The sequence below is a fragment of the Eublepharis macularius genome, chromosome 7 (genome assembly GCF_028583425.1).
Source record: "Eublepharis macularius isolate TG4126 chromosome 7, MPM_Emac_v1.0, whole genome shotgun sequence".
NCBI lineage: Eukaryota > Metazoa > Chordata > Lepidosauria > Squamata > Eublepharidae > Eublepharis > Eublepharis macularius.
Window position 1 is genome coordinate 80,616,938 of NC_072796.1, and position 72,089 is coordinate 80,689,026.

General features: G+C 40.0%; 1 protein-coding gene across 1 annotated transcript; it reads left to right on the forward strand.

Annotated features, from left to right (window-relative positions):
* The first annotated feature begins 2,009 nt into the window (after positions 1-2,009).
* Positions 2,010-60,063, forward strand: LOC129333340 (desmoglein-1-like). The gene is made up of 16 exons (XM_054984920.1): positions 2,010-2,241; positions 17,294-17,329; positions 18,389-18,517; positions 22,672-22,827; positions 23,022-23,169; positions 26,265-26,428; positions 27,640-27,774; positions 28,832-29,017; positions 36,373-36,644; positions 43,615-43,757; positions 45,185-45,406; positions 45,976-46,629; positions 49,150-49,301; positions 52,530-52,593; positions 53,427-53,650; positions 56,028-60,063. The coding sequence occupies exons 1-16, from the start codon at positions 2,194-2,196 to the stop codon at positions 57,015-57,017; spliced, it is 3,723 nt and encodes a 1,240-aa protein (XP_054840895.1). The 5' UTR covers positions 2,010-2,193; the 3' UTR covers positions 57,018-60,063.
* Positions 60,064-72,089: the final 12,026 nt, after the last annotated feature.

The following is a 72,089-nucleotide window of genomic DNA, read 5'->3' on the forward strand; positions in this document are numbered from 1 at the left end:
TTAGCTTCCAAGAGCTGACAAGATTGGGCTGGCCTGAGCCATCAAGGTCAGGGCTTGTTGTGTTTGGAGCTAGTTTATTATGTGTTTATTTCAAATATTTATATCATATCACACTTTTCTACCATTAAAGCTGTTGAGTATTTAGGTGAGTTAGACTGGAGTCACTACAGTTATCAGTTATCAGTCTTCAGGTTTCAGCCTTGTTCATTCTCTCCAGAAGCTAAAACAGTGAATTGGAATTGGATGCAGAAATTACACAAAATTTTGCAAAAAAATACACCCCATCTTCTCATAGCGATGTTTGAAAAAGTCTGCATTCAAACTCTGAGATCTTTTAATGACTCTCTCCCATGCAAATAAGAATGAAAGTGAACCTGTTAATACAGATGAAGGCATCAAGATGGAGATCCTCCATGGGGCAGATAGAGTGACAAGATACAGGCGTGAACAATTATGTGCCAGATAAGCAATGTCCACCACACTTGCTTCTAAAAAGAAGATACTCAACTGACAATTCTGATTCACAGCCACCTGGGCCACAGTTTGCTTCTGCTCAAAATAAACGGTACAGATACCATGTACTTTTTAGCAGTTCATTTTGACAACACAAATGGAGTGGGGGGGAGTATTCAAGGAGCTGCCCTTAACACATGCCAAAAACTTCCAGTGGTTTTGTTCTCTCCTTGTTTCAATTTGAAAATCCTAGTTGCTGACATGGTTTCTGCCCTCTCATGACAAAACTGGTCATATTTTTTTCCTGAACATAATAATGAAATTTAATATAATTCTTACCGTAAAAACTGACACTGTCTTTTGTGACAATGATATATAAATATCCAAAAAATGACAGAAATGAAAAAAAACAAATTTGAACATCACTACCAAAATGTGCAAAAGGAAAGTCTCACAATTTTAACACATAAAAAATCAGATCTTCCAAGAGCATGCAAAATTACTGATACAGTCCTGACACGGAAATGGGACAGGACATCAGTCCTCTTTATTGCTCATTTCACTGAGACTCATGAAGCCCAGTAAAATAAATACAAATCAGTATAAACCAGCCTCTACACTTAAGAAGAGGATCACTAGAATAAAGGTACATCCTAAGAAGGCTACAAAGAAGGAATGAGGAATTCATTGAGTCTTCCTTCACTTTTAAACAGTGAAGTTCTAACTGAGTTACACCCTTTTAAGCCCAATGAAGTCAGAAGGGTTAGAAGAGTGTAACTCTTTTTAGGATTCCTGTGACAGCCATCCACAGCCTGGCCTAATGTGATTTTCATAATGTGCCTCCATTAGTGCACAATGAGTCATCTGTTAGAACGAAAACTTGTTTTGTTGCTCCCTGTTCAACTTGCCAAGGATAACTTTTTTGCTAGTTACATCTGTTTGTTTTTTACTTGAGCTGAATATACATTTCAGAGGAATTTTACAAACGTACCGTTCAAATAATATATTAAATTACTGTTTATTTTATTCAATAAATAGGGATGGTGTGGGCCTTTTGTAAGGAACATTTGCCTTGCAAAATCAACTCCAGTCCAATTTACCGTAAGTAAGTGGTGAAGCTTCTCCAATTAGCCAGGAGAATTCCATTCATATCAGGAGAGGGTCAGATTCATGCATTCATTGATGTGTGTTTAGTAGCTCCTCAGCTACTAAAATTAATGGGCAATTGCTGTGTATCTGCAGCAGAAAGCACAGTTTTTTTCAATGACATTCTCTTTACATTATGATTGTATTTCATATTAAAACAGAAAATAAGGAGAAGACTGCCAATTGTATTGTGAATCATGATATCAAATTACAATGTTAATTTTCTGTACAATGTATAATTCTGACTTCATTTGGTAGTTTCCCCGTAAATTCTTTCTCTAACTTGCTCTCTTTGGTGCCCAACAAAGTGTTTCATTGCAATAACTATCAAGGTGTGTCTGAAGCTTTTCCCTTGGAGCAATAATGATGTTGTCAAGTATTTCAAGTGAGACCTGCCCAGAAGTTTGGGTGGAGAAGCACACTCTGTTATACAGCATCTTCAGTGCTCCCTACTGAGGAAGTCAGAGGTATCTCTAAAGCTTGACTTAAAGAACATCTACGGAGTGTCTTTTGACAGGCACTGCCCATAAGGGGGGGAAGGGTACCACCGGAGTGTTATTGCCCCTTTCTTGGACTTAAGAGGTATCAGATGCAATGGACTGGTTTCCTTGTAGGACTGGTGCTGTGCTGTTCATTTTAATGGTAAGATGGATTTTAAAGTAATGTTTTCAAATCATGTAATTCCTTTTGAACTAAGAACATGGCAGCTCTGTTTGATACTCTCTTCTGTTTAAACTGATACTGGTGACTCAGGCAGTTTGTAAACTGGACATTGGCAATTCTTTAAAATTGTACATTGGAACTGAATTTTCTCTCAAGTGAACATTGGTGGAGGGAAGGACTCAAAAATACTACTTTTAATGTAGTCACATTGATTTCTTGAGATTTTGTTTGACGTTTACAAATCGCTGATATTATATCTCAAACTGTTTTACTGGTTTGCCTTGAAGTGGAAAAACTGGATTAAATCTTGCGACCTTGCTTCAGACAGATTTTCAGAACCATTATAGAATAGCAGGTGCATTGCATACAGATTGCACAGGTTGCTATTTATTTTATGCCACCGTAACTGGGGCCTGTTGCAGTTAAGCAAAGAGTAGATCATTGCTGAATTTATCGAATATTGGAGCTGAACTTCTCCATTCTAAATAGTACTGAGAACGGATAGTGTATATTGACTTCTACAAGTATGTATACACAAAAGTAGTCAGTGAGTGTACACCTCTCATTGGCAGGTTGTAATCTTTATCTTATATAAGCAGGGAAATTGTGTCTATGAAGTACGAAATGGCAGTTATGGAATGTGTATTCATGATGCTGAGATCAAATGCTGAGAGATTATAGAGAATTTATAGACCTCTGATCTTGCATCATGGCCCATTTCCACATTTCATTTCATTTTCAATTGTTTATATGGGTTTCTTTAGAACTCAGAATTATTACAAGCTCTTAACATAAAACGCTTTAAAACTGATTATTTTATATGACTTCTTCAGCCTTCATCTAATTGTGAGTGCATTTTGCTTTGAAGTCTTGGCCAGTAGCAATATCTTCAATATGATGCTTCAGAGGGAAAGCCCACAACTCATTGCTCAAAGAAATCAAGCAAAGCAAGCATTCAGCTAAGTAGAACTAATATTTAGAAGCAGCTGCTGAATAAATAATTAAGAACTTGTCAAAAAGAAAAGCCATGAACCAGATGAGTACCTGTATGTTTGGTATGACATACAGATCACATGGAATATTGCTTGCTGTTAAAAAGAACACAAGGCCATTTATGCAACATTATTATGAACTCTATTCACAAGACGTATTTGGGAGAAGAGAATGCCTGGAGAAAGGAGTGGAGTTGCACTTTCCCACAGACCTCAGCTAAAGATATAGTGTATACATGTAAGGACTCTGCCCTTATCAGGTGTCTTCTCATGCAGAGAGCACTTACACATGTACAGTTTGTATGCGTGAAGGCTCTATTCACATTTTTGGCTGAATGCATATAGGGCCTCCAAGAGCAAAAGACCAAAGGTGCAAAATTTCTATGGCATGAGTCACACACAATGCTTTGGGGACAGTAGCATGATATCTTTTTTTTTTACAAAGTATCTTCTTGTGCCCTTTTGAATGTGAAGGAGTGGCTTAGAGGAAATCTTAATCTGGGGTAGATGCAGAGGAGTTAGCCGTGTTAGTCTGTGGTAGCAAAATCAAAAAGAGTCCAGTAGCACCTTTAAGACTAACCAATTTTATTGTAGCATAAGCTTTCGAGACTCTCGAAAGCTTATGCTAGTGACTCTCAAGAGCCTTGAAAGCATGAAAGTTAGCAGAGAAGACATAGAGCAGAATTCCAATTGTCCCCACTCCCACTCCATGCACACACATGCATGCATTCATCCAGTATGTGAAACATACTATTTGCACTACTGAAAACTTCAGAATGCATGTCTTCTTAACGTTATGGAATATTCTGTAACAAATTGAAACATGCAAGAATGTGTTAATTTATCATGGTCTATATTTGAACAACTGGTAATCTGGCCAACATAACACAGCCAGGCAAATTATTGGAAGGAAGGAAGGAAGGAAGGAAGGAAGGAAGGAAGGAAGGAAGGAAGGAAGGAAGGAACGAACGAACGAACGAACGAACGAACGAACGAACGAACGAACGAACGAACGAACGAACGAACGAACGAAGGAACTATCTCAATGGACGCTTATTCAGAACAAGCTGCTTTATTTGAAGCTCTCTGTTCATAAGGGAGGCAGTACATATTTCCCCACATAGCCTGATTGTTCAACACCTGCCTGATCCAAAAATACTGATTGCAAGAAACTGAATTACATGCTTGGGCTGTGCTTGTGATTCGTGTACAGGCTTGCTTTATGAAAGCAATTTGTTTTATCCAGCATGACTTCTCTTTTACCACCTGCCTTATTAAAATGCCAACTTTGCAGAAACTTGTGTTTGTATATCCACTGCAGTGCAATACTATGCAGAGTTACTCCAGAATAAGCCAATTAACTTATTGACTTCAGAATAAGCAGTTAACTTGAATAACTGCATCAGATAGTGTGTGTGTGCAATCTCATAGAAACACAGAGCTGGAAGGTACCCCAAGTGTCATCTAGTCCAGACCCCTGCACAACACAGGACATTCACAGCTATCCCTCACCTCCCTCAGAGATCCCTATGCCCAGAAGGCAAAAAACTTTCAGGCCAATCTGGCCTGGAGGAAAATTGCTTCCTGACCCCAAAGTAGTGATCCCCATTACCCTGGGCATATAAGAGCCATGAGAGCCAAGCACCAGCTCATCCCTTCATGCGCTCCCTCTCTTGATCTGTGTACATTCATATTAAGTCAGAGAATCATCATAGCTGTCAGATGACCATCTTCTTAAATACCTCCAAGGAAGGAGAGCCCACAACTTTCCAAGGAAGCCTGTTCTGCTGAGGAACTGCTCTAACTGTCAGGAAGGTCTTCCTAATGTTTAGCCAAAACTCTTTTGCTTTAATTGTAACTCATTGTTTCTGGTCCAAACTGCTGGCACTACAGAAAACAACTCTGCTCCATTCTTTATGTGATAGCCCCTCAAAAACTTGAAGAGGGCTATCATATCACCTCTCAGTCCAGGCTAAACATTCCAAGATCCTTCAACCTTTCCTCATAAGACTTGGTCTCCAGACCTTTCACCATCTTAGTTGCCCTCCTTTGGACACATTCCATCTTGTCATCACCCTCCTTCACTTTTTCTTCTGTTTATTAAGATATAATGCTAATTCCATCCTATTCCATCCTGGCTCCCAGTGGAGTTCTGGATCCGGTTCAAGGTGTTAAACCTTGGTGTTTAAAGCCCTTCATGGACTGGGACCTGCATACTTGTGGGACCGCCTCTTCCATTACATCCCCTGCAGGGTGCTGCGTTCTGCAGACAAGCAACTCCTGGTGGTCCATGGCCCGAAGGACATCCATCTGGCCTCAACCAGGGCCATGGCTTTTTCTGCCCTGGCCCCGGCCTGGTGGAACGCTCTCCCGCTGGAGATCTGGGCCCTGTGGGACCTGTTACAGTTTTGCAGGGCCTGTAAAACGGAGATGTTCCGCCAGGCCTTCAGCTGAGTGCCAGTGGGTGTCCTCCTTCTTCCATCTAAGACTACCATTTCTTCTGGGGCTGCCCTCGGCCACCTGCTATGCCCGTATACAGACTCCAAATATTTATTTAAATAGCCTGCTCCTGGACTATTTTAATGATTTTTAAAAAATTATTATTGATTTTATGTTTTTGTGATTTTGATGTATTTTTAATTTTGTTAGCCTCCCTGAGCCCATCTGTGGGGAGGGCGGGGTATAAATTGAATAAAATAAATAATAAAATAAATAAACAAACAAACAAACTCCAAGGAGCCAAATATTGTATTATTTTTTATATTGTTTAAATCATTCTAAACCATGGTACAGATGAAATGATCCAAAGTCAAGATTTAAATCTTTAAAATAAATAAATAAACCATCCTTTCCAGGATGATGCATTTCACAAAATATTGTGATCACCTGGAACCTTTGAAATCTAGCAGAATTTTTTTTTTTCAGTCTGGATTGCCACATGCATCTATTGACCAGGTAAGTTTAAAAGGCTGGTCAAAATTACAAGCCCCAAATGGCTCACCACTGTAATCCTTTCCAATGTGAACTTTGGCTCATCAAACAACAATTTGTGCTCATGAACAGACAGCCAATTTGCCACATTAATGAGTAATCAGGTAAAATGACCACAGAGACTTAAGGGCATCGCAGTTCATGGTAGCTAAGTTTGCTAGCCTCTAGGTGGGGTCTGGAGATCTCCCAGAATTACAACCAATCTCCAGACAACAGAGAGCAGTTCACCTGTAGAAAGGGACTGCTTTGAAGGGTTCACTATGGCATTATACCTCACTGAAGTTCCTATCCTCCCCAAACCCCAAAATTCCAAGGCTCTGCCCCAAGATCTCCATTAATTTCCTAACTGAAAGTTTGGAACCCTAACTGTAGCCCAAGAAATCTAGGACATATATTTGACTTAGTATTATAAGAATGTCTTAGACTTCCAAAGCTGAATATATTGGTAGTTTGAAGGGAAACTGCAGGTTTCAACATAATTAGAAACTAGTCTTGCCTAATTTAAAGCACAGCTCTGATTGAGTAGTTTTAAACAAAACTACTGACAGAAAGGGTTACATCAGTGCTTAGTTCTCATGGCCCCTTCTTACATACCCAGGGTAATGCCGATTGCCACTTTGAGTTCATGAAGCAATTTTCTGCAGGCCAGTTTGGCTAGGGATCCTAACAGTGTTTTGCCATCTTCTGCCTTCTGGGCATGCATCAGGGGTCACTGGGAATGTGTGTGTGTGGGGGGGGGGGTAGTTGTGAATTTCCTACATTGTGCAGGGGGTTGAACTAGATGACCCTGGAGATCCCTTCCAACCTTATGATTCTATGATCTATTAATTCTGAAAATTGTTGCTGACCTTATTTTTCAGCATGCAGTGTTTGCCCTATATTTGGCTCATAAATCACAATATGCTATGTAAATAAAGTAACATAATTAATCTGACAATGAATGAAGTTCCCAGTTCACTTACTAGAACTGTCTTTAGGAATAGATGAGTTTCTTCAGAATACCCAATATTCCAGTGTAGGGGCCTCAAAGCAGTTCTGCTTATGTATAACTAGATGTGCACAATTCTTGATTGTGGAGAAGGATAAACATCCCTAAACACATCAAAAGATGCAGCTAGCTAGTTGAGTGGGACTCCAATAAGCATCATGGTTCAAAAGGAAGATGCATATCTGGATATCCAGATATCCTATCACATACATATGTAGAAGCCTACTTCCACATGTGCACCACCTGTATCAGAGTGAGCATATGTAAGAATCAAGTTCAGTCAGCAACATCATAAAATTCAAAAAATTTAATGTATTTTGTGTAACTGTGGAGCAAAGCCTTTTAAGTTATGGAAAACCTTTTAAAAAGAACAAAATATTTCTTATCAAAAATCACTTGAGCACATGTATCTAGATAGAGGCCAAATCATAAGCACACTTAGGGCCAAGCTACACATGACGAATGACACTTGAACGGCAAGTGGATTGAGTGGAGGGCAAGTGAACAGGGAAAAATACACTTGCTGTTCAAGTGTCATTCGTCATGTGTAGCTTGGCCCATAGAGGCAAACCTGTCCCTTTGAATTGTGGTTTTATTTCAGTGGGAATCCTAACCCAATAATAGTATTTAGGCTTGGAGACGCCATCTACCAGGATTTTGACATTGGGAGTTACAGAACTCTGTAAGTAAATTAAATAAAAAGAAAGATCTAATCTTGCTCAGTGGGAGTTTTGGCGCAGGGATGAAATACAAAGCTCAAAGTGCTGACACAACTACATGCTAAAATGGTTCATGGATGACTAATAATATAATGTGCTTGAATACTCAGCCCTGTTCACAACAGTACTAGGGCTTTACTTCAAAGAGAGCAGACTCAACACCCAAAACGAACAGCTCTGGGAAAGAGAATAAATCAGAAATTAAGGGCATGTTCAGTCAGTTGGATGCAAGTAGGTGGAGCAGGGAGTTTTCCATAATAGTACATAATGTCTGGCACTCTGATAATGGTTTAATTAATTCATGTTTGTAAAATAGCTTTGAAGTAAAAATTGCAAAGCAGTGATACTAGAGCAAGGGACTAAGGTAGTTCTCAGCTAGCACTGTTCAAATGCAGAATAACTGCTCAGAAGTTGGGTTCAAACATGCATAATATTCACTCCTTGGGTAAATTAGACTAACATTAATATTATTGAAACAAATATCGCATGGATTCTTGGCCCATTGATCTCATTCTGTCAGTATAATTTTTGTGGCTTCCCGTTAATTCATGTGGTCATCATAAGTCAGAAGTGACTTGATGGCACACGTCACACATACAACCTTCTTCCTGTAGAATTCTATCCTAGCACCCCAGTCTCAAGTTCTACATACATCTTCATGTGTTCATGGAAGTTCTGGATTTACAATAGATCCAGTCACTTTAGTAGTGGGTGGTGAATAACTCAGACAAAGGAATGTTTATGTTGCTAGGCTTTCATTCCTTCATGTAAAGGAATGAGAAATCCCACAAAATACAATGTGTATATTAAAGCTGTGAAGTGCATTAGTGATCACTGGTCTGCAGTGCGTCTACCTTTCTCAAAGCCCCCCCCCCCCAAAATATCCCCATCCTTTTATAAACTTATTGCACTCTTGTTGACAACGGCATGTCAAGTCTATTAAAATGAAGTATCAAAATTAATGCTGCAAAGTATTTATTTCCTGGACATAACACACAGATTATTCAAATTATTAAGGCACAACAGTACATCTCATTCCCAATCTCTCTGGACTTTTCTATTCATTCACCCCATTCTCATGGAAATAGGGATGTAAAATTGCTGGAAATTTTGGAGTCTTTGGAGGGAAGGTTTTTTCCCCGTGTTTTCAGCAAAAATGGAATTTGAATATAAAATTGTACTATTTCATATTTCATTCCATATTTATGAAATTTAAAAGGATAAATACTTTTATTTTCTGTATGAAAATCTGTATATATATCCAATCTGTCAGAAACAGTTGCAAACTACTGTACCATATGCTAACATGCAACATGTATCTTTAATTTTTGACATCTGAAAGGTAGGAAAAAATAAAAGGTGACAGTAGAAAACAAATTCTGTTAAGTGTATTTGACAAAGACTCTCTCAAAGAGTTATAGTAGGTAGGACTGCTGCCATGTTTGGATATTAACTTAAACTTTATATCACTAACAATGCAATTCTAATAAGAGTTACTCCAGTCCAAGCCCCTTGTTTTCAATTGGCTTAGACAGGAGTAACTCTGCTTAGAATTGCACTATAAAACCTCCAAATTCTTTAATAATATATTATCATTAAACATACTATATCATATTGTTGCCAGCATTATTTACAATTAAATAAAAAGTTATTCTTTAAAATGTTATATATGTCTATGTTTTTTTCCCCAGTGCTCCCCAAAATTTCACAGTTTTTACATTGGACAAACAGAAACTCCTCAGACTTTTTCATGCTATACGTTTGTAATAAGTGAAATTCTTGTAAGATAAGGGTTTTGTCACTCCAAAACAGAATATTTCATAGGAGGTTTTCTTTAGTATTCCTCAAAATTTCCCCATTTTCTATTGAAAAAATTGAGAAACTCCTCACACTTTTTCATACAGTGCACTTTCAGTCTGAAAAATATGGTTTTGAAACATGTTACTCATTCTAAAAGAGAAGACCTTTCACATGAGTTTTGTTTCAGTCTTCCTCCAAATTTTCCAATTATTCCATTGGAAAAATAGGAGGAACTCTCTGAAAAAAATGAAAGAGGGAGGACTTTTTTTCTCTGATCTCTAGTTTCTTTCCAGACTTTACATCTCTATATGGAAGGGTGGCAAAATTGGGTGACCACCTAATTAAAGCCACCTCATCAAGGAAAGCAATCATAGTGAAGAAGACACCAGGTTTTTCTTCAGTAAATCCCCATAAGGAAATCCATTAATAAATAACAGATAGTCTGAGACTGCAGATATGTATGGACATACATTTGCCCATTTTGCATCTAATTCCACTGCCTGTCCATGTGACTTCCCTCAGCCTGTGGCGGCTGCAGGAGAAATGACTTCCACTTAGGTGTTTCCCTCCACCACACTCTAATTTCAACCTGATTAGCTTTTGGCACATCACTGCAAACACAGCCTTTGAAGACTGGGTACAGCATTAGAGCATCAGAACATTAAGGATTAGTATGGCCAAGAACAAAATAAGCAAGTATTGCATTACTTGAGTTTAAAGAGGCGATTAGTCTAGTCCAGTGGATAGGCAGCTGAACTTGTTCCTGGGAGACTTAGGTTAAAATCTTACTGCTGCAAGATTAACTGCATCCCCCTTATGCAAGTCACTGACTTCCACCCTCATTTCCCTACCTAAAATGTAACAGTGGAGTATATCACAATGTTGCTTTGATAGCTAAACCAATAAAAGTTGTAATCCATTTTGCAAATAGAAAGAGCTGAATAAGTTAGAACCATCCACTGAGTTTGGGCCAAAGTAAGAGAAAAGCACACCTTAAGCCTTTCTCATGGGATGGCATGACAAAGCCCAACGCTGACTTTAAATATGCCCATGCTTGCTGTATGCACTCCACACCCATCTTTATAGACAGAGTAGCTTTCCCTGTGTTATTTTGTTTCTAATAAAATGTGCCTGTATTCAAACTTCAGACATCTTCAGAGACACTCAACGTTAAAACTGTCACATACACAAATTCAATTTAATGCTTTAACAGAGTGATGACCAGGGCTTTTTTTCAGGGGGAACGCAGGGGAACGGAGTTCCGGCACCTCTTGAAAATACTCAGCAATAATGCTTGAAAATAATATGATTTCAAAGAATCCCATGTGTTTTTTCCTCATTTTCCTCTTGAGAGTTCTGCCACCTCTATTCCCAGAAAAAAAACCCTGGTGATGACTATCATAAATTTCCACTTTTACTACCCTTTGAGAACATCTTTCTGATTGTGTAGGCCTACTTTCAGATATTTTACACCCTTCCTTGACCCACAGCTCGGTACCTGGATGTAGTTGTTCCTATTGTGCATAATGACTCCAGCATTCCAATCCACAAGAAATAAATGTTATTAAGGCCTATTAATTTCAGCAGGGTTTAAATTAGTTTGTGGGTCAATTTGCTTATATAAAGCATCTCAGATTATACAGGTTCCCTCAGTGGAAATAAAAGTTGTGGCATGGATACTGTTATTGAGAGCCTATGCAAATGTTCAGAAAAAACGATGCCTCCAACCTCAAGATTGTTGTTTTAATGACTGGTTTTGTAACTAAAATAATAAATTATCAAAAGCCACCCTAAGCAGGACTCTGGAGAGGTAGCATAAACATCTCTTAAATAAACAAATCAGATTGAGATATTGATGCCATACTAGGACTTACTCCCCTCCTAAGACCATAGTACTTCAGACTGCAGGTACAGGGGCATCTATACTTAAAATGAGGTGGAAAGTTCTGTCAAGTTGCAGTGATCCCATAGGGTTTTCAAGGCAAGAGACAAACACAGGTGGGTTGTCATTACTACCCACATCAAAAATCCCTGATCCCAGAAATCTGGTGCTTCAATCAGTAGAGTTCTGCAGACTTCTATAATGCTTCTTATTGAACAATTCAAACAGCTTGAATGCTAGGACCATTTCTCAGTAACTTTATTCAAAAATTTAAACTTTATTCAGAAACTTTGTTCAACAGAGGCTTCACTAGTAAGTACCAATTCCAATTTGGTGCTCATGAGGTATACAAATGTTAGATATGACCAACCAGAAGGTTTCCACAGGCAGAAGGGATTTGTCCCACTGCAAGAGAAGTCTCCCCTCCCTCTGTCGTCCAAAATGCCCCACAAAATGCATGACAGAGGAGTCAGCATAAGGGCAAGTCAGTCATGGGAGAAGGAATTAGCAAAAATTGCTCCCATTTCACACATAGAAATTCTTCAGCAGATCCAAGTAGGGTGGCCAACCTTCAGCTGGAGCCTGGAGATCTCCTGGAATTATAATGACTCTTCAGACTACAAGCTCAGTTCCCCTGAAGAAAATGGCTTCTTTGGAGGGTGGACTCTATGGCATTATACTACCACGCTGAGGCCCCTTCCCTCCCCAAACCCCGCCCTCCCCAGGATCCACCCCCAAATATTCAGGAATTCCAACATGGATTTGGTAACACTAGATCAAAGCCATTATGTTGAAATTAGCTATCCATATCAGATTTCTGTGGATAGACTACTAGCTCAATTGATTTATATCTGATAAAATCACATAACTAACAAAATTCCTCCATAACTTTTTTTTCTTTTCCATGTTTTTAATATGTTAGATTTTATGTTGCTTTGGGGTTGTTCTTACGATTTACCAGTGCTGCTATTTGACAATTTTCAATTATTAATTGACTTCTTAATGCTTTATGTTATGTTAAATTTGATGTAAATCACTTAAAGTAGTGTTCTGAAGAGGTGCTAAGAAATAACCAAAATAAATAATAGAGATATAAATATTTCAAATATATTGTCTCATGAAATCAATTAATCATGTCTTCTCAAGTGTGCTGACATCCCATAGATTCATTCACCCATTCCTTTTGTATCTCTCCTTCCTTCATAGAACTCAATATCACAAGTATGGGGCCTACATTATTTTGGAAGAGGTTCTAAGTTAAATTCAGCTAAACTGTGTTTGCAAATAAACCATGAAGGAAAGGACTTACAGCATGATCCTTAACATAGAAGGAAAACATAAGAGGAACAGTTGTTTCTGAAAGTTCACTATCCCAAGTGAAAATTGAGTATGTTCCTGTTTGGGAGTGAGGCTGCAGAATGCAAGTTCCAAGCTTTTACAAAAGTGGCAAAATAGATAGCTATATTTTACTCTCCGCACTCGGCGGCGCAGAAAGCAATCTAAACTCCCCTCTGTCGGAAGATCATGGGGCGGGGCCACAAGCCATGTCACCATTTTCAAGAGGTTCCAGAACTCCATTCCACTGTGTTCCCGCTGAAAAAAAGCCCTGGCTGGGACATTCAAGGATTTTGTACGATATCCAAGCCTATCATAGAGGGTGAGAGGGCACCTGACTTCCTAACTCTCTAGCTTCACAAGGCAGCTGTAAAAGTGTTTTATTTAGGACAGTTTTTAATGTATTGTATTTGTCAAAACACTTATGTTAGTCTTTTGCCTTGAAAACCCAGTAGAGGTCACCATAAGTTAGCTATGACTTGATAGCAGATTCCACCACCATGTTTTTAATTTTTGTTTTCCAATATAATTTATGTTGTTTATATTTTACATTATAAGCTGCCTTGAGTACCTTTGCAGGAAAGGTTGTTAATAAATGTTTTTATTAATTAAACCTTGAATTGAACTTGGTAACTGATGGGTAGCCAATGGAGTGACTGCAAAATAGGAGTTATATGCCTGCTCTGCTTTGCTCCTAATAATAACTGCATAGCATATGAACATATACATGGGGGTACAAAGTGCTTTTGTACCTTTCAACACTGTGTTACCTGCATATTTTCTTTAATATTTGAAAGGTATTTATGTGCTCAGAATTACCATAAAATATCTCCCCTCATCAGAGCCTTAACTGTATGAAGTTCCCAAGTGCGTTACTGCATGTTTTCTGTAGGTTAACAAACAACTTTTACAGAAAAGAGTACTGGAGTGGAAATATGGGGACACCTTGTCTGTTACTAGAACATGTCAAGTGACTCATAAAACATCTTGGGGGTAGGGGGAGAGAAGAAAGGAAGACCTGACAGGGGAAGATTTGCAGGCAGGAGGACTGGGTGCTCTGCTCTTCTTGTCCTTTCTAGTCTTCCCTTACAAATCCCCCCAAAGGTGATTCCTCCTCTCCCTCTTCAGCTTCTGGTTTTAGGATGAGGGAAAATCAGCTTAAATTGCTTGTGAATGTGCATTTGTAGGGAAGAATCAGTGGGTAGGGAAAGGAAAGCACCATTCTCCCTCCCACCTGCTATGTCCTGCTAGTCCTGCTGTTCCTGCTATTCTTGCATTAGTGTTGCAAGAAAAGGAGATGGAAGCAAATATTACCTATAGCCAGAGTAAATTGTCAGGATGTCATCCTGACGTCAAGATGTCGCCTGTCATACTCTGCAAGGTCCTGTGTACTGCTTGTGCTCTGCAAAGTCATGTGTAGTGTTTGTACTCTGCTGATAAGGAATGAAGCTGTTCTCTGACTAGAATGCAAAGGAGGGGGCTAGTTCTGTTGTTATGTGTTCTCTCCTTAGCCTTGGAAGCAGTGCTTGGATGGATGCTCAGGACCTTGAAACATCTGACACACCATCTCTGCTTTTGCCTGCTCAGATTCTTTCTCTTGAACTTAGCTAACGGTTGCTCGAAGGGGGGGGGGCTCTGGGAATGAGGCTGTGCTTAGAATTCTATATATGTTATGTGCTTGTAGAGAAACGGCATTCCTGGCAAAGATGCAGTAGGAGTATGATTCTAGTAGCTTATCAATAAAGTTCTTTAACTCATGCAGTTCCTGGACACATGCAGTGAAGTCTTTTGAGAGTTACTTGGCAGATCCTCACGGATTGCCAAGAATCTCTTATCCTTATCCACATTCATTGTGCCATAATATGCATTTTTCTATTGGAAATAACTCCTTTTGTTGCACATATAGAATCATAGTATCATAGAATCATAGGGTTGGAAGTGCCCTCTAGGGTCATCTAGTCCAACCCCCAGAAAGATCCTTCCCTGTGTTGGTTGAACACATAAACACATAAAGCTGCTTTATACTGAATTAGACCCCTGGTCCATCAAGGTCAGTATTGCCTTCTCAGACTGGCAGCAGGTCTCTGGGGTCTCAGGTAGAGGTCTTTAATATCACCTACTGCAAGATTCTTTAACTGAAGATACTGGGGATTGAACTGGAGACCTTCTGCATACAAAACAGATGCTCTGCCAACTGAGCCACTCATCATAACTGTGTGTTACTATATTATGAAATTTATTGTTTTGAACTATGGATTGAGTTATATATTGTAATCTTTAGTTCTATTTGATTCTTATTTCAGACAGAGGATCTAATAGTACACTACCAACCTTCCATTAATTACAGAATGTTTGGGCAAAATATTTAAATGCATAATAATATTAAGGGTCATCATTTAAAAAAAAATGTAAATCTATTTGCCAACAAGTTTTGTTCATACAAACAGAAATCAGGCTTAAAATGCAAAAAGAAAAAGAAAAAGTTTCTATAAGCACACACTGGCATGGTATGTCTGAGGCTGCTCCCAAACCATTTTGGGACAGTCTTGTCTATCAAGTAAAGATGAGCAGTCATAAAGTGGAGCACTTAAAGCTTTGCTGTATGTATGGTCCTTTATTTATTTATTTAAATCATTTTTATACCTCGTTTACACCCAAACAGTCCCCTACACAGTGAACATTAAAACATTAAGTCATTAAAACATTTACAGCATTTAAAATAATATACAAAATAATTTTTAAAAAATTAACATACAAACACACAAAATCAAAAACAGGGAGGAGGACCAATAACAATTACAGGGCAAAAAATTGTATTAAAAAAATGGGAGGGAAAGTCTGTATGTACATGTGTTCACTGTAACTTGCAAATTGACTGATGGATAGGTAGAGGTTTTTTAAAATTTACTCAACTAATATACTGAGTACAAAAAAGTCACATTTATAATTAAATTATTTAAGCCCTGTTAATAAAAGTTGTATGAAATTATATTTTTAAGTCAGAGGGCAGTGACACAAAGGAGGAAAGTAGGCTGAGAAGGAAAAGATACTGCAGTTGGTGAGGTTTACATGACAGCCGTTTGAGGCAGGCTACTATACATCTTCTCTATTTTTTTAAATCTGTCTCAGGGTCCTCAACCTGGTCAGTCTTTTGAGCATTTTAGAATTTTAAGAAAAGACACGGGTCATCATCACAAAATGGCTGCTGAGGGGATGCCAATCAGAAACTGAATGCCGTGAATGCTATGAAGTTTGTAGGAAATAATACTGGGAGGTTTCACAAAACCAAATCAAGCATTCTCCTACTGTAGGGTTACCAAATCTGAGTTGGGAAATTTCTGGAGATTTAGGAGTAGAGCCTGCGGTGAGGGGAGAGGCCTCAGCAGGGTATAATGCCATAGAATCCACTCTCTTCAGCAGCCTTTTTCTTCAGGGGAACTGATCTCTGGAGATCTACTAATCTGAAGATCAGTAGTAGTTCCAGGAGATCTCCAAGCCCCACCTGGAGGTTGTTGTCTTCTCCTACAGTAAAGGAAGCACCTCATGCTCCAAAGAACTGCAAGAAAGCCAGGCCTGTTCTTTGTTTGGGGGAAGAGATACTGTTTGGTTTCTGTTTCTAAGGAAAGAAGATGGTTTATTTTGTGCATGGCCTGCAGAGAGATCGTAAGAGAACGCTTGTGTAAATGGCTGCACTGATCGCATATTGTTGTGAACTCCTTGCCCAGGGTGATTTCAGCTCAATGCAAGTAGGGAATAAGTAGAAACTCCTAGTTTTGTTTTATTCCATTCAAGACCATTTGGATTTTGTTCGCAAGACTCAAAAGAAAGCACATCAGTAAGTGCGGTCACTGATCTATATGAAGACATTCAGGCTATGAATGATGTAAATAGGGTTGCCGGGCTGCATCTGGCAAACCCCAGGATCTATCAGGGGTGGACACTGGAACTCCTGTATGCCAATGAGCTGATGTCATGTCTAGTAAAAACTGAAAGTAACATCATCAGACATTCCAGGAGTCACAAAATTCTATGATAAAACCACAGAGTTTGTGTAAACCCTAGAGCATCCATGATATCACTTCCAGTTTTTACCAGAAGTGACATCAGGATGTCTCAATTTCTCTTCCCATTTCTTCCTGCTGGCACTTGAAAATGAAGGGGTTGCTATAGTGGCAACCCAAAATGTAAATGAAATTTATTTCTACAGTGCTTGTCAGGTGGACTTGGGATGAGGTTGTTTTGTTTTGCATATTAGGCATTGTATCAGTGAAAATTTACCCCAAAGTGCATTGTATTTATTCTGTTCTTCTTTTTCTACTCCTAGGTGTTCCTGGAGTTGACTGTTGGCTTTCATGTTGAGGTAATTTTATCACTGAAATGTAATTAACAGTGCTATTTTTTGGTGTATCCTATAAATCTTTCATGTTATAAATGAATTGAAAACTTGACAATATAGATTTGGGTACTTATTTTCAGCTAATGTGTAAAATTTAATCCTCTTCATCTCTGCACTCCTTCTTACTCACAGTCTCTCTACATGGGTCATCTGACACATGGAGAACACATGTTGGAAGATGCAATGTTAGCCAAGAAGAATAGTTTAAAAAGACAGAGCCAGCAGCAGGGCAAAGGCTTTGCTATACACTGGAGCTGTGTAAAGGGGCTGTGAAATGCCAGAAGGGAAACTTCAGCCCATTATAACCTCTCCAGGTCCAAGCCCAGCTCTGGAAGGCAGCTCCAGCCCATTTCCATTCCTCACTGCCATCTGGATGGGATCCAACACAGTTTTAGACTGGAGAGGTGAAGTTGACAGAGCCTTCCGGCGGCAAAGATGAAATTAACAAACCCTCTGAGAAGCAATCTCCACTGGCTCTGGCTTTTTAAACTATGCTTCCTGGCTAACATTGCATCTCCCTCCACTTAACGAACATGCACTGAAGCGTGTTCAGTGCATGTTCACAGTTTACAGCCTTTCTTGCATATGGGCCTGATCTGCCTCCTTCAAATCACTGTTGTGGAGACCTCTACCTCTGCAATGGCACCTTTTCTCTCTATTTTTAAAGCATAAGAATTCCACCACCACTATCTATGGCTGCTTGTTTCCATAGTCTTCTGCTTCCTTGTTGGTGGAGGGAAGTACTATCAGGTCATTGCTGACTTACAACGACTCTACCATATAAATCACTGTTCCACAGTCTTGCTGCTGGACTATCTCTCATCTTTTACAAAGGAAAACTAACACTCCATTTCCTTTGCAGCAGTAGCCATAGTTTACTTTACAGCATTCCTTGACTACCTTTTCCCTCACAGAAGTTAATTTGTCTACATCAAGCATAAAAGTTATATGATTTCAGCTAATAACTTGGATGGAACTTTTATTCAGAACAGTTAGAGAACTCTGTCATGTTTTTTGCTTCAGGTGAAAGAATGGGATGAAAATGGTGTGGAGAGGTGGAAAACATTTCGGAGACAAAAACGTGAATGGGTTAAATTTGCTGCTGCCATTAGGGAAGGTGAAGATAATTCAAGGAGAAATCCAATTGCCAAGGTAAGTGCCAAGGAGCAAATATTGTTCAACAATTAGAAACTACTAAACAAATGAGGGCTCCTCCTAGAACTGTAAGGGTTGGCATTTTGTTTTGTTTAAAATTCTGTTACATATACATTTAAATCAAACAGTAGCACAGTGGTTAAGTTGTTTGGCTGCAAATCAGCACTCTACTGGTTCAGATCCCACTACTGCTATGAGCTCAGTAGGTGGCCTTGGGTAAGCCCCTCCTCTCAGACCCAGTTCCCCAGCTGTATTGTGGGGATACTGATAACACTAACTTCTTCACCGTTCTGGGTGGGGCACTAACCTGTCTAGAAGAGTGGTGTATAGCTACAGTTGTTGCTGTTGTTGTTGTTGTTATAAACAAGAGCTCTGTTTGTGACAAGCCTAAGAACTGGAATCTGCTTTCTCTGCTAGTGCTGAGTTCTGGGGGAAAAATAAGGTGGCAATAAAGAAAAGTATCATTAAACATGTGCAGAGGGCCTTTCCTTCAGTTCTAAGCAACCATAGTCTATCCCCACCTACTCATAATCAAGGAGCAAGGTTTACATGGCAAACACTGTCACTCCCTGTCATGTTTGAACCTCAGTCAGAGAACCTCTCTTTTGAGAAATGATGCCATACTGCATCTTTTTTTAAAAAAGAAAAATTTATTAGATTAGATTATAATATCATTCAGCACATTCATTACCCCCTTGTAAGTCTATTTCTAACCCCCTCCCTTTCCTCCCCCCTTTTTAGTTGACTTCCAACAGTTTTCCAACCCTTAGTCTATTTTATTACTTAATTACTTAATATCTCATATACCCTATTAAACACACACAATACTCTTTTCTCTAAGCTTATTAAATCTCTACTAAAAATATCTCTATATCTCTATGGTACAAGTTTCCCTTTAAATACCTCTGATAAACCATATATTCTACCTAAGATAATGCTAGCATAATCATATATATTAGCAATCAAAATATTAAAAATATAACATTACATCCATTTTACTTTATCTAAACTCTTTACTTTCCACAATCCTCCTAATTCTAATATTAAATTAAACTCTAATATTCTATTACACACCCATCTTTTACTTTTTCTTGTTCTGAGCTTATTTTAAGTCTATAAGGTAACTGTTATACTCAAATATCCATTATATACTCTTTACTTAAACTATATATTGTACATAATATCTAGCTAGCTTAATCTTATATATTTTATATATCCATAGTAAAACATCTATTATTTAATACTCTATAATTTTTAATTTTATCATAACCCCAATGGTAGCTCAGATTTCTATAATTATATTCCCCCTTTCCCGGTAAAGTCACTTCTCTCTTCTTCTTCTATTACGTTTCAGTAATTCTTGAACTGCCACAGTTCCCCTTTCACGTCCCATTTTTTTTCTAGATATTGTTTCAATTTCTCCCAATCTGCGTTAAATTGTCCTGGATCAAGATCTTTAAGTTTTCTTGTCATTTTGTCCATCTCATCCATGTACAGCAATTTATAGATTCAATCTTCTGTAGTTGGTATTTCTTGTACTTTCCATTTCTGCGCATATAAAAGTCTTGCTGCTGTAATCATGTAAAATAACAATGTTCTATACTGCATTGGAACATCCTCCATTCCCAAGTTCAGTAGCAGCAATTCTGTGTTCTTATTTATTTGGGTTTGCAAAACCTCATTAATTACTTCAATTATATCTCCCCAGTATTGCTTCGCTACCTCACAAGTCCACCACATATGGTATAATGATCCTTCATGTTTTTTACATTTCCAGCATTTATTCGACATATTAATATTTCCTAATGCAATTTTCTTTGGTGTAAAGTACCAACGATAAATCATTTTGTAGACATTCTCTTTAATACTTGTACATGTCATCTTCAACGAGTTTTCCACAGGTATTCCCACGCCTCCATTGTTATTTCTTTATGAAAATTTATGGCCCACTTCACCATCTGGACTTTTACTGCCATACTGCATCTTCTTGTCGTTTCAGTTTTTGAAAGACAGGAGTATATTATAGCAGTTGAGGGGTTCGGCTAGCCTTCCAGTGTTTTAAAGAAATGTGGGCATCTTGCTTTCTAAGTATTCTGCTTTGGTGCTTTGGCATATTATCCATATGGGTGATACCACTGCAAGCTACATTACCATTGCCTAAGTGATATCCTGACACCATGAAATGGGCCAATACATAGCTGTACCATAGGAGAATGGCCATGTTGCCATTTCCCTGTTTTTCAAAAAAAAAAAAAAAAAGTACAAATAGGTGGTCTAGCACAGTAAAAAAACAATACAGCCCCAAATGCTAGGGGGAAAAGTTTTTTTTTTTTTAATAAAAAATTAATTTTCATCCAGCCTATTCAGTGAGCACACACAGTCACTGATGAAATAACAGTGTTACCATTTTAATTTCAAAGCCAGAAAATCATAATTCATGTTAAAGGCATCTGAAAGTTACATAGAAGAAAAGGTTCAACTTTCTGAGTCTCCAGCTCACTCTACTCTTGTGAGCAGATCATTTATGTGCAAAAGTAATTGCAATAGTGGCTACACTGGCTTTTAGTAACTACTTAGTATGTTTGGGAGGCTCTGGTCTGAAGATATTTGATTCCATTCCTAATAAGGGTAGCACCAGTCTAAACATGTCAGGCATTTCCCAGAAGCCCTAGTTGACAACAGCTATATAGAGCAGGACAGGGAAGTATGCAGAGACCAGCATGTCATAGTGAAAATGTACAGACTCAGCCTACTCAGCTGCTGGTTAAATTCCCACACAGGGAGAGCCCTGAGACACTGTAGAGACAGTGCGAAATCCAGCTGAACTTTTGCTCCATCAAATTGAGTCACATGGGATAGGACACTGATACTGATTGGCTGCTGCAGATGGCCACGCACCATCTCCCTCCTGCACTCAGGGGCACAAGCACCACAACTGCCACCCATCCACCCCAACAATCTTTACCCTAAATCCATCCCTGCTTGGCCCACTTTGCATAAACTGCATGGCTTATCAGATGCCAGCAGTGATGCAGAGGAGCATACAGCCTAGAGCACTTCCTGTTCCTCCTTGCAAGAACAAACCTGTGCCACTTTGGATCACCTCCTTAGCCCCATCATGGTGTGAACTGCTTGTTGAAGACAGCTGGGGTAAAAAATGAGGAGGGAGGGCTAAGCCTAATCTGTAAAACCTCAATCAAGGAGAGGCATGGCTCTAGAACAATCCACACATTTATTGAACAGCATCATAAAAACTGGTACCAAATCAGGTGGATGGGATGTTCCTCCATTCTATTAATGCCCCATGTGGCTTTGGAAGTCATGCTGACAGACCACTGAGTCATAGGTAGAACTATCTCAATCACTGCATGCCCACAAATGGTACAACTGTGCTAGATGAACAACTGTCTGAGCAGCTTCTGAGGTTCCAGGAGCTGGCATGATACAAGAAAGTTGGCAACATCACAGCAGAGCAATGAGATGTACACTTACTACTGCATGCAGATGTTGGTTGTGTTGCTGGCTCAGCAGGTGCTTAGTGCTTGCAGTAGAACTTCATCTGCACTGTCTTCCAGAACTGGTCTGTGGTGCTCTGATACCGAAGAAACACTGCATCATGTTCTCAAGCCCTGCTCACTCTGTGTCCACTTGCAAAGGCGAATCAAGAGGCAACTAGAGACAGGTCTTTTTCAGTGGTGGCACCTCTTTTTTTGCAATGCCTTCACCCACCTGGCATCCACCTTTTAAGTCTTTTAAGTACAAAACTCAAACATTTCTTATTACACAGGGTTTTAACTGGTTTTGACGTTTTAAATTGTTTTTATGGTTTGTTTATAGCCTGGATATCATTTTAGGTTGTTTGGGTTGTTTTATGTTGTTTTAATGGTTTGCTTTTTTAACATTAATAATTTATGTTGTTGTTTTTATTATTTTATTGTATTTTTACTTGTAAGCTTTCTCTAGCATCTCTCTGGAGAGGCAACATATATATTTTCTAAATGAATAAATTCACAGATGATGTCTTTCCTATGACATTCAACACACATATACTGTTTAAGTCAGTTGTCAGAAAGCACCAGAGAACCATTTAAAGTTGACTATACCATTTGAACTGGCAAAGAGAAACCGATTTTTTTCCTCTGTTGTTATAGATACGATCAGATTGTGAAGAAAAACAGTCAATTATCTATAAAATCTCAGGGAAGGGAATTGATAGTCATCCATATGGTGTATTTATCATCAATCAGAAGACTGGTGAAATTAATATAACAAAAGTAGTAGATCGAGAACAGACTCCATTTTTTACTGTAAGTATTTTAAGTATTAAAGTAAAATAGTAAGTATTTAAGTATTAACTGTTATGTATTTGCAAATTATATTTTACTTTATCTTTGTTTATTGTTGTTGTTTGGTTTGGTTTTGCTTTACTAATGACGGAACTATTTTCAATATCTGGAATGGTCATTGTGAATTAGCTTCTTGTTTTAAACTCTTAATCCAGATAGACTGTTATGCTATAAATGCGGCCACACAGCAGTCAGTGGAAACTCCACTTCAACTTCGAGTTCGGGTTCTGGATATAAATGACAATCCACCAATATTTTTACAAACCATCTTTGCTGGGTCAATTGCTGAAAGCAGCATGGAAAGTAAGTACACTATAAATGTAATATAGCTATGTATACCCATGAGTGAAAACATGTTTATTTTATTTATTTATTTAAAGTCCACCTTTCTCACGGAGACTTAAGGCAGTTTACATAGTCAATGTGACCAACAGCAATGCATTTAACTGGTGAGAGTCAGTTTGGTGTAGTGGTTAAAAGAGGCAGAATTCTAATCTGGAGAACCAGATATGATTCCCCACTTCTCCACTTGAAGCCATCTGGGTTACCTTGAGTCAGTCAAAGCTCTCTTAGAGCTCTCACAGCACCATCCATCACACAGGATGATTGTTGTGAGAATAATAATGACACACTTTGTAAACTGCTGTGTGGCATTAAGTTGTCCTCTCTTCAGAGCAAGAAGACAATAGCCCTTTCTGCACTTGGATCTACAAGAGCATTTCCACAGATTGAAGGAATTCCGTCAGTGGAGTACAATTTTCCTGCCTCCCTTCTCCCATTGCAGCACCAAATGCTTCTGGACACACTGGTCTTGGGAAACAAGGAGCCCACAGGAGGAGCATTTCAGGATGCATTTGAGGCTGCAGCAGGAGTGGGATGGTGAGAAGATCACACTTCACAGATGGAAATCCTTCCACATGTGAAAATGCTCCAATGAATCCGGCCCCACTGTTGCCCAGTAGCATGATGCCCACAAACATGGAAGTTCTTTGTAGCCACCATCGCTAATACCCACTAGAGATGGGCACTAATCGAATTATGACCCAAAACACTGCACGAACCAGGCCAGTTTGTGGTTCGTGAATCAGTGGTTTGTGGAAGCGCATTTTCACGAACTTCCACGAACTGGTCTACTGGTTCATTTGGGTCATAAAGGGGCAGTTTAAATGGTCATTTCCCCAGGGTCCCTTTAAACTATCAGCTGGCAGGTGGCAGAGGGGATCCCCCCTCACCACCTGCCAGCTGATAGTTTAAAAGGGCCTGCCACTTGCAAGCCGCAGGGCCCTTTAAACTGCCCAAACCCCAGCCCCCACCTCCCCAGCCCCAGCCCCACACTTACCTTGTCCTGCAGGCTGGCAGCATCCTCCCCCTCCTCCCACAAAGGGCGGGAAGGCCATTTTTGGCCTCTTCCGCTGCTGCATGGGCCCGCAGGACAGCATCCTCCCCCTCCTCCTGCAAGGGGCGGGAAGGCCGTTTTTGTCCTCTTCCACCACTGTGTGGGCTCAGAGGGTGGCAGAGGAGGCCAAAAACGGCCTTCCCACCCCTCAAATGGCCACCGCTGCTGCCTTTTGAGGTGCAGGGAGGCCTTCAGCCTCCTCCACTGCCCTGTGGGCCCAGACGGCGGTGGAAGAGGACAAAAATGGCCTTCCCGCCTGCGGGCCTGCGCAGCAGCAGAGAAGGCCAAAAAGGGAGGAGGGGGAGGATGCCATGGGCCCGCAGGGCAAGGTAAGTGTGGGTGTGGGTGTGGGTGTGGGGCTGGGGCTGGGGCTGGGGCTGGGGGGTGGGGTTTGGGCAGTTTAAAGGGCCCTGTGGCTTGCAAGCAGCAGGTCCCTTTAAACGATCAGCTGGCAGGCAGTGAGGGGGGATCCCCCCTGCTGCCTGCCAGCTGATCGTTTAAAGGGACCTGCCACTTACAAGGCAGGAAAGGGCCCTTTAAACCCCTGCTGCTAAGTGGCCAGAAAGGGGCATTTAAACTCCACGAACCACGAACTGGTTTGTAAACTTGCCCCAGTTCATGCCAGTTCATGGTTCCTGGTTCGTGAAAACCCACGGACCACAAACCTCATGGTTTGGTTTTTTTGTGGTTCGTGCCCATCTCTAATACCCACTGAGGCATCTACACACGATTAATTTCTCTAATTCTCTTTGAAAGGCATATAATCTGGTTACCATCATCACATTTTGCAGTTTTGAATTCCATAAATAACTTATGAGTTGTGTGAAGACCTTCCCTGAATATACTGCTAATTAATTTCATTGGCTGGTCCTAAATTGTAGGAGAAGGGAGGAAAAGTTCTTACTACCCATCACTTTCTCTGCCCACAACATGCATAAACTTAAAAATGTAGCCTGTAGCCCCTTTAGTTGTCTTTTTTATGAACAAAAAAGCGTTGAGAATTTGAATTCTCAAAGAATTCAAAAAGAATTTGAGAATTTCTAAAAATTAATTTTAGTAAAGATTAACAATAAAGAATAAACTCTGTTGTTTTTTATTGTGGGTCTCCCCTTGTGCAAGTGGAAATGTCTTTCACTTGCACAAAGACACATTTGGCTCCAGTTCATCGTTTCCTCCCACTGATAAACTGAAGAACAAATTCAAAGAGTACCTATCTACAAAATCCATGCTTTTCATAAGGAGCTCATAAGTACTTTGCATGCTCATAAGGAGGTCATACGGCCTTGTTTTCAGGGACTAAGGTGCTCATTTGAAATCTACGTCAGATTTTGAAAACAGCCTATTCTGTTCTCAGCAGAAGCCACCTCAGCTACAAACAAGGGGCAGCGCTCTCCCTATGCAAGGGCCACTGCCACTGCCACTGCCACTGCAAGATGGTGGCCCTTATCCTGTACTGCGTGGTGAAGAAGATATATGACTGAGCTCCACACAGCTGGCCAAGCTGGAGTGTCCTTCACTGCATACAGCCCCATAGAATTACATGCTTGACAGGGAAGGAGATGCACAGCCAAGCCCTGTGCAGGTTAGACAGGCCAGTGTCTCCTTAGCTGTGTTCAGCCAACCCCCTTCCAGGGTTGCCACTCTCCAGACGGTGGCCTGGACATCTCCTGGAATTATAAATGATCTTCACACTACAGAGATCAATTCCTCTAGAAAAAATGGCAACTTTGGAGGACAGGTGTGACATCAAATCTCTTCTGAGCTCCCTCCCCTCCCCAAATCCTGCCCAAGAATTTGGGGCAGGATTGCCCATCCCAAATCTCCAGGAATTTCCCAACCTGGAGTTCGCAACCCTAATTCCAGGAGGGGAAGGAGCTTTGTGGCTGAGTCCCACACAGCTCGTTTACCAAGGCTGCATCTTTTTCCCTCCCGATGTTTTTTCCTCCTAATAGTAAACTGAAATGCAACTTTTCATACTTTCTTGTCTTTCCCTTCTTTCCAGACACGCTTGTGATGAAAATAACAGCTACAGATGCCGATGAGCCAAATACTCTCAATTCCCAAATTGCCTACAAGATTGAGAGTCAGAGTCCTGGAGGTCCATCAAAGTTTATTTTGAACACAAGGACTGGTGAACTTCACATTGGAAATGTACTTAACAGAGAGGTAAAAGAATCCTCCATTGGCCCTCATGGGAAAATACCACCTTATGAGTACTAGAAAAAGCAGTTTTGCAAAGAAGGTGCTTCCTTCTTTTCAACAACTGAGTAACAGCTGTGCATTTGTTGAGTAAAGACCATTCTCTTTCATTGGTTGGGTGTAGGGACTTAATCTTATATGCGGTTTTTCCAGTCAAAACTAACACTCTCTTCATCTTCCTCATGCTGGAAAAGAAGGGGGAAGAGACTTCCCATCTTTTACCAGTCTTTTCCCCTTTGTGTGATAAATAGGATTCCTGGGTCCCTTTACCCTCCTGGGGGGGCGGGTGCCAGTGCGCACTTTCTGTATCCTCTTGCATGCACCCAAAGCAAGTGCATGCTCATGGTGCAGTGACATCACTTCCAGGAGTAATGTCATCGTGCAGGCCCCTGCACTTTGCACTGGGCTGATTCTTTGAGTTTGGGGTAAATCAGCCCAGTAAAAAAGTGTGGGAACACTTCCAGGGCCTGTGCGATGATATCACTTATGGGAAGTGACATCATCACGCCACCCCAGGAGTGCTCCCACACTTCGCATGTGCAAAGGCCACAACAAAGGTGAGTGCTGGATCCCCCCCCTCTCCCACTGGAAGGATAAGGGGACCTGGCAGCCCTATTCCCACTGCCACTCAGAGTGTTGGTGGGATAATATTTTCTAAATGTCCATCTAGCCAATGGAATAACACAATAGAGTGTTTGGCTAAGATCTGAGGAAACACAGGTTCAAATCCCCACTTCTACCATGGAAGCCTGCTGGATGACCTTGGACCTGTCACCGACTCTCAACCTGGCCTACCTCACAAGGTTGTTGTTATGAGAAAATGGAGGAAGGGAGAATGAGTCTCCACATTTGAGCTAACTGGGGGGAGGGGAAGGAAATGAATGAATAAATGAATGAATGCTTCCAGGGAAAACCTGGAAATGACATCACACCATTAGTGTTGGCCATCCCCATGAACTCCCCTCCCCAATCTCCTGCTGGTTGCTAGGCTTGGCCTGGCAACCCTATCCACTGCAAATACTTACTATGTAAGGGAATATTCAGAATCTCTCAGGTCTTTCCAATGAGTCACATGCAAAGATTTTTACCTTGAGAAATTTATATTAATAAAGTGTACTTTTTTATTAATTTGACATTTTAACATCTTTCACAATTGTGCCCTCTCCCCTTTCATTTAGGAACAGAGTACCTACTCTCTGGTAGTAAAAGCCACAGACAGGAATGGAGGCCCAGATGGAATCTCATCAGAATGCATATGCAATGTTAATGTGGAAGATGTAAATGACAACTTTCCTTCCTTTTCACAGAGCTCGGTAAGCCTTTCTGAAACAACCAGCATCACCAACATTCCCCTGTCCACATTCATAATAGCTTCCTAAGGAAAAGTACTAGAGGGACTGTCGATTTTTATGGTATTAGAAGCCCAAAAGAAATGGATGCAGTCCAGATTACCAGTTCAAATATTTCTGTCTCTCTTTTTGTCTCTTATAAAAGAAAAACATCCTAAATCAGTAGAAAATAGCTTAAGCATTTCATCTGTGAAAATGGTGTTATAACAATGCAATAACACCTGTAGTATCAGAGTCAGCAAGCTGACAACTTTTGGGTTGCAATTTCGTGAATGGGCACTTTAGGAACATTAAAAGGCCTATTAATATTTCAATTTTTAGACTACAAGAATTAAGTGTATACCTAAAACAATTAAGTGTGAATGTGACACAAATGCATTTGAAACTATATGATTCAAGCAATCATCCAAGGAGAACCAGAATTAACTGCAGCTCTCTGTTATGTGGCAAACCTGGATTTATTACTTAGGAAGATTCTCAAATGATAGGGAAAGGCACACATTTGATGCAGACAAATGAAGCTCAGATATACTATCAGAAAATATTAGCTCATCGATTTAATATTGCATACTTCCTCAGGTGTATTCTACAATTTTTAAATAGGAATCTTCATGTGATCATCTCAAACATTCTTCCTCAACTTGCTGTGGAGTGTTAAGTCGCACTTGGGAGTATGGCAGGAGATGTAGTGTATGAGGTCCCAGTTCATGAAGAGCTTTAATGTGATAAGTAGGACTTTGAACTGAGCCTAGAAGCAGATAGGCAACCTGTGCGCTTGATGCACTACTGGCATTACAGTCAGCCCTGGTTCCAAGCAGCTGATTCCCGCCCACCATGCACATGGGAATATCACCACCATCTTTTCTAACAATGGACTCTTAACAACCCATTAGCAAAAGGTAATCTCATGTAAGGCTGGTAGATCTACACCAGCTAAACTGTATTAAACTTAACTGTCTGCATTAAACTTCCGTTTGTCTCAGCATGTCAGGTGTCAATGACTCTTTTCTTTCTTTTCTAGTATTCAATACAATTTTCAGAAAATTTACTGAGCAATGATCTGATAAGGATACAAATTACTGATCTTGATCAAATGCATACAGATAACTGGAAAGCAGATTGTTACTTTATCTCTGGAAATGAAAACAACAACTTTGCTATAACAGTAGATCCAGCAACAAATGAAGCTACCCTGATGGTTGTGAAGGTATGAATTTAAAATATTCTTTCACTGCTATTGAAGATCATGGTCTGACACTACAGCATTTACTCAATGCAAATCTAGGTTTTTCCCCCCAGATATGCAATAAAAAAGGAGGTCATCTAACATTTGCATACACATTACAGTTGAGTCCAATAGTTATTCTGCATGTGTAAGGTTTTATAAGGGGTCATCTTAAATTCAGGTTCATCTTTCTTTTGAGTAAATTTGGGTGTTTGTACGTTTGAAGTAGAGAATCTATCTCCACTGCTTTTTTATCTTTTCTGGAGGCGGGAGGCGTGGGGGTAACATAAGACACATAAGGCATTGTTGCCAAAATTCTCAGCCACCCCATTTTGACAGCATTTTAGTCTTAAATAAAACATTTATTTCCCCTTGATCTTGCACAATGTGATGCCATTCAGCAGTGCAGCCTATCTTCCAAAAAGAATGCCTTGGGAAGTAGAGCATTCAGCCACCAGCAACATTAATGGAATGGAGGAGAGTTAATGGGCAACAAAGCAAGTCATGCTTTTCACTTGGGAAGTCAACTAGTTCAGCACAGGCAGCATCCTCTACCAGGATTTTCCAATTTGGACACACCTGTATGTTGTGCAAGGACTTGAAATATGCCTTCAGAAAATAAGCCATATGATTAGATTCTTCTGTGACTCTGCTCCCTGGAGATGCCTCCATCCTGCGTTATTCTTCTCCCCTGAACTGACAATACTGTTTCCCAACATTGTTGCCAGCGTCACTACAAAGTGGGCAGGTGGGGAGGGGAGTAATAAAGGAAATGATGCAGAGTCGATATACAAGGATACCTGTGGGATTGCCTTCTTAAGTCTAACTGCAGGAAAGGAAGGGGAGCATCTTTGCCTCCTGTAAAACACGGAGACATTGATAGGCCAAAAACCCCGAATGGTGGTAATGTGCATTCACTGAAGCTCCCAAATGATACCTAAAGTTTTTTAACATGCATATGTGACTTGGGTCTTAATGTGGCAGCAATTAAGAATAGCTTTTGCTTAATGGGGTAGCCTTCCTATGGACCAAAGTCCTTTAACAAATGTATGAGGCAAACCTCATAAGATTTAACTTTTTCTCTAATCTGGGAAAAATTTTACTTGATGTGCCTAGCATGTTATGTAGCTCCCCTCTTGCAGATTAATCGTAACTGTTGCACTTACTGCTGATTAGCATATATGCAGTGGAGGTAATCTCACTACCACTTAGGTTGGCCAAGTGTCCAAAAGAAAAATGCCCTGCCCCTTTAACAGAGGCTAAATGTGTGGAAATGGACAACTGACAGGGCATGGAGGTAAATAACATCACCTGGTATTTGCTGCAGATCAAAATGATATTAAAGGGACAACTAGAGGGACTGAGTTAAAAGCTGGTAACCCTAGGCTGACATAGCCTTGCAGAGTGCTTCAGAGTATACACATATAAAAGTTGCTATACTATTGAGGCCAACTGTTCAGCATTGTGGCTACTGGCTGTGGCCAGCCAGCTACCAAAGCAAAGTTTACAAGTGGCACCATTGGCTTTTTATTAGAAACCACCAGCATATTAACATATTATACTGACTTTAAACATGAAGTTAGCACTTTTGGTTAGCTTGTCGAGTAGCCACTGGGAAACTGGACTTTCCCATTATTCATCCCAATATCCTACTGGAAACAACTTCATAGGTTATAGTGTGACAAAATCCTTGGTTCTGACTTCTATTTGCTGCCTTTCAGTTTTATTGCATTTAACTACATGATTTTATTTATTTATTTTTAACAATTTTTATTGGGTGAGTTAATACATAAATCATTTCATACATAATCTATAATTCCCCATATCCTAATTTCCCCCACCCACTCCTCCCCCTTTTTTTCTAGACTTCCAACAGTTTTCCACCCCACTATCCAATTATATCTACTATATACTATTATATTGCTTAAGTAAAATATCATTTCTTAAAAACATTCCCTTATCTTAACTTCACAAATATCTATTTACCCTTCATAAAGATCACTTTACCCCCCCGCCCTTAAAAATTATCCAGTATACACAATTTCCCTTTAATGTCCCACTTCTTTTCCAAATACAATTTGAATTTCCCCCAGTTAGTAAAAAATTCTTCAGATTCTTGTTCTCTCATTTTCTTTGTCAATTTGTCCATCTCCGCCATATACAGCAATTTTTGAATCCAATCTTCTATTGTCGGTATCTTTTGAGTCTTCCATAGTTGTGCATATAACATCCTTGCCGTCGTCGTCATGTAAAACATTAACATTCTATCTTGAACTGCAAACTCCTCTAAACTTATGCTTAGCAACAACTCTGGGTTTTTATTCACTTTTTTCTACAATATTTCTGACATAACCTCAACAATATTACCCCAGAATTGTTCAGCTACTTCGCAAGTCCACCACATATGATAAAACGAACCTTCCTGCTTTTTGCATTTCCAACATTTGTCTGACATTTGACTATTCCCATAGGCTAATTTCTTACACCATCTATATATCATTTTATATACATTCTCCTTTATATTAGTACATGTTGATATTTTAATGTGTTTTTCCACAGATACTCCCATGCATTCATTGTAATGTCTCTATTACAGTTTATAGCCCACTTTACCATTTGCACTTTAACTATTTCATCCTCGGTAAACCATTTTAACAAAATCTTATAGATTTTAGATATCATTTTTTCCCCTCTTGTAGTAAACATTCTTCTAATTCTGAGTTTTTTACTCTAAATCCTGATTTTCTACAGTCAGAGTCATACAAATCTTTAATTTGTCTGTACTGAAACCACCCATAGTGAAATGGTAGTTCCTCATTTGCTTTAATTTTTACTACTTTTTGTTCCATTCTCAGAATTTCTTTGTATGTCAGCCATTCCTCACCATTATATTCCATTTTCGGGTTGACAACTTCAGCTGGCACAATCCAGATGATATCTCTTATATTTTTGCCAAACAGTAAACAGGTTCCGTCTCACATAGTGATGTAAAAACATATCATCTGCCTTGACTGTCATACCTTAAGTACGCATGCCATCCAAATATTTTTTTATAACCTTCCAAAGCTAGTAACTTATGATTCTTTAATGTCACCCATTCTTTCAACCAAACTAAACAAATTGCTTCATGGTATAATCTCAAATTGGGCAATTGTAGTCCTCCTTTTTCCTTGGCATCATACAAGATTTTCATTTTCACTCTTGGTTTCTTGCCTGCCCACACAAAGTTTAATATCTGCCTCTGCCATTTTTCAAATTGTTTTTTATCTTTTACTATTGGTATTGTTTGCAGTAAAACATCATTCTTGGCAGCACATTCATTTTGATCACCGCGATTCGGCCTAACCATGACAAGTTTAATTTGTTCCATTTAATCATATCTTGATCTATCTGTTTCCATAGCTTGTCATAATTATTCTTAAACAAATCAATATTCTTCGCAGTGAGCTCAATCCCCAAATACTTTACTTTATGTACTACCTCACAGTTTGTGATCTCCATTAATTCTTGTTGTTTTTGTTTGGTCATATTTTTGCATAGTAACTTGGATTTATTTCTATTAATGTAGAACCCGGCAAGATCTCTAAATTATTTCGTTGTTTACTACAATTGTTGCACATTGATCTTTATATATTGCTTTCACTGCATAAATAAATTCCTTGCCCATCTGCATTTTTTTCCATGATTGCAAACATAAAGTCCCAGTTCAAATTATCAAATGCCTTCTCTGCATCCACAAAAAAGAAACCAACCTCCTTCTCCGGATGTTTTTCATAATACTCTACTGCGTTGATTACCACTCTCAAATTGTCTTTAATTTGTCTGTCCAGCAAGAAACCTGCTTGTTCCTCTGCAACAAATTCTGTCAACCAATCTTTTAATCTCTCTGCTAAAATCCTGGCAAAAATTTTATAATCATTATTTATCAAAGATATTGGTCGATAATTTTTCACATTTGATAAGTCTTGCTCCTCCTTTGGTATCAGTGTGAAATTCGCTTCCTTCCACGTTTCTGGCAGTTCTTTTCCTTCCAATATCCCATTCATTACCTTTTGCAAAAATGGTACAATATCTTTAACCATTGTCTTATAAAATTTGCTGATATTCCATCAGGTCCTGGTGCTTTTCCCAGCTTCATTGCTTGTATTGCTTCAGTGACATCCACTTCTGTAATTTTAGTATTTAATCTTTTTTTCAATTTGTTAGGTATAGCCGGTAAATTTATCTTTTGAAGGTATTGATCAATCTGCTTGCTATCAACAGATTTCTTCTGATATAAATTAGCATAGAATTTGTAAAATGCTCTGCTTATTGCTGGTTGGTCGACTAATTCTTTATTGTCATCCACAATTCTGCTTATTGCTTTTCTCTCTCTCTCTTTTTTCAATTGCCACGCTAAATATTTTCCCGGTTTGTTGGCTCCTTCAAAAGTCTTTTGTCTTAATCTTTTCAATTCCCATTCCAACTCTTTTTCATTGCTTTTATTTGTTCTTGTAAAATTTTTATCTCCTGCTGTAATTTCTTTTTCCCTGGTCTTTTCTTTAATTGTTGTTCTTTTTGATTTATCTTTTCTTGTATCTCCTTTAATTTAAATTCCTTATTTTTCTTATCTCTGGAATTTAAATCAATCAATACACCCCGGATCACTGCTTTATACGCATCCCATACCTTCTGGATTGGCACTCCTTGGTCCACATTGTACTGAATAAAATATTTAGTTTCTTTTTGCAGAACATCCAGATTAGTTCGATTTTGAAGAAGGTCTTCATTCAATCTCCATCTTAATTTCTTGGGTCTCATTCCAAACCTCCATAAAATAGAGTTATGGTCTGAGCTTATTCTTAGCATTATTTCTACGTCCCTTGTCCATATAGCTAGTTCTTTAGACGCCCAGACCATATCTATTCTTGATAAAGTTTGGTGACTTGCTGAATAGTAGGTGTATTGCTTTCCATTCAGATTATGCTTCCTCCAAATGTCCTCCAAATTTTCTTGTTTTTCTAATTGAAAAAAGGATTTAGGCAATCTTCCTGTTTTACTTTTAGTAGCCTTCGTTTTTTTTTATCCCATTGTAAGTCCACAACACCATTAAAATCTCCGGCCAGTATCACCTGATCATACGTCATTTGCTGTAAATGTGTTGCTATTTCGTTGAAAAATTGTTCTTTTGATCCATTTGGTGCATAAATCCCCATAATTAAGGTTTTTTTGGGATTCCAAATAAATTCTATAGCCAGATATCTACCCTCCGAGTCACTAATAACCACTTTGGGCTGCAATTCTTCTTCTATATAAATTACAACTCCCCTCTTCTTTTGCTTTGCTGAAGCCACAAATTCCTTCCCCAATTTCTTGTTTTTTAAATATTTTGAGTCCTGATTTTTTATATGGGTCTCTTGTAAACAAATTATATTACAATGTTGTTTAGCCAGCCAATGAAATAAAGCTTTTCATTTTGAAGGCGAGTTAAGTCCATTTACATTCCATGATATTAGGTTACATTCCATATTCATGATGTAGCTGGTTTTGGTAAGTCCTTTTCATTTTCTGCCATAAAAACCTCCATATCGTGCCGTGATTTGATAACTCTTCTCAAAGTTTGAAATTCAAAGCTCAGACCTTCCGGTATTTCCCATCTATACCTTATGTTCAGGGTTTTTAATATCTGAGTTAACTCTCTATATTTCTTCCTCTCCAGCAAAATCCTCTTCGGTAACTCTTTCATGATTCTCACTCGCTTCCCCTCCATCGCTAATGGACTTTGAAACTGCTTGCTGTTAATCTCTTCTTTCATTCGCTTTGTATTTAACTGGACAATAATATCTCTTGGTAGATCCTTTTGTAGTGCATAACTTGAATTAATTCTGTAAGCTATATCTAGATTAGCTGCAATTTCTTCTGTCTGTTTATTTAAAAATTCTGCTAATATATCAGTAATTTGCTTCTGGGTTGATTTTGTCTTTGTTTCGGGAACGCCTCTAAATCTCAGTTGTTTTTCCATACTTTTGCATTCCACAACAGCCATCCTGTCATTTAACACTGAGGTCTCCACTTTTAAACTTGTAGTTAAGCTTTCTGTTTTTTTCTCTACCTCCTGAACTTTCTGTTGGGTGACTTGGAGCTCTTTTTTAATCTCATCAATATTTTTTGCCAACTCTGCCACTTCAGATTTAATTGCTTCTTTAATGTCACTCAACAAAGTTTGTTGTGCTTCTTGTAAAATCTGTTGTGACTTTTGTATAGACTCATTAAGCTCCTTGTTACCCTCTGTTACTTTTTTATCCAAATTCTCAATAGCCGTCTGCCAATTTTTCGCCATCGTTGGGCTTGATTTACTGCCTGCCCACGAATCCGCTCTCTTTCTGAGCTCCGTTTTTCTTCCGTTTATTAGTTTTATACTTGTATACTTTCAATACAGTTCCAAGATTTTTCACTGCGCCAATCAAAATGTCGGGCGTTTTTTCTCAATGGTACACTCTATGGTGAAGCTTTAACCTTTCCCTTCTTCAAAATGGTGTCCTTCCACTTCCTCTTCTGATCCACCAATCCTCTTCGCTGGTTCTCTGACGCACTTCCTGTCTCTCTCCCTAAGTCTCGCTGCTCTTACAAACAAAGAAGTTGTCCTCTCGCGATATTTCCGCTGTTCCCACACTCCTTCCCTCTGCGTCGCTATCTCCCCAGACCACAGGTATGTAAACAAAAATCTTTTTCAGTTCATTTACGCATTAACAATCTTTAAAGTCTCAAAAAAACATTTCCCGGATGGCTTTTAAAGAACTTTCACTTAGTCTAGCCCTTTATTTCCACGTTCAAACTTTAGTCCATAAGCCAAATTCGCGTCCGTAGGGGGAGATAGTAATCTTTACCTCTTAGTTTCTTCTTTGGGTTGTATTCACTGTTTCTTTTTGCCAGTTTTGCTCCAATTTGTTCCTGAGGCTTGGGTACGACGATCTTATGCCAATTTGTTGACTCCAAAGCTGCTGCAGACATAGAAGCCGCCCTTCTTCGAGGGGACCTCAAGGCAGGAGGAGAGTCCTTGATTCAGAACCCCCCCCTCTGCTGAGATCACTCACTCTCTGGGCCACAAAGCATTCCTGCCCGTTCTCTGCCTGAAAGCAGGGGGCTGCAGGTGATCAAAGCACCTCGACAGCCAGAAACAGCAACTCGGATGGTCCAGCTCCCTGGACCACGTCAGACTGCCATAAGACCAAACCAGAAGTCCTTAACTACATGATTTTAAATGACTATTTAAAACTGTTATATTGACTTCTTTATACATGTGTTATAATACCCTTGATGCTTATAAAAAATGAATACATGCTATTTCTTTCATTTAGGTACTTGATTATGAACAGGCTTCAAACATTGAATTACGCATTGGTGTACGAAATGTAGCTCCTTTCCACTATTCAGTGGCTAATCAGTATCAAACTACTGGTACCCCATTTACAATACAAGTATTAAATATTAACGAAGGACCAACATTTCAGCCTTCCACAATATCAGTTACTGCATCAGAAGGCTTAACAAGTGAAAGCCTGGCCACTTACACTGTTGCAACTTTCCAAGCTATAGATCAGGATACAGGAAGACCTGCTACTAATGTCCGGTAAGTCATTTTTTAATTACACTGAGCATCTTTTGTGGCTGGGCACCTGTATTCCATCTGAATTAAGTGTGTCAACGAAGTATGAAATGTAGGAGCATTTAGGAAAAAAATAATGACAAAAGAACACTTGTAATGTGTGCGTGAAATGCCAGCAAATCACAACCAATTTATGGTGACCCCAGAGGGCTTTGATGGCAAGAAAGGAACAGGTTTGCTATTGTCTGCTTCTGCATAATGACCCTGGACTTCCTTGGTGGTCTCCCGGCCAGAATACTGATCGGGGCTGACTCTGCTTAGTTTCTTAGCTCTGATGAGATTGGGCTAGTCTGGGCCATGTTAGGCATCATGATTAAACTACTCTAAACAATATAGAATGTTCAGGGCTATCATAGGGACAGTTGTGGTTCAGGAGGCAAATCAATAAACAAAAAAGAAATTAGGGATCAAAACACTGGGTCATCATGATGAGTACTATAAGCAGAGTAAAACCCATGAAGCAGCAATATGCCACCTTCTTCCTCCTGCTGCAGCCCACTGAAATCCTGAAATTCTCTTTATGGGCAGCAAGGGAGCACTTAGAATAGTGTGGTGGCAAAGCGGGGGTCTGGTGGAACCAGTAAAAATCACCTTCCGATCCTCCACCAATGGAACTACCATTTTGCTGGCATAATAGTTATTATGCTTTTAGTGCTTTAAATAGTCGTTATTCTGTCGTTATTATGTCATTATTCTGTCAGTATCAGTGCTACTGCTCCTGTGAAAACAGGAGTGTACAGAAGAGATGTGGTGGCTGACTACAGTCTAACACGCGTCTAGGTAAAGGTAAAGGTGCAAGCACCGAGTCATTACTGACCCATGGGGGATGTTGCATCACAAAGTTTTCTTGGCAGACTTTTTATGGGGTGGTTTGCATTGCCTTACCCAGTCATCTACACTTTACTCCCAGGAAACTGGGTACTCATTTTACCAACCTCGGCTGAGTCAACCATGAGCCAGCTACCTGAACCTGGCTTCTGCTGGGATCAAACTCAGGTCATGTGCAGAACTTCAACTGCAGTACTGCAGCTTACCACTCTACGCCACAGGGCTCAGGCACCTACACAAGGTCAATTAAAGTTGGTTCAGCGATTCCAAGAAACAAAAACAGAAACTCAAGTCACATTCACTTTTTCTGCATAAGTGGAGCTTTATGGCCCTCTACAGTGAGATATGTGAGCCTCAGATGATCTCTGCAGGTTAAAGCAGGAGTGGAAAATGCAGACATTTGTGTGTGATTTGAGCTTCTGCTATCTTTGCTATCTGCTATCAATCTCTGAACCAGCTCTCCAGACAACAGTAACAATATCATTACCATATCATCTGTTTAAACAGTACGATGTAGAGGATAAGATAGCAGTAGCCGGATCTGCCCCCAACATACCTGCATTTGCGTTCTGATTGGAATACACCTTCTACATACAACCTTCCTGCGGTCACCAAACATTTTGTTAATTAGGGTTAATTCTGAGTAATGAAAAATATCTCAAGCTAGTAAAACACACGCACACATACATGCACACACATACTCAGGCTTGGGGAAAAGGAACAGGATTTCAGGGGCATTTTGAGCTGCTGTAAGAAGGGGGCATATGTGGGCAGAAATCCTTGTGCCCACAGAAATGTCTAGTTTATATGACTTAAATTTCTCTGTTAATATATTAAATTTGCTTCCTCCATTTCCTAAATATGTTTTATTCTGTCCCCAAAACAGAAGATATGCTAGAGCACCAGAAATGAAACAATCCTATGAAATAAAGAGCACCAGAAAAGAAGCAATCCTATGAAATAAAAAAGTGTCTTTCCTAGAACAGTATTTCCACATATTTATATGTAACCCATGGGTTAACACATATTTATAGCACTTTGCTAAGAGAAAGGAAAAAGTAAATACCCACACCATGGCAAAATTAATGTTAAAGCTCAAAATAAGGCAATTAAAAAGAAACTTCTAAAGCAGAGGATGGCATTTCTGATCTTGTGAAAAAGGTTGAAAAATGATTACTATCACAAGAAAGGCACAGTACTGCCTCCTGAGAGGATGACTCGGCAGCCATCCATTTCTCTGGACATCACCCCTTCCCCATGATTTTGCATATTCATGCAACAGCACCCTACAGCCAAAGCCAGCCAATCTCCTTCCTCATGCCCATCTGAGGAAACAGTCCCCATTTCCAGTCTCTTTCCCTCCCATCTTGGCCATTCTCAACACAGAAAAGGGGAAAGGACTAACAGTAGGACTGGTTCCAATTCCCTGAGTACAGAAAGACACATCAGGTCTGTTGATTTAGCCCTCTCAGCTCTTTAAGTTTTGCAAGACCCATCTCCCTCGGGAACTTTTCTTGAAGTCGTCTAGCTCCCCAGAACTCATGATCTACCTGTTGGAGACCCCCCCCCCCCATTCTGTTATCATCTATTAACATTGGTTTCAATCGGAAATACATTTCCAACTGCAATACACCCACTTGGGATGAAAATTTCAGCAACTGTATCCTACACCTCAAAGAATCCTCCATGGTAACTTATAAGGGGATAGGAGAAAATGCTTTGTTTGATAAGCAAGTAACATGGTCACTTGCACAGCAGGAGACATGAATTGACCTGCGTGTTTTTCAAGCAAGGAGCAGTGAAATCTGCTAAGCAAAAACAGGGCAATGAGTAAGGGTAATTAAAACTCCCCCTCCCACCCCTCTCTCCCTGCACACTAGTACTTGAAGGATTTTTCTCCCAGTCCAGTTCCAGCTCTGAAAGTCTGGGGGGAATGCTTCATGCATGAGCATTCAGATTCAGGAGGAAGCATGGTGTCTCTCTGCTGGCCTGTGCACTCCAGTTTTGTTTAAAAATAGATCCTCTCCCCATGTTCTTTATAACACTAATAATAATATTTGGTTTATATACTGCCCTTCAGGACAACTTAACGCCCACTCAGAGTGGTTTACCAAGTATGCTGTTATTATCCACACAACAACAAACACCCAGTGAGGTGGGTGGGGCTAAGAGAGGTCCTAAAAGCTGTAACTAGCCCAAGGACACCCAGCTGGCTACAAGGGGGAGTGGGGGAGTGGAGGAGTGGAGACTCAAACCTGGTTCTGCAGATTAGAGTCCTGCCGCTCTTAACACTACACCAAACTGGCTCTCTTTAAATATGAATGAGATACTGCCTTTCCTCCATTTTCTTACCTGATCTAATAATAGTGAGCAGGATTTGTATCAAGGAAATTGTCGACCTACTTTTGTATAACATCAAATATGTTGAGAGATCTTGGAAACTGGATCCTCACATCTTAGAGCTTTCCTCATCAGAATTCTCATCTGGCATTGCCCTGCCTTTTGTTCAGAGGTAGGGCCTCTGTCCCTCCCTCTGCCCCTCTCCCAGCATGGTCCATTCTTCAGCTGCCTGTTTCATTTTCAGATTATAGAAGCAACATAGTTACCACTCTCTACTGTGGGTATGCTATTTATTGTGAGTGATATGGTCTAGCCTCTGACCACCTCCAATCTGCAGGATTCTGCTTTCCTGGTAGTAAACACAAAATATATACCCATCCCATGCATGCATGCATTCCAGCTATCATGGGAGTGAAGGTAGTTTCCACATCTACTTCTTTGATCCCAGTCTGCAACATCTGCCTTCAGTTGTCCCTGGCAAGTTGATAGACAGGCAGGTATAGCATTAAAGAAGAGAATGGAATAACAAGCAAACAAGACCTGTAGCTTCAGAAAATCAGTCCAACGGGAACAGTGAAAACTGAAATGCTGTGTTCAGAAATGTGTAGGGATGATGTTTTTTGATGGGAATATCTGTTAACTGTTTAGTTAAAGGATGTCCTTTTCAAATTATCTTCTGAGTCTCTCCTTCCTGCCTCTCTTGCTGCCTTTTCCTCATCTCATGCAACTGTGAAAAGCAGACAATAAGGCACAACTGTTACCCAAAGGGAACTCATGTCAGTAAGCACACATATGAGCATGCCCACACATGTAGGTCTTAAACACTGGTTCCCTGGGGATCTTTAAAATCTTTATGTATGCACACACAACAAAGCTGTACCTACCTCCATATATTTTTACATTTTTAATTACATTTTTATTTATTAGCACAAAACCAAAAAAAACCAGAAAACCCCAAGAGAAACAATGCTAGCAACAAAAACTCTATATATACATATATACATATGCTTCTATGAAAGGTTTCCAAATATCAAAAATAAGTCCATAAGCAATTGCCGGCTATATGCAATACATTCAAATGTTGATAACCTTATAAGATCCTCAATACAATGAGTTACAGGAAGTGGACTTTTGTCTTTCCAGTGATGTAGTATAAATCATTTAGTGACTGTAAAGGCACAGAGTGTCCATTTCCATTGACCATCAGGTAGGTTCCAAGAGATAGGCAAATAGTTTAAAAGTACATTAACATCCTCAAAAATAAATGAGTATTCTAATGCAAAATTAGTATGAGTAATAACTTTCTCCCAAAAGGGCCAAATAACTGGACATGCTCAGAGTATATGCTTAATAGATGCAACTTGTAAGTTACACTGCCAACAATCCTGTAGTAAATCCTGTAGTAAAAAAGTGCTGTCATGTCCAATATGCTCTAAACATAATTTTTTTGCTGAATAACTAACAGCTTAATATCCATAGCAACAACAGGCATAAGGCTTAAAGTAGACATGGGCACGATCCAAAAAATAATCCCGATTTAGCTGATTGTGATTCCACGGCGGCGCCAAACCCAGGTACCCGAACCTCGCCGATCAAGTCCCGTTTCCGATACAGAATCGGGAATCGGGAATCAGGAAGGCCGACGTGGGAGGGTGCCCCACCACCAACACTCCCCCAGACCAGAGTGACCAGGCACTAGAGTGTGTAATACTGTGTGAGCCCTTAGCCAAGGAGGTGCCAACTGAACTTGGCTCCAGAGCTAGACGGCAGCCCTGGAAGCAGAGAGAGAGAATAAGAATAGAGCCCAACCCCAGCTGCAACACTCCCCTCCAGACCTGAGCCCTCAGCTGAGGTGCCCACCGAGCTTGGCCCCAGAGCTAGGTGGCAGCCCTGGAACCAGAGGAGATAGCTCCCTATTCCCTAATTCCCTATCCACTGAAGCCCAAAGCTAAAGCTCCCTCCCCCCCCCTCTCTCTCTCTCTCTTGCGCTTTCTCTCTCCAAAAGCGGCAAGCGAGAGCTCGCCTCTGTCCCACTCCACCCGCAAGCGGAAAGTGAAACTTTGTTGCGCAGCACATGGCTATTTATAAAGCCTGGGTCTGCTACGCAGGAGGGCTGTGTTTGGCCATAAGAGCTGCCTCTCAGGCTTTGCAGGGATGAGATTCGAGTGCCCATGGCTACAGAAGAACACTCCCTTCCCCCGCCCTCCCCTCTCTTCTCCCAAATGGACGAGATGGGTGCTCGCTTTTCTGGCTGCTCCGTGGTTGGAAGGAAGCCCTGCTGATCAAGGAAAGCTGGGCTTCCATTCGCATTTCCAGGGCGACAGAAGGAGGGCAAACAGCTCCGGCATTCCCCAGGCTCCGTTTCCACGGGGCTCCGTTCCCTCCGGAACAGATGGCTGGCGCCAGACTGTCTGCAGACTGCAATCCCGAACGTAAACTGATCGATCCGCTGAACCAGGAGCCCTGGACGGAACCGATCAGCCCGGTCCCGATGGCGCAAACGCCAAAATCGGGACAATTTTCAGACCGTAATTCCGATCGTGCCCATGTCTAGCTTAAAGCCTTATCTCATTGTTTTGGCAGAACTGAATGATCTCGTTCATTATTCCATTCATCTCTGAGGCTCTGTGTATCATATTTATTGATCAATGTCAAATATTTATAGACAAATATTGTTGGGTTTGTTTTCTGTGTTGATTCAATAAGAGTTTCCAAAAGTTGATCTAAGGTTTTGAAATAAATAATAAATGATCATCTACATTTGTATCTACTTCTGTATATGAGAGAGAGGGAGATGCTTGTCCTAGCCAAGATACAGAATATTGAAAGAAAAGGGGGGGAAATGAGTCCTAAAGCAGCAAATATAACCAGCACATCTAGGTAATTCAATGATAAATATACAATAGCAATTTGCTTGTGGTGACCCAATAAAAACTTCACTTTGCAAGATCCTAGCATTCAATCAGTGTTATTTTAGTTATTTTACCCAAAGTAATGTGTTCCTCCCACATGGCTAGGCCAAGGAAAAACCATCCTGGAGCAGAGTTAAATATGGGGCTGGGAAGATGCAGAGAGTGGCTGAGGAAGGAAGTTTGGCTGGAATGAGGGGGTAGGTTAGGGAAGGCTATGGGGAACTGGTGACCATTTTTAGGTGGAAAGGAATGCCTAGTTATTTTCCTGATTTTTTTTCATGGCCTGGATATGGAGGGTCTCAGAGAGTCACAGAAAAGACAGTCTTGAAAAAGGTGTGCCAGCGTTCTCACAGGAATCAGGCCATTTCATCTTGTAATTGCTGAAGATTATATGTAGTCTGATTGTGATTCTCTGGTTTGATATCAAAGATGGGTCACTTCTATATCTTTGGCAGTACATGGACTGAAGGGGAAGGTCTTGGGTAACACAAGAAGTGGTTTCCAAATATTGCTGTAGATTACTGGTTGTGGCTATCTTTTTAGCAATTAGATTCATTATCTGGAAATTCTAAAGAATATTTAGGTCGGATTTTGTTTAGTTATTCTCTGAATGCACATATCCCTACTGTTTACTACCATTTTTCTTAATATATAGCATGAGCTAATTTCTAGGAAAGAGTTGGTTTGTTCTCACATATCAGTTTGCTTTTCACTTAAAATTTATTTCCATCTGAATGCCAAATGGCAGGACAAATTTTTAAAGTAAATTTCATATTAAAATTACATTGCATGAGCAATTCAGGTGTATTAGCAGTTTATAACTGATTCTAAGTATTTCTGTTAATCAAATCCAGCTATCAGATGGGACACGATCAAGCTGCTTGGTTTAATGTCAACTCAAAATCTGCAGTAATCACTTTTAAGAGACAAATTGATCGGGAGTCAATTTATGTACATAATGGGTATTATACTGCAGAGGTGCTAGCTATTTGTACAGGTAAGGAAACAGATTTTCTCATCCTTCCTTGAAATTACTCTGAATTCTGCAACTGGTATCCAACATCATTCAAAAGTGCTTTTGCTCAGGCACATTCTGTTCTGCAGAGTGACCTACTCTAGATATTGGTAATTTACTATAAGCTGCTTTAAGTATTTTGGAAAATGCATTAAAATTAGACATGGGCATGAATCTAAATATGAATTGATTTTGGTCACAAAATTAACCATTTCGTGTATCACGAAGCACCGTTTTGTGGGGATGCGGCTTTCAAGGTTTTCACGAAATTCATGACTTTTTTTGCCTGTTTCACTCGCTTTGTGAATGTTTCATGATTGCAAACAGGCTGGCACCGATCCATTGACTCCCTAGGCAACAATGGACCCAGACCTTTTGTTGCCACTGGAAACCCCAATCACAGCCCACTTACCCTTGATTGGCAGCTCTCCTAGCCATCTGGAGAACTTTCATTCTGTCCTATACAGGCAGGAGCTGGGGGTCAATCTCCTAGACAACCACGAAGGTGGACCAGTATTTTTTAACATCCAATCTAACAGTGAGTTCTGGAGAGCTCAAAAGCTTGCACACCATTTTGTGCCATAACTCTGATTGGCAAAACCCTCCCCTCACTCCAGATATGCAAGGGCTGGCTAACGTTCAACAGTGGTGGGGAGAGGCCACCCTACACCCATCCATTTTGTAGTTATTCAAGCAGAAACCGAGCTGAAGTCTCCCTGCAAGTTTGGCATCTCCTTGGGTGAAGGGGAACATTAAAATGTCCCTGGTTTTGACAAATCACAAAACTAAAAAATCGTTTTGTGAAACTAGTCAATTTTGTTAAAATTCATGGCTCGCAATTCATGAGAAATGATGAAACATGAACATCTCGTTTCTTTTTTCCCATTTCATGCCCATATCTAATTAAAATGTGTAAACATTTCCCCATGACACTTGCAACTAAAGGTTAGATTGGTTATTTCAACTCCATCTCTTTGCTTTCTCTTCTTCAGCTCCTCACCCCTTGTGAGAAGCCCACTGCGTCCTCAGCATCATCTGCTTTAATTTGCAAAATTTTGCTGATCAGCAATTGAGTATTTAATGGTTGCTTAAGTTGTCATTCATCAATAAACCTCCCTATCACTCATGTTTATTTTCTGAACTTATCTCTGGCTTGCACATATTACCATTGAAACTCAATGACTTGTTTATATACTGAGTAAATTGTTTTTCTATTACTGTTTTAATTTAATTTAATTTAATTTTTTCTCCAGTGGACACATTCTGCTTGTTTTTAATCTCTGTGTGTTGTTCAATCCTTTAAACACTTTTACGTTTTACATCCCTGAAGCTTGTTGCATTGTTAGCCACCTTGAATTCAAGGCGTCAGGTGTGATATAAATATTTTAAACAAACAACTTCTATTACAGAAAGCCCTTTCACAACAGCCACTGGTACCATTGTGCTTACAATCGAAGATGTCAATGATAACTGCCCAACTGTAAGCAGTGAAGTCAGAAAAGTTTGCATGTCCAGCCCAACAGTCATAATCACAGCAAAAGATCTAGATGATTATCCAAACGGTCAGCCCTTTCAATTTACCATCGTAGCACAGCCTGCACAAACATCATGGACTATCAGAGTAGTCAATGGTGAGTAACATTATTTGTAAATGTCACCATGGAACTTGAACTCTCCCAGATTTGCACATCCCTCAGTCCCTTCCCACCCCACTTCAGTGCCAACGATCTGCTTTGCAGGTGTGTTTGATGCCTACTTCTGTCAACTGATGGCTGTTTTTCAAGTACTTCTGATATATAGGCACCCAAATGAGTTCCCCAAGCAATAGAGCAAGTAGACAAGAAAGCAACATCATTGCAATGGGCTACAGGAGATAATGTCTGCTGATTTGTTTTAATTGTAACTAGGTGGGCTTTTAAATGGTCTATCTCAAAGATGGAACTGAAGTCATTGCAGCTCAGCTTGCCATTTAAGTACTCTGGGTTTCTTTAATGTAGAACACACATACTTTAGCTTGCATTAGATAGAAAACTAAGGCCATGTTATGGCAAAGATTTGATATGACTGTTTAACTTTATACAACTCTCCTGCCTTAGTCCCAATCAAGCGATAAAATATTTCTCAAAGGGTTCCCAAATAAGATCTCAAAGTAAAATTCTTCACCTAATTTTTAAAAATTACTTTTCCCACTCCCTAACAGATACCTCTGCAGAACTCTCCACAATGAAAATGGATTTTGAGATTCACGAAGTCTATGTTGGTGTGATAGACAACAGAGGCAGAAGTTGTGAAAGACCACAATTGGTTCCTTTGCAAGCTTGCCGTTGTGATCAAAACAGAAAGTGTATTGCTGGTGCTACGCAGAGGGTCACTGTTATCATTAGTGGTAGTGCTGCTGGTGGTGGAGTGGGCAGTGCTGCAGGTGGTGGTGGAGCAGGCGGTGGTGGAGCAGGCGGTGGTGGAGCAGGCGGTGCTGCGGGCAGTGGTGGAGCAGGCGGTGCTGCTGGTGGTGGAACAGGTGGTGCTGCTGGTGGTGGAACAGGGGGCTATGGTTGGGAAACAGGGGGTACAGCTGGAGGAGCAGGGAGTTTAGGTTGGGGAACAGGGGGTACAGCAGGGGGAACTGGTGGAGCAGGTGGAGCAGGTGGAGCAGGTGGTGTAGATTATGGTGCTGGTGGTATAGGTACAGTTGGTGGTGGAGGGACTGGTGGTGACTATGAGGGTGTTGGCACAGGAATGGCTGCTGGTGGTGGTGATAATAGTGATTATTATGGCCCAAGACAGCAGATGGGAACAATGACACTTAGTGCTGCAGCTGTTGGTCTGATGTTTCTCGGAGGATTAATATTTGTGTGTAAGTATTTCTTCAAACTCGATTTGCTATTTGTAGTTTTACAGTCTTGTGCCCACTTTTCAAACACAAGGCCTCTGATTTCTCTCATGTAGCCTTTTCCTGAAACTTGACTCATATCGTAACAGGTGGCTTAAGCATCTTCTCTTGAAATAAGCAAGTGCTTTAAACCATGTGAGAGTTTGCAGATTAGATGAGATTAACTCTGTACTTATGTGCACATACTTACTCATTTTGGTGGCTTTCTCAAGCACTGCATTTCATGCAGAGATTTGTGATAGCACAGCTAACTTAGAATCCAAATGGCCATGGAGGCCTGTTTTCTTTCCTTCTGAAAACTCCTAAAATGGCTCATACACAGGAATCTCTGGGTACAGCACTGAGTCTCTACAACAGATCTGGGGGTGTAAAAATGTTGGGGGGGGGGGCATTGTTGTATCAGTGATGGGGGAAGAATTAGATTGGACCTCAGTACTGATCATATAGTATGGGATTCCTTTCCCCATAGTGACACTTTGACAACTGATGTTATGTGGTTTGTCTGCCCACTGTTTTTTGCACAAAGAAAAATAAATGAAGAAGATTGTGTTCATAATGCATATAAAAGTAGTCAGAATTAGTTGACCATGTTCCTGATTCTATGCAATTTAAAACCAAAAATGTTTACATCCAGCCTGTGAAAAGTCCAATAAAAAGGGTGATTAAATGTATTTGACTAAAGAAGTTTTAAAACACTTTTAGTATGTGCAGAGGAAATGCATTATCTCGGCAATGAAAAGGACAAGAGACTTGCTTTTCTTAATGAAAGCTTTGAATTCAGATAGCCTGATTGATTGTTATAACATCATAACACTAAAAGCAGGTGATGTGCAAGGACTTTTTTCCCTTTCTCCACTATTTCCTCTTTCCCTTCCCTGAAAGCCCACCCCAACAGTTTCTCCCCCTTTTCTGTTTCCCTATCTCCTTCCTACCTACTAGCCAACCTACCTTTATCAGCCCCCCATTATCAGCTATATTTATTATTTATTTACTTCGTTTATACCGCCACCTTTCTCCGCAACAGGTACCCGAAACAGCATACAGCATTCTTCTGTCCTCCTTTTTATCGTCACAACAACCTCATGAAGTTAGATAGGCTGAGAATATATAACTGGCCCAAAGCCTCCCAGTAAGATTCTATGGCAGCATGGTAATTCAAACCTGGGTCTCCCAGATCCTAGTTTGAAACTCTAACTACTATATAACACTACATCAGTGAGTCATGCAAGTCACATGGCAGCAAGTCACCTGATGTTTGCTGCCAGGCCTGACCCAAGTCCTCTCTCAAAGACCAAAATAGCCCCCAAAAGGGCCCTGCCTTTTATTGACAGATATTTTGGCTGCCTGGCAGTGACCACTGAGGGAATTTGTTTCTTAAAACTAAATATGCCTCTTCTATTATCTTGGATGGGTTTAACCCCCACCCACCCCCTGTAGTGGTTTTTTTTAATTATTATTATTTCTGGTTTTTCTGCAAACCTGGAGTGTTTTTCAGATTTGGAGAAAGATCTGACTTGTTTGTTCACATCTCCCTCAAAGGATATGGGAAATGCCAGAAGAAATGGAGAGGGAATAGTATGGAGAGGGGATACAGGGGAAAGTAAAGTGTCCCCACACTATTCCTTGCAGGTTCCCTAACTAGAACTAGCCCAATAGCCAGCGCCATACAAGTGGGCCTAGCCTGGTTACTGGCAGCATGCAGCTAAGCCTGGCCCACTCTAGGGTTGACCAGTAACCAAGCTAGGGTTGCCAGGTCCCCTCAGCAACTGGGGGGGGGGGCTTGCCAGCAATGTCATTACATCACCAGCAATGCACTTGACATCACTCCCTTTGCATCCAGAAGTGATATCAAAGTGTTACGGGGTGACTGTGAGGAGACTCTGGAATCTGGTATTTGGGATTAAACATAGAGTTATGCCCAAATAAATGCCAGAGCATTGTCAGCATCTCCTGGAAATGTGCTATCCCTTCTGGGCTAGCAGGAAGTGACATTATGGTATCAGAATGCTGCTGATTCCCCCCCCCTCCCATTTCCCATTATTTTCCCCTGCTGGCCAGTTGAGCAGCAGTGGGAAGAACCAACTGACAACAGGGAATTCCTCGCCATCAGCAGAGTCTGGGTAAGCCTGGCTAGGTCATACAGAGTTTTCCCATGGAGAAGCTGCCAGGAGCGCAGGAAGGAAAGCTGGACACAGGGGCAGAAAATGGTAGGTTACCTGGCAAGTGGGAAGGAGAGAAGGAAGCAGGAAAAGGGGAGAGACAATGGGGGCTTTCAGGGAAAGGAAAAAGTAAATCATTGGGGAGGAGGAAATGCCCCCAAGTCCATGTAAGTCTTTCGTTTGTTCCTATTGTGTTAATATTTGAGACCCAGAACTTAACCAATCACTAGCAAATTTAGTTGTACAAAGTTTAATTTGTATTTTGAGGTTCAGCTTACTTTTTATTAAAAAGCTATGTATCTTTTCTTCCCTTTCTTTCAACCAGTGGTTCCCATTCTGATGTCACAGAGCGACTGCTGTGGCTATTGTAGGCGTCGTACTGTTGGTGGAGTTGGAGCTGGATTTGAGCCTGTGCCTGAATGCACAGAAGGAGCGATTCATTCATGGGGAATAGAAGGAGCACAGCCTGAAGACCGGGTTGGTTCAGAAATATGTAGCCTATCATATGCCAAATGTTGACTCTCTAAAATGGAGACATACATTAAGCCTAAAATACAACATACATTAAACACAGGATGGGTTGAGGGAAAACTCAACCCTTAGGATTGCCAGGGTCAAGGGAGTAGCTGAAGATCTTCCAGAATTACAACTCATCTCCAAGCCACAGAGAGCAGTTCCCCTGGAGAAAATTGTTGCTTTGGAGGGTGGACTCTATGGAATTATACTCTGCTTAGGTCCCTCCCTTCCCCAAACCCGGCCTTCTCCAGGCTCTACTTAGGGTTCTCATGTCCCTGTCCCTGGAGGGACACATTACTTACCAGGAGGAAGCTTCTCTCTTGTACACTTTGCATGCACGCTCCTAGTGCAAATGAGATGACTTCACATTCAGAAGTGATTCTGAATCATTCAGTCCATTTGGGGCAAAAATTGGCCCCTGTGACGCATGGGAGTATGCCTGCCATTACTTGAGAGAATGAAGTCATTACACCCCAGCCAGAGCACGCCCACTCCACACTTGCCCAGGTTGCCTGCTGGTGATGGGTGATCACCAGGTGGTTTGCCATCAGTGGGCAGCAGGGAAAACTCCCGGAAAATTGCCTGCTACCAGTAGGCAACTGGAAATCCTAGCCCCACCACCAAAATCTCCAGGAATTTCCCAACCTGGAGCTGGCAAGCCTAACTCGCATGTAACTTGTGACCTGGCACTCACCTTAAAAGTAGTGCATGGAGGAGGAATTGGCTTCCAAGCACGCATGGAAGCAAGAGGAACTTCATAATTCACTCTCTTCCACCTGGCAAGCTTTCACTAGCAGAAAAGGGCCATGGTGTAGGGCTGTTTGTCTCTCTACTGGTTCCACATGTCTCTCAGACAGACATGTAGAACTGGCAATAAGAAAAACAGCCCACTTCCCATGGTTCTTTCCTGCTAGCAAAAATGTGTGGAGTGGAAGAAAAGGAATTATGAAATTCTTCCTGCCACTACAGGTGTTCAGGATCCAATTTGCCCCTATAAACTATTTTGAGTGCCAAGTCACATGTTAAACACAAGTTGGATTGGAGTTTCCCCCAACCCAACTCTCATTTAATGTCTAATCAGACCCAACCCATCTATTATGACCAGATGCAAGGTTTGTTTTCGTGCTGGTTGTTTAGAGTGGAAGTACATCATTTGTTCAATAGTGTTGCAATCCATTCCATTCATCATTGTCCTTTTTCTTCAGGCCTGTTTTTGGATGATATTTTTAAATATAAAATGCAGTTATATACATTTCAGTGTGAACAGTAGGCCAGTCAGGTTTCTTTGCTCCTTTCCTCCTCCTTCCAGTTAAATTCATTCTTTCAGTTCTCTGCATATGTATATGTACATGCATAAAATACCTTAGACTGAATCTGACCACTGATCTATCAAGGTCAATATTGTTCACTCTGACTAGCAACAGCTATTCAGGTCTCTAGAAGAGCCCTTTCATATTATCTGCTCCCTGAGTCTCTTAATCAGAGATGCTGGGGATTGAAACTGAGAACTTATACTGAGACATTATATTGAGACTGATCCATAGCCCACCTCTGTGCTGACTCACCATGACATTCCTAAATCAATGATAAATTATCAGACTTTACTGTTTGTGTGCATGTGTGCACGTGTGCATGTGTTGGGGGGGGAGTAAATACTGTTTTTCATTTTACAGACACTCATGTTTTGTAATGATTGGTAAAGCCTGATTCCAAAACATTGATGCTTTAAAAGGTTCAAAATGAGCAGCTGATTTGACATCAACAAGAATTGATGATGAACCACTGATTCAGTTATTCCATGATCACAGAGACCTCATCTAATTAGTTTTGAATGAAGTAACAAAAATTGCAGAAAGGAATAGAAACTTTACTCAAAAGCACTTACTTCTGAGTAAACATATAGCACGCTCTAGTCTTTAGGATTTTACCAGGGAAAAATATCACTGCATTAAGTGCATTGTGGAGGCCCTGGTTTCAATTCTGTTTGCAGCTCAATGTAGAAAAGGAGTGAAGTACAGAAGTGTCCTAATGTGGAAGCACCCAAAAATTCATGATGTATCAGAAAAAACACTTCTGAACATGAACAAATGATTTTTTCTTCCTGGAAAAATTAATATTATTTGGGTAGTTTTTTAAAAATGCTTACAACTGCATATAAATCTTACAAGTAGTAGTGCATCTGCTTGGCATGCAGAAGGTCCCAGGTAAAATCCTTGACATCTTCAGTTAAAAGGAGCAGTTAGTACATGATGTGAAAGACCCTGAAGAACTGCTGCCAGTCTGAGTAAACCGTACTGACCTTGATGAACGACGGATCTGATGCAGTATGAGGCAGCTTCATATGTTCTTCTGGTCCTTATATTCGCTGTCATATAGAATCCATCTGAGAGACCACTCCCCAAAACACAGATTAGTCAGGCCTTTTCTTGTAGTCAGCTGTAAATATACTGATATCAAGAATTTAAAATAAAAGTAAAGTCATAAGAAATAAGACAGTTTAGTTTAGTTTAGTTTAGTTTAGTTTAGTTTAGTTTAGTTTAGGCTCAGGGCAGGGTACAACAATAGTAAAAATACAAAGGATAAACAATAAAAACAAGAGTCTCAAAAGAGTGTAACTTTCAGAACTAAAAATCACGAATATGAATTCTGACATCCCAAGATGGGGCCCCTTCATGCTTTCCTGCCCACCAAACATAAAAAGGGAGGAAGTGCAAATTGATACTGCGCTCTAATATCACAGGCGTGGAGGGCAAATCACTATATAGTGTCCCCACTGGCAGGAAACCAGTAGGGAGGCTCGTTGATGGACCTAATGCCAGCCTCAATCATATGCCTGGCAGCACTACCTTTCCTCCTCTTTCCCCATCTTCTCTGTGAGCTGAGTTAGGTGTTCGTATTCTCCAGATTTACTGAGTCACCATTTCCTCCATATCTATATTAACCTTTCCTACATGGAAATTGCAGTTCTCACACGGAACAGTTTCCCTCACTGCACCTCACTGTGTGAGCACACACACAGACCTGACAGCTAATTTGCCAAACCTCTAGCATTACTGTTAACCTCCTAGGTGTTATAGCAGGGGGTTCTTAAAATACAGCACGGTCTGCGTGTCGCTTTCTGTTCTGTTCACAGTTCTCTGAATCATGGCAAAAGTGTGTATTTAAATACAGTGGTGTTGTTTTTTTCAGGATGTTTCAAATATGTGTGTGCCAGTAAAAGGTGCAAGTAAAGGCGAATTTGCTGACTCCTCAGGCAAGTAAAGACTCAAGTTCTCTGAAATTGTACCTTCAGTAAAATAATCTTCATTTATTTTTCTGTGAATAATACCTTGAGATACAAGACTGCTTGTATCTGTTTGAGATACAAGAAAGACTGTTATTGCCTTTATTAACATTATTGGGAATGACTTAACAGTGAATTAACATGTGACTATAACCCAAATCTCTGTAATAGTTTAAGAGAGGCTTTATGGCATAGACACTTCAACCCATAAAATGAAGACTCCTTTGATTAAAGCTTAAAACCGTGCATGGCAATCAAATTTAAATAAATGAAGCTAAAGTGTGATTTCCTACACAAGCATGCATATGCTGTCCTTCTGAAATCCAAGTCATGTGGAGGCTGCTCCATGCAGCCACTAATGAAAATATTTTTGAATCCACAAAGAGACTAACAGAATTCGGAAATGCTTGAAACAACTTCAGTATGAATAGCAATTGAAACATCAGTCATTAAGCCATGCTTTACAACGAATGAAGGTCATGTGACTTTAGGACAAATCCACAGATTACCACTTGCTGACTACTGTAGAATATAAAGAAATGTCTCCAAACTGTAAATCCTATAGCTTCACAGATCCATTGCAATTTCACTACTGCATACTGCTCCCCCACAAAAAGAGAGCATTTAACAAGTGATTAGCAAGGTTCATAGGCAGCTTACATTGAAAGTGGCTTGCCCAAATGATTTGGGCCTGAATTGACTTGAATTTATCTCATTGTTGGTTAGTAGACTGCAATGTTTGGGAATTATACAATTATTTGTTCTTGTGAAACTGTTAAGTAATAACTTTTTTTCATTTCCAGATATTTATACAACAAAGTATGGAGATGGAGGAGTGGTAAGTTCAGAAGAAACTACAGCACTAGGAGCAGCTAAAGGTTATGGAACGACTGTGGACTATGGAACTACAGGCTATGGAACTACAGGCTATGGAACAACAGGAAGAAAAGAAATATATGGAGGGACAATAAAAGAATACAGAGAGAGTGGAGTAAATATGGCATTCTTGGACAGTTATTTTTCTGAGGTAACACATGTTCATTTTTTCAGTCCTTAATGTCTTCAAAAACTGGTCATGTGACTACATGCAAGAATAACATTTAATCTCAGGTAAACAGGAAAACAATGAGGGTCAAGGAGGTGAGAAAATATTGTAATACACTGACAGAAAAAAGATGACAGTATGACAGAAATAATTCTCATATATCTTTATAGAAGCTAAACAATCATACTTGTTTGAAGTAAAGTTAATATATCATCACTAGAAAGTAAATAGATACTAAACCATATTGGTATTAATTAGTATCATGCTGGTCATCAGTTACCTTGATTAATTTGTGAGTTGAACAGATAATTTTATTTGAGGCATTCGTATTTTCCAAGATCCCAGCAGTGAGCAACCACTCTTCTGATTCAGTCTGAACAGTCACTGTAATTTAAAAAAAAATTAACTTCATTTGTATCCTGCCTTTCTTCCCAATGGGGACCCAAAACAGTTTACCTCATTCTCCTCTCCATTGTGTTCTCACAACAATCCTGTGAGGTAACTTAAGCAGAGAGTGCATGACTTGCTAAAGGTCACCTAGTGAGTTTACATAGCACAACAGAGAATCAAACATGGATTGCCCAGATTCTAGTCCATCATTCTAGCCACTACATTTCTAATACCTAACTCTATGTCAGTTCAAGAGTCACAGATATGAGAATGCAGAAGGTTACTGGACGGCTGTATGAACTGAAATATCAGGGTCAAAACTGTGATGGGATCTTCCTAGTGTGTTTTAACATTCAATTTCTTTCATGCATAGCCCAAACTTAGATTGAAGCCATGAACAGATGGCAGAGGGCACTTAATCATTCTCACCATTTCAGCTCCACATGGTCTTGTAAATTGAAACCACGTTCCCCAAGCTGTTAAAAAATTGTACCTGTCTTTTCCTTAAAAAGACTATTTACAACATAGGAGACAGGTTCAGTTAGTGGACCCATGTGGGAATGAAAGAACTAAATTAGAATCATAGAATCATAGAGTTGGAAAGAGCCATACAGACCATCTAGTCCAACCCCCTGCCCAGTGCAGGATCGGCCTAAAGCATCTCTGACAAGTATTCATCCAGCCTCTTCTTGAAAACTGCCCGTGAGGGGGAGCTCACCACCTCTCTAGGCAGCTGATTCCACTTTTGAAATACTCTGACCGTGAAAAAGTTTTTCCTAATATCCAGTAATTTAAGCCCATTGCTTTGGGTCTTATCCTCTGCTGCCAACTGGAACAGCTCCTTGCCCTCCTCCAAATGACAGCCTTTCAAATATTGAAAGAAAGCGATCATGTCCCCCCTCAATCTCCTCTTCTCCAAACTAAACATTCCCAAGGCCCTCAGCCTTTCCTCGTAGGGTTCAGTCTCCAGACCCCTGATCATCCTTGTCGCTCTCCTCTGCACCCTCTCGATTTTGTCCACATCCTTTTTGAAGTAGGGCCTCCAGAATTGCATACAATACTCAAGGTGTGGCCTGACCAAGGCAGTATAGAGAGGGGCTATGACTTCCAAATTGCCTCTCTCATCCCTGCATGACCCCAATCTGAATCAGGACCACATGCAGTTGTAATTGAGTTTAATGGATTGGAGACCTCTAATCTACATCACATCTAGTTTGAGACTAATAAAAAGCATCCCTCAGACAGAGCAAAGGAATCATAAGATTCAACCCAGTTCTACGCGCATCTGTCCAGTAAATGTAGAAAGAGGAAGCTATGCTATGCTTGCATAGGGCAGATATGTTGGCTATTCTGTGATTTCTTGGAAGTACAGAAAAGGCACAGAATTCAGCTTTCTGGAGATACCTGGTCTCTTTCTCTTTTTTAAAGTAAGCATCTAGGCTTAATGGCTTCAAAAATATGTTTGAAAGTATGTCAGTTATAACTGGTGAATCTCCGAAGCCAGAAAGGTAGCAAAAGATTTTCACTGGGTGGAGGTAGGGCTTCATCTCCAATGCCCACAAGGCCAAAATAAATTGTATTGTATATATTATATGCATTGGAGAAATTATCCACATTTTGATAATTTACATAGATTATAGAATTTGGCTTTTCTTAATGTAGAATTTGGATTTCCTGTATGCAGAATTCTGGGTATGGAAAATTGGGACGCAGTAGCCATTTCTAAGATTACTGAGCACAAAAGTTGTATAGAAACACTTTTCTTCAGGTCATGATATAATATTGGATATACCATATCTATGCATACCCATAAGTCTAACTGTTGTGTCTCCTTTTGTCATAACATAATTCTCTCTGCTTTTCAATGATGATCCATTATATCTTTTGGTAATATTTTTTATTCTCCTCACCATGCCAATGACAAATGAACAAGAATGGTCTAATTCTGTCTTTCCCTTTTTATTTTTAGAAAGCATTTGCCTATGCAGATGAAGATGAAGGCAGACCTGCAAATGACTGTCTACTGATATATGACCATGAGGGTATAGGCACACCTGTGGGTTCCATTGGCTGTTGCAGTTTTATTGGAGATGACCTGGATGACACCTATCTGGATACGTTGGGACCAAAGTTTAAGACACTGGCAGAAATCTGCTTGGGTGTCGAAATTGAGCCCTTCCCCGATGAAAACTTTCCTTGGCCATCTGTACCCAATCCTGAAATGGATATTAATCTTCCACCACCAGGAACAACTATTGTTGTTAATACATCATCTATGCCTCCACCAGTACCTCCACCAATGTCTTCACCAATGCCTACTGCTGTTGGTGGTACAACAGTTGTTACTGAAAACACCTATACAACTACTTCCACTGTACAGCCTCCTCCAAGGCCTATACCTGACCCCGTACTCCATGGCAATGTAGTGGTGACTGAGACGTATACGTCTGGGCCAACACTGAAACCTCCCACAATTAGTGTCGATCCACTATGTGGATCAAACGTTGTAGTCACAGAAAGAGTGGTTGGTCCTGCTTCAGTCGCTGATTTCCATGGCATGATAGATATCCCTGATATACCAGATGGATCAAATGTGGTGGTCACAGAAAGGGTTATTGCACCAAATTCAAGGATACCAACTTCTATGACCATTCCGGATCTAGCTGATGGATCTAATGTAGTTGTGACAGAAAGAGTGATTCGACCCACTGGTACCATGCAGGGCAATTTAAGCATTCCTCCTGAATTATCAAGTGCACGAAATGTGATTGTTACAGAAAGAGTAGTTTCTGGGGCAGGAGGAGTGGGTGGTGTGAGTGGCATGGGCGGGTTAGGTGGCATCACAGGCCAAATGCTCAGTCCTGATAACCTCTTTAGCCAGACAATTGGATCTGCTTCCCCTGGTACATCTCGGAGAAGGGTAACAAAGTACAGCACAATACAGTATTCTAATCAGTAAGACCACTTGCAGTTTTGTATTATTACAAAGTTCATGATTTGCAATATTTTTAGTTTTGCCATCAAATGACATTTTTATTATGTATACTTAGCAAATCGCACCAGGGAAAAACTAGTGTCTGAGACAGACAAAGCTAACCAGGTCAAATGAGAAATATAGAGCTAATGGCAATATAGGGAAGCATGGGTACATTTTTTCAGACATTACAGAAGCAGTTTGCACAGCCTTATGTACATACCTACACTCGCAGAGCATTGTTAGCCCATCCCACTACCTCCGTACAGTCATTCAGTCAGAGTGCCCTGTATTTGCCTACCATATTCTTTTCCTTTTTCTTTTTGCCAGCATGATTTAAAAATGGAACTGGATTCAAGGTGGCTTTTAGGAATAGCTTGTTTCACTGCATTCTGAAATGCCTGCCCCTTATTTTATAGTGCTTGTGTAGAATCTGTTCTAATAACTCCAAGTGCAACAGGTAGTTAAGTTTATTCTTAAAGCTCTCTGGCAGTAAACATGAAGCAGCTAAATATCAAAGTATGGTCAGAAGGAAACAAATGGCATATTTTTAATTCCTATTACTTACTGAGATCCTTTGTGATATTACAAGTAGTCAATACAGCAGTTTTATAGTGATCACACACACCTCTATCAGATTCCAGGTTAAAAGAGAATGGTATAAGCCATGACAATCTTTATAAATAAGGAAGATATGCTTACATTTAAGTACCCTTTGCATATTATCAGATCTCACAGAACACTCCCTCCACTATTTAAAATCTACTATGATAAAGTATCTGAACATAAACTCTTCTGATCTACCCACACAGCCAGGCCTGAACTTGAAACAATTAGCCTTATTAGGTTATATTTCCTCGTATTGTGTAGAAGATTTTTATCTTCCTAGCTTTCTTCGTAGTTTACTATAGAGTTTACTCCAAGTGACACATTGGCAGAACAAAAACAAATATTGAGGATGATGAACTTTGTTATTAAACCAAGAGTGCAACCGATATATGATGTAAGAATTAGAGGAAGGGGATGTTGCACTGCAGTTTGAAAGTAAATCTGGATACATTAAATATGCTCTGCCAAATATGTATTTCCATAATAATTTATTATTATCCCATTAATAGTATATGCTGCTGCAAAACACTAATCCTAGGCATCCTTACACACAGTCCCATTGAAATCCGAGGAGATTAACTACCAAGTAAACAGAATAGGATTACAAAGCACAGGACTTTTCTATATTGTTTACTACTTTCATGGATAGCTAAAAAAATAAAATACTGAATATTGACTAGGATCAAAAGAGCTATTTTAGGCATCCTTAATGGCTTGTTTTCTTTGAACAGCATACTCCATTAGGATCAGGAAGATAAAAAGCAGCCTATTAGTTCCTTTGTTTGCTACAGCTTTATTGGAGATGTTCCTCCACTGGTTTCAAAAGGTTTGTCATGTGGTATGAGGAACATATGTCCAAAGCCTCCTTGAGCACACACTAGTGATTGTGTGATTCTTTGGGTCCTGGTCTTCATGTTTTAGTTATGTACCATATGTAAACTAAAAGCCACTGCCATGCAGACAGTACACCAGTAGTGTAAATACAATAGGTATTCACAAGGTTTTTTTCCTAACTAGACTATAATAATCTATTCTCTATCCCTTTGACAATTACCATTATTTGGGTAGACATATATGGAACAATCTTGTGGGGGGATTAGCTACTTAAGCCTATTTCCATGTTACTTTTCCTAGCCTATGTTTTTAAAATGTGTGTTGATAAGCAGTTAGAAAAATGGGTTGATACTTGTATATTCCTCATGTTAGATGTGAACACAAAGCCAATGTCTAGCATTCTTATCAGACTGTCACATTTTACTTTTCTGGTGCTACGAAGATGTCTAGAAACTTCCTTGTACACATTTTAAGACATAATGATGGAAACAGAAGTTCAGAAGGAGCCTTTGGTATCTATTTGTTTTGATTTCTTTGGATCAGTTCACATTTAGACACTTGTGTCTTAAAGTCTTTCAGAAATTATCTACCTTTAACAGTTTTAAACCAGTTTACATTGACTTCTTCCAAAGTGTCCTGTAGTGGAGTTTTGTATGGCTTTTGAGAAATCTGTTAGAGATCCCGTACTTCCAGCTATAGATCCCAGGGATTCATGAGAAGATAGAATGGTTGTGTATACGCCGCTACTGTCAGGGATATAATGCTATTCCACTTTTGCATATTCTGTAAAGGATAATTAAAGGATATTTTAAAACTTTATTTGGTTATTGACATAGATTTTGATATTGTTATAAATGTTAACCATCAATGTTGAACCGTAATCATTCAAATCCTTCATTCAAATGGAATAGCATTTCATTGTTCTCCTGGAAAACTCTTGATGAATAACAGCTCCTGCAAATTTGAGAGAGAGGGAAAAATGTTTATAATTTGCAAGCTAAATCCAAATGTAATGTTTCCTTTCCACTTCTTCACTAATTGCAGCACCTGTCAGTACAATGACCCTCTAAGAGTATGGATTTTTATTGTTCAATTTAACATGATGTGGTTACACAAGACCTTTTCTGCTAATCAGAACTATTGCGTAATTAGTGTTACAAGGCTGTAATTCTCCAAGTCACTAACTGTATTCTTTATATTTATGAAAATGATTTTTTTAATTTGAATGTATGTCTGAGAGTAGAAACAATCTCAATTCAGAAACATAATGAAAGGGTTTTTTTAGATATAGTAACTGTCTTTATTAATAATAGATTTTGCCAGTACTCTTTACAAAGAAATATACTTTCTTACTTGCTTAGCAAACTTAGGCTTTAAGGCTTGCTTTCTCACCAGCCAGCAACAAGGAGTTGCCTGCCCAAAGCATTTCTGAGTATCAACACCCATTGCTGTTTTTCTGGTATGATTTTTTTAAAATTGTTCTTTCGTGAGTGAACTATTGAAGTTCTGGGGTTACAATGAATTGGCAAACATTACATTTGAAGTTGTAAAAGAATTATTTGGTTTAATAAAAAAAAACTTCTGGCTGCACTGTCTTATTGAGTTTATTTGTTGTTGAAGATTGTTTATTGCAAAAAGAAATACTCCATGTACAGATGTAATAAGCCTGGAATAAACAACAGGAAACTGCTGTTTCCCTCAAGCCCTGGCTATAAGCTATCTAGAGGCATTAGAGTGGCCACTATTGGCAACCATGGAGGGGGTTGGATTTTCCATCAGTAGAACGGAACATTCCTGCCTTCCTCTCCCACTGCAGCCCACTGATCTGCACTAAATGCTGCTCCTGGGGGATAGGGGGACTCAGGTATGGTCACTCTGAGGGGGGTCTCTATAGCTGGAAGAAGGAGTCAGGGGAAACTGCCAATTTATTTTGGATTCAACCCAGAAACAAGACTTGCCCAAGTGCACATTCTCAAGACAAGACGGAAGTAATGCCTGAGCACCCCAAAGCATTTCCCCTACAATTAATTTCACCCCAGCTTAATTATTCCCCATGATCCTTCCCCCAAACAATTGACATTCTACTAATTTCTTCTAAAACATTCATTTCCCTCCATCATTCACAAACATTTGTTTTTCCTTCAGCTAATTTCCACCAAATTGATCTTTACACAAGATTTTCGCAATAAAAATGTATTCCCCAATTTAATTTCCTGTTCCAAAAAAATGTATCTCCTGTTTTTCCTCCCAGTTAATTTTCCCTTTACTTCCCCCCAAAAAGAAAAAAAAATCCCATTTTCCCACTCAGCATCCAACTTTATTTCCTCTTCAATCTTTTTCAAGATGCAGCTCAATCATCAGCATTAATTTCTGCACTTCATTTCTTAAGACTCCACCTCTACATTACAAAAAAAATGTCTATGTATAATGAAATATGTTTCCACATTCTTTTGCCTAGAGACTGTCCTGCCCAGGAGCCAAAGGTGTTGAAATTTTTTAAAAATAGGCTATAACCAAGGTTGGTCAGTTCTTATAGGAAAAGGTATTAAGTAACATGCTGGGAAGACCAAGCAGGACCCTTCAGAAAGGAAAAGCAGAGAACACAGGTGGGCTTCAGTAGTTCATAGGAACCAGAAAAGAGAGGACAGACATGGCCACCACAGAAAAGACTCAAGCCATACAAAGGAAATTAGACAGAGGGAAGGTAGCGCACAAGAGGGTCATCTATTCAGAACAGCCTGCCTCATTTGATGAAAACTTATAATTACAGAATCGAAGAAATAAGAATCACAGAAGGAAGAGAAATACAGTGAACTTGGTGCCCAAGGAAGAAATACACTGTATATTTATGTCATCCCACTGACAACAGGAAGTGTGAAGAATCCCAGAAGGTAGGAAATCAATGACAAAGGTAGAAAATCAGCATCAGTTTGACTGATGGTTATCCCAAAATGTGGTTGTATTTTGTAAAATAAAAGGAACTTTTTAATATAAAGCAGTGATTAATTATAGCTTCTTTTCCTATTAGAATTCCATCAAGGAAATGGGAGGTTGAACAGTTCCTGTTGTTCAGTCCTCTCAGCTTGTGAACTTTTGAAAGACAATTGGTACAAACAGAATGCATCCCAGACCTCTGATTCATGGAATATACTCTTTTTATTCCTTTTACTTTTTAGTAGGCAAATTATGTCATTGTCATAATGTGTATTTAATAAGTAATGTGTACATTTCTTGTGGTTTTGCTCTACCATGCTTTAAAATTGAAAACAATAGGTATTGAATGTGCATGCTTTTACTCTCAATTTTTGTTTTAAAAACTAGCTGTGATTCTCCCCCTGTGGTTAATTCAGTTCTGGACAAGGCTATCAGTGTCTTTGAGTCATTTTACTAAGTGACTGCTTGCTGAAAAATAAGTTCTGTCCTTCACTGATTTCTAGTTCAGCTGTTGCTTAGATTAAATAGAGCACTGTTTGATTAGATTCTGTCCAGATTTTTAGTGGAACACCCACTCAGTTTAGGGAGCATCGTTGGACCAATGCAGACTTCATCCTGTTTAGTAAATTACAACAGAATGTGGTGTGGCTTTTAATTAAACATCCCTATGTTTCTACAATATTTGTTTTTAATGCCATTTGGATTAGTCTGGCACTGTAGCCTTAGACAGTATCCAGTTGTAATGATATATGCACACTGGGGAGGGAATAACTTGCTCTGATCCTGGGAAGTTGTGTTACCTGAAAGAAGACTGGCAGGCCCTGCCAGGGACTTGATGGAGGGTCTTTTCAGCCGCCACACTGAAGTTCTGGAATCCATTCCCCCAGGAAGGGGCTGTTGCCATGGCTACAGGCTTTCTAGAGAAAATCAAGATTTTCAGTTCTGGAAGGACTTTGATTTGACAGACTGAGCGCAGGATTACGTCTTGTCCTTTTCATTGTATTCTATAGATGGTTTATGAAGATATTTTAATGTTCTTATGATAGTTGTTAGCTACTTTGAGGACCCCAGATAGGGCCAAATGAAGAAAAAGAAGAAAGTACCAGTTTGGTGTAGTGGTTAAGAGTGCAGGACTGTAATCTGGAGAGCCGGGTTTGATTCCCCACTCCTCCACTTGAAGCCAGCTGGGTGACCTTGGGCTAGTCACAGCTCTCCGAAGCTCTCTCAGCCACACCCACCTCACAGGGTCATTGTCATGGGGATAATAATAACATACTTTGTAAACCACTCTGAGTGGGCATTAAGTTATCCTGAAGGGCAGTATATAAATCAAATGTCGTCGTCATCGTCGTCAGATTGCAACCGACTCATGGCAATCTTATCCATGGGGTGTCCCAGGCAAAAGGAGAGCAGAGGTGGATTGCCATAGCCTTCTTCTACATAGCAACCCAAGTCTTCCTTGGTGGTCTTGCATCCAAATACTGACCATGCCCAACCCTGCAATATATAAATTGTTTGAATAAATAAATAAATAATAATATTAATAATAACAACAACATTCAATTTATATATTGCCTTTCTGGACAACTGAATGCCAACTCAGAACAGTTTACAAAGTATGTTATTATTATCCCCACAACAATCACCCTGTGAAGTGGGTGGGGCTGGAAGAGGTCTGGAAGAGCTGTGACTGACCCAAGGTCACCCAGCTGGCTTCAGGCAGAGGAGTGGGGAATCAAATCCAGTTATCCAGTTTAGAGTCCTGCCGGTCTTAACTATTACACCAAACTGGCCATGCCTGTCCCATAACAAAGTAGCCAGCCATTAATTACCAACTCACAGGATGGGCAAGTAGGCATACAGTCACCTGTTCTTTACACTTCTTGGTGTTCATCAGTGTAGGTGCTGGAGTGGCACTCAAGAACCATCTGTAGGAGCAAACCTTCCTAATACTTTTTGTACACTTAGACACTTTTCACACTGTCACTTTAAAGCATTTCAGTATCTATTCTGCTTCCCATGTTTGTAGGAGTTCCACACTTGCAAGGTAGTCATGGGACGCAGTACTGATTTTTTTTCCACAGTATCCTCGATTTTTCTCCCTGCAGACATACTGCGATTTTATTTTGAAGCCGTTGCCAAGTTGCGTCTGGCCCAATTAATGTCAGTGTGAACTCTATACACCCTTTCTGCTTCTCTTCTCTCCCCTCTCCTTTTCCCTGGGAGCTGATTGGTCTGTGCAAAATTAACTACTCCCACCCTCCTCAGTTCTCTGAACTCCTTGTCCACCATTTTTTTAGTAAAGTGAGGTAAGGGTCATAAGGCTACTTCTCTGGTGGCTTCCTTCCTCCTGGGTATGCATGCATGCTCTTTTTTTTTTCTTCAAAGCCAGGAACAATTCCTCATGTTGCTGTTTATTCCCTGCTGGCTTTAAAAGCCAGGAAAGGGTTAAATGGCTGGTTTTCTTTTCCTCCCTCAAAAGTATGCCCATACTATCTTTAAAAAAGAGAGAGAGAGAGGAACGAGACAAGAGAAGCTGCTGGAAGGGAACCCTTTCCTGGCTTAGCTTTTAAAAAAAATGATAGTGGGACAAGCACAAAAAGTACTTGTTTTCCCCCAGAACTCTACCACCCATTGTCTTTCCAGTGGGCACAGGACAGCCTAATCAGCAAATACGGGGATGGGGGGGGTGTCCAACATTGCAACATTACTACGCGTGCTCAAAGTTTTGTTTTGTTTTTAAGTGTGACATGAATTGCAAAGCCCTGAAAGTCCGAAACTGCACTGAGGCTTCAAAGCCTGTCTAAAATGAAAAACAAGATGCCAAATCAAAACTGCCTCAGACAGTGTGGAACATGGGAGTGCCATGCCGAAGCCATTGTGATCGAGGTGAATGCTCATAAATGGCGGTTTAAACTGTAAGTACAAAAGGGATCTTAGATCACTAACACCATCACAGAGTCTTATGCAGCTCTAGTCAGTAAGCTGCTTTCTATTCATACACATTGCTTTTTGATGGATTTGAGTCGGTTTTTCACTTTAGAGGGCTGTTAGCTGAATCGTGTTCTTCAATACAGCTATTTGTTTTCTTTATTATATTTATAACACTTATTTTCACTATTCATTGGTTTCAGTGGGAAATTGGTTTCTGTCTATAACATTTTTGTTTTGCACCCAACTGGGATGTAATTTCCCCCAAAGGATCCTCTCTGCCAAATGTCAGACAGAAATCATTCTCAATGAACAGGCACTCAAAATTCTCGTTTATATAGTGATCAGAAGGAGGCCTGAATTAGCTCACGGATAAGATTTTCTTCTTGGGATCTTCAAGCAGAGATGGCAGAGTCTATTTTAAACCAAAATTGAGTGTTCAGGTAAGGGAAACTAAACCCTTCCCTTTGTTACCTGGGTCGAATCCACATTCACCCATTACCCGCATGTTTATCGGATATCTTCCTTTTGCCTCCAATCTGCGATTTTTTCCTCTTCGTTCACATCCCTGCTTCCAATCCGTCTTTCTCGCGCGTCCCTCCGGTCACACGGCCGCTCAAAAACCACTTTTTTGGGCGGGACCTTTTTTCCCGCCCATTTTTTTAAAAAAATTTTGAGCACACTTTTCCGTTATTTCGATCTTGTCTTATAAAGAAACATCATTGAAGATAATGATGCCTCTCTTTCCCCCACTGACAGCACTGATGGCTCTCTCCCATTTCTTTTTTGGAAATTTGGAAGCATGTGGGAAGCTTTCGTGGGCATTTCCTATGCAGGACAGTTCAGTGCCTGAATTTTACTGAAGTTTCACTTCCTTGGAGTGTCATTATTTCGATATTTCATAATTTCGATATTACAGTAATATAAAATTAAAAAAATAAAAAACAGTTAAAAAGGAAGTTTCGTGAGTCCGTTCTGAGGATGGATTCACCCCAAAATGATTTTTCAAACTACCAGATTTGATTCAGAAACAGCATAATCAATAAATCCAATGCTATGAAGTCAAAAACAGTCTTTGCAGACTACGGAGCACTTGCAAGTTGAATCAGCCAATAGGAACTCTCGGAACGGCCGGAGAGACAGGAAGGGGGGTGGTTTTTAAAAAAACCGTGTAAATTGCGCATTGGCCCGTTCACGGCCACCGTGAAACTCCTGTTGAAAACCTGTGACCACATATTCGGGAGAAATGCGAATGAAATGCGTCTGTTTAATGAGGTAATGTGACCATCACTCGGGATTGCGTGAGGAATGCGGGGAACATGTGACTTAGAATGAATAATGTGGATTCGACCCTAATCTCACTGGGCTTGGTTGATTTCAGTACTTTTCTCCCAGCCCAAGTTGACCTGGTATTAGAGCTAGAACAAACAGCCAGCTAATGCAGGGAGTGGAGAGAATTTCACATATGTACACCCACATTATCTACTTTTGTTTTTAAAATAAATCTCCCCTTTCCTTTCTTTCATTTCATATGAACTTGCCTTTTTCCTAGGACTAATAGCAACTTGCAGGACAATTTGAAGTGATTTGTACGGAAGAAAAGTGCAGCTATTTGTATATGCAAGTAAATATGAGAGATATCAGATCCTGAATTAGTTCTTTGACATGCAAAGATGCAGCTAATGCTTTTTATCACTGATCTCTTTTATTTCATCTGGTTTGGGGCAGCTGTTGACTATCAAAGGGGAAAAGCCTTAGCTTATGCTTCTATTCCTCCTCCAGTCTGCAAAGAAGGTGAACTGCCTATCATGAGGGGGCTCTAAGCCCCCCACCCAAGTATCTGTTTCTCTCTCCCTCCCAATCTCTGCCATCAGGTGCAAGCAAATTTTGCTCCTCCCTAGCAGGTAGAGCTTCAGATAATGAAATAGCTCACACATAGAGAACTCATGCTTAAATAGCTCAAATAGCCTAAATAATATTAGAAAGTCTTCCCAAAGCCTCAGACACAATTGGTGGAAAAGCTGTAAATAGAAAACCAGTTGAGATGATCCTATTTAGTAGCAACATTTATGAAGAGAGCAATGATCCAGTTAGAAAAAAACAAGAGTCCAGTAGCATCTATAAGATTAACAAAATTTGTTATGAGCTTTCATGAGTGACAGCTCACTTCTTCAGCTGTGACTCACAAAAGTTCATACCCTACCACAAATTTTGCAAGTCTTATAGGTGCTACTGGACTCTTGCTCTTTTCTACTGCTACAGACAGACTAACACGGCTACCCATCCTGGGATATGATCCAGTTAGGCACATATCCACTAAGTCACTATCTCCCCTGACTGCCCCTCCTGCTGCCCAGGAAACTGAAGCAGAAGTGAGGCGTCAAACAAATGATCAGAACCATATTTCCTGTAGTTACTAAATGTTAAAAATCATTGCAGTTGGATTAGTTATATTATCTATACTAAAATGGGCATGATTGGGGTTGTATTTTGATTCATTGCTATGCAAATGTTCATCCCTAATATTATGTGGTTTAGCCAAGTGTATAAAATTGCAGTCCTAATCTGAGTAACACCCTTCTAAACCCATTGTTAGGACTGCACAGTTGGCCTCAAAATTTAAGAATAATTTTTCCTTGCCTTCAGTGTCTAAAAAGGCATACACGTGTAAAGCATTTCCACTGTAATTAAATTATACTATTGCAGTACATAGGGAGAATGTGTGAGCTTCACTTTAATAACAACAACAACAACATTTGATTTATATACTGCCCTTCAGAACAACTTAGCGGTTTACAAATTATGTTATTATCCCCACAACAAACACCCTGTGAGGTGGGTGGGGCTGAGAGAGCTCCCAAGAGCTGTGTGACTCACCCAGCTGGCTTTAACCAGACATCCAGTTCTGCTTTAACCAGTCAACTACTTTAAGCAGTTTTATAAAACCAGCCAGGCACCAGCAAGGTTTCAGTGCTATCCATATGCAAGAAAGTCCACAAAAAGCTGTGTGCAGACATTCTTGAACCCATGAAGAGAGGGAAGATGGGACCATGTCAGTGGGCCTTGCTTCCTGACATTCACCCATGATGTACAACAGGAATTGAAAGCAATGTTGTTTGTGCAACTCCTTGTTTCCTGGAAACAAAAGTTGCCAGGGTTATGATCACGTATGTAAATGTATTTAAGAAGGGTGTGAATATGCTCTGCATGATGAAACAGATTTGCACATCCTAGGAATTTCAACAAGATGCAACAACATGCGTTAACTGCTGTGAGCACTATCTACTGGAACTATTTCTCATGCAATTTGTAATATGGGAAATGGAAATGCATTGGAGACACAGCAGCACTATTGCACTCTTGAGCAGCACCTTGTCTCAGTGACAAAGCCACCCTCTTCCCCTCTCCTGCCCTGGACAGGGCTTCAAGTTTGGAAGGTGCATTTTTTTCTTAAAATGTTGCCAAATAAATGCTTCAACTGATAAATATGCTGGGCATCTAGGAAAGCAAGATTTTTAAAAAAAACATTGCCTTGAAGCATGGTGAGAAAGAGCAGTAACACAGGACTGAAGCCAGATACATGTGTCAAGAAAGGAGCAAGAATGAGGAAAAGCAGAACTTGTTCTCTCTCAGAGAAATCTATTTCCAGTCCTGGAGGGAACCGCCCTCTCCATTCATTAGCTGGGAGAACAGTGCTTCCCCAGCTAATGGGAGAGAGAGGAAATCCCTCTAAGACTGCTCACATACAATGGATTCACCTGAATGATTTTTCCCTTATTAGGGAAGTGAGCTGCTACTATTCGGTGGACTTTCCTCTGATTTTTGCCATGGTTCTCCATATCTAGTTTTAGGTGGGTCACCATGTTGGTCTGCAATCGAACAGCGGATTTGAGTTCAGTGGCACCTTAGAGACCAACAAGATTTTCATTGTATGAGCTTTCAAGAGTCAGTATTTGAAGACAGGAGCTCTGACTCTTGAAAGCTCATACGCTGAAAATATTGTTGGTCTCTAAGGTGCCACTGGACTCAAATCCTGCTGTCTGTATCTAGTTAACTAAGTAAAATACCCTCCTAAATGAAAAATGTACAGTGAGTGTTCAGCTCATTAAAAACATTGTTTCATTTGTCGACTTCCGGAATGAGACAGTGAAAGCACGACAGTGGAGTTTTATGAGCTCCCTGCCGTGACCTTCCTGGTTCCTTGGGAGCCAAGAGATTGGACCCCCAAGCCCTCCCCCCCAGAGAGGGGAGACAGGCTGGAACAAGGTGGAAGAGCTTAGGGGGACTGGCAAACCTCCAGAAGCCCAGATACCAGTTCTGAAGCGAGGACCAAAGAAGGAGCCAACATGGCTACTTAACTGTGAAACCGGGAGTCCAACAGGCCGAAAGAGACCTCAGCAAATCAAGCAGATTCTTAACAAGACAGATAAAAAAATAATTCTAAGAGAGCTCAACTGACCCTACAGCCTTCTATCAAGTAAGTGGACAGATTCATGGTTTTACGGGGCAATCCAGCTTAACTACGCGCGGCTGCCCGAGCGAGCTGTGAGGGGTAGAGACGCGGGAGGAATGACTCTCTCAGCAATTGCTGGAATGCTATAAATCTTTGAATATAATTAATTAAAACAAAGCTCTTTACCACTTTCTGAAATGGCTTCTTGGCAAGAAGAGGTACTTGCTTGTTTGCAAGAAATGTCTAAAATAATGCCGGAGTTATTAATTAAAGCAGATGCGATATTTGGAGTGGAAAAGGATAAAAGGATTACAAGAAATCACAATCCAGAAAAAAATTCTGGAGGAACAGACTTAACTTAAAGGAAAATGGAGCCAAATGAGGGGAAAATCAGTCTGCGACACACTTTGCAAAATGGACAATCTTATCAAGACGTCCCCTTCAAGACACAAAACTTTAGTAAAGAAAAGGCGGGGCCACGAATCAGACCTGCACGGAGAGAAACAGGCATCCCAACACAGAAAGGGGAGAAAAGAATGCAGCGGATCTTAAAACAGAATAGCAAGCAGAGGAGTAATGACATCCATACTGATCTCCTTCAGAAATGGCTGGAAGACAAGGGAATCTACCTTTGGTGGCCCAGATCGATTAGGGATTGGATGTACTACATCTCACGAAGAAAGAAGAAGAAAAAAGCAGATCTGCATGGAAAGAATCAAGCATGCCAATACTGAAAGGGGAAAGAGGGATTAAGGACTGGATGTACCACTTTTCATGGAGAACTAAAAACAACAATCAGAATCTTGGGGCATACCAGGACTTATTAATGCAGATTCAACCTCTTACTTAAATAGCTTTCCCCATCTTTCCTTATTTTCTCTTTTTATATAACACTATATAGTCTATGTTAATGGGTCTTTGGAGTTTATTAATTGTACTTAGACTGTACTCCTTCTCAAAATATAAAATACTGGCTAAGTTAAATGACCACCTGCTCTTCTTAACCTTGCGAGTACGAAAACCCAAGTAAATAAGTCCAGATGGTCAAAATAAAAAAGATGAAGGAGTTACTATTTTTAAAAGGTAAAATTGTGTTTTTACTATATAGTTATGTGATCACCCTAGTCTTACCAATATGAAAACCCAAGTAAACAGGTTTGGCTAGAACAAAATAGATAAAGTATATATATATATATACTTTTAAAAAAATAGAATATAAAATTGTTTTCAAACGAAATATTGATTTGGCCTTTATACCCTCCCTTACTATCATGAAAATACAAGCAGACAAGTTTGGAAGGCATGGCCAGAACAGATATAAGAAAGAGAGAAAATTAATATAAAAATTGCTCTTATCTTTATGTTGATGTATATTACTGTCCTGCTGATATTGTATGTTTTGCTATATCCCCCTCCCCCTCCTAGAACAACTATGGATCTAAGATCCCTGATGAAAAGGTAAAAGAGGTGAAATGTGATCTATCTGTAATATGCACAAAAGAAAAAATTACTAGAAATATAAGCTACAGAGTAAGTGGATTAAAAAGTATAGAAATTAATAAAAGGGAATCTTGAAGGTATATGGGGCGCTAATTACATATACAATGGCTTTTAATATCTAGACGGATGATTATGTGTCTTGTATGTGAATCTCATAAATGCTTATGGCGTGTTGTAATCCCTCCATATGTATTATAAAAACCCAATAAAAAATTTAAAAACAACATTGTTTCATTTGTCATTATTCACAGATGAATATCAACATCCACAAAACTGGACATTCATTGTACCATAACACATCCAATCAAACTGTGATTTCAGACTTTTGAGGATTCATGCTAGATTCATCTTGGCTTCAAATTAAGCAGAATCAGACTCTGAGTGAGTCAGTCTAAGGAACTCCCTTATTCTGTATTCTCAAGCTTTGAAAGAATGAATTAATCATAGCTACGTACTGCTGAGTGACTTTTCTTTTGCTGACTCAGCTTGAGATGGGTGTGGCATTTGTGAATGACAGTTTGAGAAAGTTTCGCCGAGAATAAAAAGTTCTTTTTAATATTCAGCCACAGCACTTCAAGATAGAATAATTAAAAATGACATCATTGCGACATTTTTCTATTTGGGGTGGAATACAAGATACAAAGCAGAGCCTATTGTCACTGCAAAGAACTTTAATCAGTAGAATAACCCAATACAAATAGACCTGTTTAGAAAGACAGCGTGAAAAGGTGGTTTAAATTCTATACTCAGCAAATTCTGTACTGTTGGATGGTATTAGAGTGAAATGGGGAGGAAACATGGATATTATAGTTGCCAGAAATAAATGCTATCCATTACATTGTTGTGAATGTACAGTAAATACAGTCCTACCTCCAAAACAGCCATTTTCTCCAAGGGAACTGATCTCTGTAGTCTGGAGATCAGTTGTTATTCTAGGGGATTTCCATGCCCCACCTGGCGGTTGGCAACCCTAGTAGCTCTACTCTCATAGTTGAATCTAAAGTTTATTCCACAAAAAGGCCAGTGCTCCCACTTCCAATGGGGACCAACCTTACAGTGTCAGAGGAGTAAATATGACCCCTTGTTTTTATGAAAGAGCAGCAGATTTATGCAAGTTTGTTGTAGTTGCCCAAGATCAACATACCCTTCTTCAGTACCCCAAGTTTTACATGGCATTTTATCCAGGGGTGTCCTTGACACTAAACAGAGAGTTAGGGGGCATATAGGAGGAAGAGGAAAGTGGGGAAGATCCTGTTGTGAAGCTTCTTGCACTTTCAGAACTTACCTTTGTGGCAAAGTTTTTTAAGCTAAAAAAAATACTGAATACTAAAATCTCACTTCATCAGGGTGTGCATAGTCCTGTTGACCAACCTATGACATTCACTTATTCAGGCAAAATGTGGTTGTGGAACTACGTATTATGAGGAAAACAAGGAGTTCCAAACATAAATGGGGTGCTTAATACTTCCCCTACTGCCAGTTCTCCCTTGTAAAATACTATTTCCCCTGTAGTTTTAAATCATTTTTTCCAGGTTGGATTCCAAAATCTGCAGTAAACCTTGCTAGAGGAAAAACAGCTTGGTGAAGGGTTTTAAAGAAGAGAAATAGCAAGCACAGGCAGGCCTCTTCTTCCCCCATCCTTTCTCTATATTGGAATTATTTTGACAGATACAGGTTTGGGAACATATTGTTGCAGAGGTAACATGTAATTCCCTTTGAGTTAGTCATCCCTTTACCCAGAGAACATACCACAACATGGTATGGGTACTCACCACATTTGAAAAAGTCTGGTTTCA

What these genes read in the sequence shown, in the direction of transcription:
- LOC129333340 (XM_054984920.1), top strand. Translation starts at nt 2,194, where the DNA reads ATGGACTGGTTTCCTTGTAGGACTGGTGCTGTGCTGTTCATTTTAATG. An exon ending in GGAGAAATCCAATTGCCAAG is followed by an intron (nt 18,518 to 22,671) that starts GTAAGTGCCAAG and finishes CTGTTGTTATAG; the next exon opens with ATACGATCAGATTGTGAAGA. An exon ending in GAGCACAGCCTGAAGACCGG is followed by an intron (nt 49,302 to 52,529) that starts GTTGGTTCAGAA and finishes TGTTTTTTTCAG; the next exon opens with GATGTTTCAAATATGTGTGT.